Below are 70211 nucleotides of genomic sequence, written 5' to 3'. Positions count from 1 at the left end.
AGTGTTTTGGAAAGATGAGCCTCAGTGTCCTCCAACAGAGATTTAATCTCTCTCTATCTCTTAATACACACACATACTCTTTCAAACATACAAACATACTTTCTTTCTCTCTCTCTTTCAATCACCCCCCCCCACACACACACACACACACACACACTTCCCTACATCAAAAGCTGCTACCATTATGAATACATGCATGTCTGCTGGCCAGATTGCCTGGCTCAGTAGATGGAGTCTCACGGTAGGCTGCCCAGCCTGCGGTGATGCAGTTAGTGGAGGGGGGTGTGAGGGGGGCAGGACTCTGGGTAATGATACATTGCTCATCTGAGTGGCCACAGCCTTCCCCTTCTTAAAAAAAAAAAGAGTCCGATTACAACAAGTCACTCCTGAGTTAATTTAAATGGCCCAGTGCATTATGGCAGGTAGCAGGGATTGAGGCAAAGCAGCCAAGGGCTGTTTCTGTGAGCTTCAATTAGACTGTATGAGAGGCTTGATCGCTTGCACTTTTTGCCCTTATTTTTATCCCTCTTTTCCCTTACTCGCTTGCACATTGTTGTTGTTGTTGTTGTCATAGTTGTTGTTTTGTGAGCAGCTCCCCAGCTGTTTGGTATGCACCACGAATGTGATTGCTGTCACGGGCCACTTCTTTCCTTATTTCCCTACATGATATTGAACTGTGTTTTAGGGCACGTTCTGTCACAGGACTCATTCACCTGGATTATAAGAATAGGTACAGGCTACGGGTGTACTATACCGACCAAATTAGTATCAAAAATCATCTGCAGGATAACAGTGGTGGATGTATTGGTTTGGAAAACTTACACAATTTTTTCATTGGCTATTACAATGACAAAAGACTGGATTTCAACTGAATTGAATAAGAATGCCCTTGAATGCAAACCACAGCAAAAGCTACCCAAGTGAAATTTTTGTAGTGAAATAAAATTAAATAAAATTATATTTCAGGATTTTGTGAAAGTTAACTAGTATCGTGTAGAAATTTGAGAAGAGTAAAGTGTTTGTGTTTGTGTGCTTGTTTGTGTGTGTGTGTCTGTCTCCCCCTCTTCAAATTCTCTCTCTGTTGTACGAGGGCAACAGAAAGTGGTTCAGGTGCTGGCTAAACCATCATCTACAATCTAATTACATCTCAAAGAAGCAGTGTAATGGCTTCAGACTCATTTGGAGCCCTTTATGAAGGATAAGTTCAAATACCTTATTTTATCATAAGTATCATTTTTCCCTGACCCATTTAATGGACTTCTAAGGACAAGGACATCACTTAAGAATGGAATTTTCCTTTCTAATACTTCACAGTTTTTAATAGTATATATAAATGAAAAAAAGACACATTTGGAGCTTATTATGTACAAAAAAAATATTTCTTTTGTTTTGTTTATAAAACGCAGAGAAAAATCGGCCACATTAAAGTAACCCCTGCAATCAAACACCACGGGAGTTCCTTCTGGACTGGGGAGTTTACTTTCTCTTCTCTTATAGACTTAAGAATATTAATGAGGTTTGTATTGCATGATGATATTAATGTCCTTTTGCACTAATGTGTTGCTGAGGGAAAGCTAATATAAATTGAATCACTCTTACAGGAGCTCATACTTCAGGGGGATTGGACAAGAGGAATGCAATGTCATTAGTCTGAATCACATCCTTTTAATGGAGTTTTTGTGATCTCATCACCTGTGTGTGTGTGTGTGTGTGTGTGTGTGTGTGTGTGTGTGCGTGTGCTGCAGCTACTGTTTACAGACGTCTGGTCATATTTAAACAAACTGATAGCCTTAAGCATGTCTTTAGCCTGCTCTTCGGAGGACCAGCACCCTTCTCCTGCAAAGCTATTATTAGTCCAGCCCTCACATGCATAATTCATCACAATGCAAACAGGTTCCATCCTTAGCCCTAAAGTGTCATCCTCTCTCCTCTCTGTGACATTGCATCTTAAATTTATCTGGGCCCCACTCCAATGTATAGCTTATACACCTCTGTACTTGGGCTAAATATTCACTGTGGCAAAGTCTAATTGTGTTCAACCTCACATCCAGAGGAGTCTTACAATGAGGAGATCCCACACTGAGGAAAACTGCTGATCTTTTTTTTATGTTTAATAAAATGTTTTATGTTTAATAAAATGTTAAACTTTTACATTTTCATTTTTACTTATCTTATCCTAGAATATAAATGTAGCTCTGTAGGGATTTATTTGAACATTCAGGGTATTCTGTTTTAGGAGTTTTATCTCTGTATATACAGATGTATAAAAGATGTATTTCGTACTGAAGTGAGGAGTTAAAAAACTTTGGCTATGGCCTCTCAGACAGGAACAGGGCTGGAGTTGCTGACAGGGATGTAGCACACATTCTCACTTCTGTAGTGCCCTGATGGAAATGTCTAGTTTGTGTTCACACACACACAGACATGAGGCTGAGGCTATTTGCACCTGGTACGTCTGAAAGTGCTGCTGGGCTTTTTCAGCACCCTGGACAGCAGCCTTATAAACATCCCCAGACTATGAATGTCAAATATGTGGTGTTCATGCATGCATGCATGCATGTGTGTGTGTGTGTGTGTGTGTGTGTGTGTGTGTGTATTAGGAAATATTTTTTAAAATATCCCTCATACCCACATACAAATTGCACCCAATTATTCACCTCACCTCCAATATCATCTTCTACTTTTGAGTGCATCTTCAAACCCAGCTTGTCAAACAAAAATTGATATCTATCTATCTATCTATCTATCTATCTATCTATCTATCTATCTATCTATCTATCTATCTATCTATCTATCTATCTATCTATCTATCTATCTATCTATCTATCTATCTATCTATCTATCTATCTATCTATCTATCTCTTCTCAGTGCCTTTGCTGTTTCTTCCTACAGGGCAAACTATTGAGGAGGAAGAGGAGATGGCCAGGCCACAGCCCGGGCTCTTGGTCAGGAAGGCCCACGGCTTCGGCACACCCGGGTGCTCCTCTCTGCATACATATCACCCTTCTGGTGCACATCCATCTGTATGGAAATGCAGACTCCACAGCTGGAATCCCACGAAAGTGCTGTCCTTTACTAATAGTTATTATCTCAGCGGACTGCTCCTCCGATAGACCCTGCAAAACAAGCACCTCGCATCTTTATGGTAATGCTCTGCTATAGCATGAAGAGCCCCCCAGGCGAGGCAACAAGCCCCGACGCTGGATTTCATTACTATAATTCCCATTATCACTGGCTGATGCTCATCCTGTGATTGGCACTATTGGCCAACATGCTGGGCTGATGGAGCAACCTTCTCAATGTTCTCTGTCCCCCTCTCCTTCTCCCTCTATCCCTTGTGCTGTTTCTGTCTCTCCCTTTCTCTCACTCTCTCTCACTCTCTCTCTCTCTCTCTCTCTCTCTCTCTCTCTCTGTCGGATATGAATTCTGTTCTTCTCTTCTGAATGAGCATAAGCAATCACTATCTTAAGCTAAAATCTATGCTCCTTTGGAGCTGTGCTGTGTCCTACTTTTAAAAATAACATAACCAGATGATGTCCTCACTCGTCTAAATATTATTTAGCAGAACAAGGACAAAACTAAAATCTGCGTTTAACAAGAACGCTCACTACTCAAAGAGGTTCTACAAATATATCCACCATCTGAAAAACATCATTTTTAACATGATGTTAACAAGTGCTACTATATGGTATTTAAAATGTGATCAACGGAGGTGAAGGCACTGCAACGTGTGTGTGTGTGTGTGTGTGTGTGTGTGTGTGTGTGTGTGTGTGTGTGTGTGTGTGTGTGTGTGTGTAAGTGTGATTGAGGGTTGATTGACAGGTGTGGTTGTGTGTGGCAGGCCGCCTCCCTCCTCAGTCTGCCCTCACTGTCACACTGCCTTTTAGCACTTTTGTTCCATGTGTCCCTCCTGAGAGCGGCTGCCTGTGCTGGCAGATGAGCCCCTGCATGTGACAAAAGGCTGCACGTGCCCTCCACCGTCGAACGCCACAGCAGCTACCCCCGTCTCATTTCGTGCATCTCTCTCGTACCCTGATGACATTAAAACACACACTCCGCCAACCTTTTACAACAGTGACCTCCATTCCAGCTCCTCTGTCTCACTGAAACAGCCACTCGTGCACACGAGCACATGCACGAACACACGCGCGTGCGTGTACTGAGATGGAGTGTGCGCTTGGCAGCAGTATGAATGGGTGTGTGTGTGTGTGTGTGTGTGTGTGTGTGTGTGTGTGTGTGTGTTTGTGTGTGTATATGTGAAGACAGAAAGATAGAGAGAGAGAGAGTGAGTGAGAGACACTAGGAGAGAGGGGGACCCAAGGGTAGGCTTTTAGAAGGCAGATAAACGTCAGGCCAGTAGAGGAGTGATGTCTTGTTTACACATTAGCAGGTTGCAGAATCTTTTGCTTTAACTCTCCACACTCTCTCTCCACAGCCCTCCAGAGAGTACGCTAATATCCCCCTCTACTGATGTTTTCTTCCAGCTTAGCACACACATAGAGTGTGTGTGTAGAACTCTGCTTGAGACTTCCATCTGCTTAGATGGAGTTCCAGAGCTCCTAGTCCCCTAGTCTGACCTTGATTGAGTGGATGGCATCTGAAGGGCTGACTAAAAGCCACAGTTAAAGAAGATCTACTGTGTCGCTCCATGACACCATTAGTTAAAAAGAGACATCATTCCTGAAATGATAAAACCAGTGCCGTAGACGTGAAATTGGCCGTCACCAACAGACGGAAAGGTGGGTTTTACTTCCTTGGGAATAAAACTATTAGTATGTAAATCTGTAAAGTCCCCATTATTACGCTGACCTTCTTAGCTACCACTCTCATTCTGCCAATCTCTCCCGTCCCTTTTTTCCCCTCAGTTACAATCACTTGTGCCTCAGATACTTTACAGCATCGTGCAGTGCACTGAGGTTGTATGAAACTTTTAACAAACTTACATGAATATACATAAACACTATGCAGTACACCCTCCTAACCTTATTGTTAAGCATGAATATGCATGTGTGTGCAAATCTCTCTCTCTCTCTCTCTCTGTCATATAAAACACACGTACAGCATCTTCCCAACATCCGCTAATGAGGTAATGAGGTGATGACCAACCACTTGTTATAATTGCTTTAGACTACTTTTAATTTTCAAGCTTATTAATCATATGTAGAGTTATTTAAAAATGCATAAATTAATCTTGGATTAAAAAGCCGATCAAAGCCTCAAAACAATTAAAGAGTAAGGTGAGATTTCCCCAGGGCTAGCAGTTTTATTTTAATGGAGTGTTCAGGTGATTATCACACTTTGATGTGCAGCCTGTGATTAATGTAGGGACACTAAATGAGTTTTTCTTTCCCTCTTTCTCACAAAGGTAAGCATGAGCCACATAATGACCTCCCAACTTTATGTCTGAATAGCTTTTCTCCTCCTCATTCAAGCATCAGGTGCTGCCAACAATTGTCCTCAATGCTAAGGCCAAGTCATTTAAATAATGCTAATACCAGCATTACATTTGATATGTATTATTAGCACCGTTTGCATTGTTAGGTGAAGTTTGCCTTTAAGGTTGAGTACTGAATAGGGGAAACTTGTGCTGGATTGGACTGGTTTGGGGAAACCAGTACCCAACCTGCTGAAACCTTACATGGTCTCTTCCAGTGGGTGAAAGCTGATGATTTAGTGTGGCTAATGATAAATGTGCACCTCCCTGGAATCTAAGAAGTAGGTTACACTGTCCGTGTTTTTTTTATTATTATTATTATTTTTATTTTTCCAAATCGAATTGCCCTCTTAACACCTAAGCTCTTATTAAAAATGTTCTTAATAGAAGAAATGTTATTGCCTTCACTATTGCGTTCCCTATATTAGATCTTGATGAGCTCGGAGCTGGTCTGTTGGAATCAGAGCTGCGTGACCCCATGTCAGGCGAACCAAGAGTGACAAGTTCATTTTAACCTCTGGTTTGTCGTGTATCTAATTTTCTGAGTTGACATGTAGAATTACCGTAACTGCCAGTCACAATTGGACATTCGCTAAATCTGACGATATTTTCCAATGACTTTGCTGCGACCCCAGCAAGTGGACATCCGCCCCGATTTTGGCCTGTGATGATAAATTCGTGCACATTTTTATGCGCGTCTGAGACGACGCGGGGAGGCTTCGAGAAAAGGTTGATCACCCTTTCGTGTGGGTTTACTAATCAGGACATCACGCCATTGACCGATTCTAGAGGCTGCAATATAAATGACAGCGGGACCTATGAGCTCTCCGTGTAAACGCTTTCTAGATTATTGACCCGCTATGATTCGCTGATTGTATCTCAGTTCTCCGCCACCAAGCGTTTTCCCATTTGTAGTACAGCTGTTGCGCCCTCCTGTTCCGATCAAGGCGTTGTGTTGCGCACGTCAAGCTGCCAAGCTGCATCTACTGACCAGTGTTTGCGCAGAAGGGCAGGCACAGATAACGGGACTACACACAGCTATCACCAGGACACCTTTATCAATGTCCAGTAATTAAATTGTCACCGTTTAATTTTCAGGCCGCGGTGATTCTTCTCAAGCAATCTCTGCTTAATAAAGGACCTAATCGAAATGCTATTTTCAGCTGAAACAAAAAGCCTTCGAGAGACGGGCGAAGTGTCGCGAGTTGGTAGAAATCAATGTAAGAGCAACCGACTGATGCAGCACTAGAGTTAAATTTATTGGGGTCATGGTTTATGGTCCTGATTCGACATCGGAAAGAACAGAACATTTGTTCTCAACAATGCGTTATTTAAAGCTTTCTAATTTTGGGGTTTTTGGCGTATATCACACCTTTAAAGCCCCGAAGGCCCATTTAGCCTAGATGTTTTTTTAAATAAATAGGCTGTTCAGTTGATGGTGTTTATCTGTTAAGAAAATTAATTCTTATTCGTGTATGACTCAATGTCATATGTAAGCGTCGAATTTGGAAGTTGTATTAACTAACTGTTTATGTGTATCTATGCATGCCGTTCTGCTCCCAGCTTGAGCATTGTTTCTACTGGTCTGATTTCCACTGTGCAATGAATTAATAAAGCATAACTTTGTGTTTAATAAACATAAATAAAATAAAGAACATATGGGGTCGCTGGAACCTCCCAGGTGGTTTGCAACTACACGTTTCTTTGACTGCGTCCATTTTCTACCTCCTACCATCTGTCGCCATGAACTGGATTTCAAGAAGAAAGTCGTTCATTAAAAAAAAAAAAAAAAAAAAGTTTCGTTACCTTTTTAACTGATGTTTAATGGGCTAACTGTTTAGCTGACGTCGATCCTATTTTATGCTGTTGAAGTTTTTCCAGTTTTTCTTTTTCTCCCCTTCTTTCCTCTTGCTGCCCATGTAGCTTATTCACATTGTGGAATGTCCTTTTCAAATGACATGCAAACATGTCCATCATCAGCAAGACTCATTAGTGTCTACACCAGAGAGCTCACACTCAAAGCTCACCAGGCTATGTAATGGGTATGTCCGCTACTCAACTACTGTTGCCCACAAGCAAGACGCAGCGGCGTATCTTACGCCAATTATCACTGCCGGATGAAAAGGATGTCGGTGCCCTTTTCCAAACGCTGAGGTACAAACGGTAATTTTTTTTTAAAAGGATTTAAAAAATCCGAACCGTTCGATGACAGACATGAGAGGCTGATGTATGGGCAAAGAAAAATTGTTGCAGTAAGTATTTGACTTAATCTTAACTGATAACTTCTCCATCTAAATATTTATCATGCAGATGAGTGTTTCCAAACTGTTTGTGTACTACGATGTATTGGTTATTTTATATTAAAAAAAAAAAAAAAAAAAACCGTCGATATTTAAATGTTTATTACCCCAATCTTCTAAGTTTTCACTTATTGAAACACTATCACCAAAAAGTGTCAACAAAACAGATCAAAGCTTTTTTCGAGCTATGTGTTATACGCGTATCTATACTGAAACTTTTGTCCTTCTCTATTAATTTTTAATTGGATTATAGAAGTTTAATGTCAAAGTAATTTTATCAGAACACACAAAAATGGTCCGCTGGCCATTTTTCTTCTGGTCCTCGACGATAGTCTTCCTTCTTTCAGGGTATGAGATAAACTGTAGTCTGAATCTTCATTTTACAGTTAAGTCATAATTTGTGTAAGAAGTAACCGGCTCGATTACAGCAATGGCAGTGTCAGTTTCCCCCTTTCATGGAAAGGAATCTTGCCTTGACGGACGCGCGAAAAAAAAGGATAACAATGTGACATTCACCTCACTCCTGAATAATTTAAAAGAAGTGAATAATTACAGTCCAAAATGGTAATTATTGTTGGTGAAGAAGAAAGTCTCTTGTCTGTGAAAGTCAATAGCACTGCGCTAGGTCGGATTACTCCTCCAAACTTTGGTTCCTCCCTCTTCCATGAATATTACAGCAACCCGGAAAGAAGGGTGCGCGCGCCAAACTGCCTCGCAAACGAGTGCTTTTTGAAGTTTCTAAGATACATGCGTGAAATGTCGGATAAACGTCGCAGATGTATATGTCGCGTTTTTAAAATAACCTATTACTTAGTTTATCATTAGACTATAGCGTATTATTTCTTGTGTATGATTATATCATCAGTTACCCATCGGCCAAACTAAACGCATTTTACAAGATATGCCAATTCATTCTCTAAATAATTTCTAACTGATGTGCTAAACGTCTTTGACTTTGAAATGGATTATCACTGCATAAACCAATAACGTCTACGTTAGATTTTAAAATGTTTTGAAAAGGTTGGTTATGAGAAACGGAGCATATGTAAGCAACGCGTATATCCCCTAACCACACCGTCCCAAATTGCCTCTGGAGACAATCGCCGGTTACCAAGTCCCGCGGCGTATATAATTTCAATAACAATGTTTTATTCTTAAATGAATAGCGAATGCAGATGGAACGGCTCAGGGCAATTGTATGTTTTTAAAAAATAGCTTTATGTTTTAAAATAATAGACTATTTATTAACGACGCATAGAAAGCACACAAATCAGTAATGCAATTGTATTTAAAAAATTTTATTTTGTTTTATCTTCTGTTGTCGAGTGATTTTAAAGAGGCTTTGTGCTTTCCCTATCTGTAAGCTCTTTCTGAAATGTAGATTACAAAGGGCGACGGTACAACACTTGACATTGATACCCCTGCACGAGGCTTTGTAGTGAGACACTGGTCATTGATCGGACTATAAATACTTCTAAATAATTAATACAACTGTAATACTTAAACCACTCATACTTTACTATGTAGGCGTTTGTCAAAGATAACATTATGCCTAATTTCACAATTTTTGGGTTCTGTGTGCATCATTGTATGTTTGTGAACAATGTGAAATCCAAAATGTAACTTTTTTTAAAAACTTTTCAGAAAGCTAAAAAAAACCTAATATGCAATTAGAAAAGATACCCTAGCTGTTAAAATTATATATCCCCCGAAAAAAAAATCAGAGACTGAAAAACAAAAAAAAAACCCAAAAAACTACCCATTATTCAAGCAATTTTTCCAAAATCAGGGGGGGAAAGTTTTTTTTTTTTAAATTAAGGGATTTTTCTCTTTTTTAGTATTGAAATTGAACACTATACGGCATGTCTGCTGCATCTATCAAATAGGTAAACAAAGCAAACATATAGGCTTCTATCACCCCCCCACACACACACACACACACACACACACACAAGAACACACAAACACCATAACATCCCGTTCGTGTGTTAAAAGATCACGTGATGAACTTTAAACGTCCCCAGGCCTCTATGACAGCAGAGTCTGTCGTTTCCATTGGTCCCGAAGGCAAATAGTTAATGTAAATATGCTGGCGCTAAGTGGGAGTGCCTTGCCATTAGTTTAGCTGTCACTCGATCTTTGCCGAACGTCTTCGGTGGTTATTTCGTAAAGGTCCGCACTAGCGTGTGGTCACTCCGCGCGGACTCCGCGACAGTCTCCGCACGAGAGCCGAACGGAATGCGAAGCCGCTCGCTCTAGAAGCCTCCAGCTGCTCGAGCATCGCGTAGCCTTTCACACGCGCCGGGGACGCGACAGCCTACTTTACTGAAGGCAAGAAAGGAACAAGGGACGGCTGATATTAAAGCGTATTACATAAAGGAGGGTTTTGCCAGGTCTTCCAATACAGAACGCATTGCTTCTTCCCCCTTCATATCAGGTAAGACTTCTGGCTTCAATGTAGCCTCTTATGCGAACAATCTTAAATAACCACAAGTTTTCAATAATTTCTCGTAATCTTTAAGTAATATTACTAGATAATGTAGTTATTGAACAATCCTATATGGATGCTACAGAACGTAAAATTCACTTCAACATGATCACTTCAAAATATACGACATCGAAGTTAGTTGGTTTGACCAGGTAAGACTCTGACGAATGTTATAAATAATCGCCCGAATAATATACTTAATTAGGAGGTATTGTACTGGCACGAAACAATAGCGTTGACACAGTAATGTCCTAATTATGCTTAAACGGATTTTCGTGAAGTTTAAAGACGTACGCTAGGCATTAATAATGATGAAATCGGCTTAGGTACTCTTATTGCTTTCTGGCACAGCTCAGTATTTCCCTTCTGCTTCTTTGCGCGTTTTAGCCTCTGTGTTCGCGCAATTATTTGTCTTAGTTAAAAACATTTAGCGACTTTTTTTCAAAATATACATAAGCTTAAGTAGATAATACAACTTCAGCAGTCTACGAAAATGCAGAAGCAAACAGACTGCAAAGAATACAAAAGAACGAATACAGTTTTAATGAATGAAAATTAGTTAATTAAGATCAATTAGGAAGATGATCTGGGGATAAAGAACGTTTCTTTTCATACGAATTAACGAAGCCTCGAAGAATGTTCATGAGCTGTTGATTAGCCATTATGCCACACGTCAAGTTTCAGAAAAACAATTTCTTGTAATAGTGGGTTTTTTTGTTTGATTATTTTACTTTCTTACATAAACTTTACATTTTATTTTATTTCAATATTATAGCAGCACTTCAGTTTAAGTATTTTGGTTACAATGGTGTTTAATCCATTGTTTTTGTTATGTTTTTTTTTTATTGTTATAAACCCACATTGTTTTATAGAACATGGTCTGCACTTTCTAAATTAATCACAAGCGTAGTTATTTATGATCAACTGTGATTTCGTCGCTTTTTATATATCAGGGAAAGTGTTAGACCCCAAAAATAGAACGGCAAATATCGTAGTCATTCACAATGGTCTTCAAATCTCGATATTTCGTAACTTGCATTTGGTGTTCGTAGATTTCCAGGAATGGAATCTATTTCGGGCCAACTGTCAGCGGGAAGAGATTCCACCTGTTCGCCTAACTCCAAGCAAGAGCTGCAGTCATACCCCGGCACCACGCTCAAACCAAACCAAGTCAGTGAGACCTCTTTGTACGGAATACCCATCGTTTCTTTGGTAATAGATGGTCAAGAGCGACTTTGTCTGGCACAAATATCTAACACCCTTTTGAAGAACTATAGCTATAACGAAATTCACAACCGACGGGTGGCCTTGGGCATCACGTGCGTACAGTGCACCCCGGTCCAGTTGGAAATTTTAAGACGCGCGGGGGCTATGCCCATCTCCTCGAGGCGCTGCGGAATGATTACGAAACGTGAAGCAGAGAGGCTCTGCAAATCTTTCCTTGGAGAGCACAACCCTCCCAAATTGCCCGAAAATTTTGCTTTTGACGTGTCACATGAATGTGCGTGGGGTAGCCGAGGCAGTTTCATACCAGCCAGATACAACAGCTCAAGAGCTAAATGTATAAAGTGCTCGTTCTGCAACATGTATTTCTCACCAAATAAGTTTATTTTCCATTCTCATCGCACGCCGGAGTCCAAATACACACAGCCCGACGCCGCAAACTTCAACTCGTGGAGACGGCACCTCAAACTGACGGATAAAAACTCACCGGACGAGGTGACGCATGCCTGGGAGGACGTGAAGGCCATGTTTAACGGGGGTAGTCGTAAGAGGACACTGCCAATCAGTGGGTCTGAGAGTACATCCGCATCAAAAGCACAAGGAGCTGTAAGCCGGCCCCACAGAGATTCGTCCGATGTCCCCCACAAAACTCTCCGCTGCGAAGATGACATGGCCAACGTCACCATGCCGAGTAGCATGCGTAGCTATCCTGTGATTCCAGTGCCTAGCAAGACCTTCGGGGTACTGCAGAAAATCCCGCCACCCCTCTTCCCTCACCCATATGGCTTCCCGGCGTTTGGATTGTGTCAAAAGAAGGATGACGGTGTAGTCATGGGAGATCAGAACAAAACTAATTTGTCAAGTATGTTCTGGCCAGGCACTAAAGACAGTGCTTACCCTTCCTTTCCAATGTTTTGGCCTACAACCGGTAGCTTACCCATGCCGCCGTACCACCACACGCAACCCAAACCACCCTCTGACATCCTATGCGCCAGGCAAAACGAGTTAGACGTGTCTGAACAAAGTGACCGAAGTACGCACACCCCTAAGGACACTCTGCTGGATAATGAGCGCTGCTCCAGTACGCAGTCTACCCGGAACGACGAAGATAAATCTGGGGACGAAACCAGGTCATTGGAAGGGATGCCAGCCGCCCAGAGAAAAATCAGCTACATTTCAGCGTTCAGGCCAGTGGTTAAAGACGCAGAGAGTATAGCGAAGCTATATGGTAACAGAGGTCCGTATTCCGGAGCCCGATCCGGCTACCTGTCGCCTGATTTCTTGAGTGAAAGTTCAAGTTATAGGTCGGTTTCTCCGGATGTCGACAGCGTAGAGGATCCGGATGTGGATGTGGAATCACATAAAGTACAAGAAGATGAAGAATGCCTTCAACTGTCAGTGGATGACCACCAGAGCTCCCCGAGCTTAACTGTAGTACATATCGATGGAACAAAGGATCAAGAAGAGGGGAATTGCCAAATGGCCACTATGGGTGATCCACGTGCAGCTAACTCGAGCGAGGCACGCTCCTCTGACGCAGAGAAACAGAGCAAGCCATTGTTCGAAAGCAGCAAAAGCACCACGCGCTTTGAAGTGAGTAGGAGCGCACACAATGACCCCCCACCCCTCCGTTACTGAAACCCACGACACCAACCAGTAACAACGTGACACCTTTATATCTCACATTCTTACTTTTATACCTATTTACTTTCAAGTCTCAAAGCTCCTTTATGTCATTCCAAGCCTATTTTCAGTTAAAATATCTGAAATGCATGTTTCATGATTTGTAACTCTGACAAAACAAATATTTCATACAGCTTATGCCAAGCCAAGCTTGACACTTTATCGATTTAATGTCCATTGTGGTGTTTATCAAACAGCTCTAAACGACAGCCCAGAATACGAGAAGAATTGTAATATCTTATAAATTGCAAACTAATTCTAATCAAGTTACTTTTGTTGTGAGCGGTCATAATTATAGTTCGTTAATTCGCTCTAAATAGTTATTACGATTTAGTTTACTATTGCGACGTTATTAAAATAGTCTACTTTTGCGGTCTCAAGAGGGCATGTAAGAAACAGCGAAATTGAGGATAATTGCAATTAATTGTCTGGTTAATTTTACAGGCGTATGCACATGAAAGGGATGAGCGTATGCATCAAATAAGTGCCCCGTGTTTTGGATCAACAGCCCCTTATCAGCGCGACCCACGGGAGTCGAATGGTAGGTTTGTTACGCTCCCGGCTGGATTTTTTTTATTTTTTATTTGGGCTCAAAGACGTCCCAGCCCAAAACTAATTTTGTAACCGATTTTAAGTAATCCGTGTTTTGTTTGGGTTTATTGTACAGTTAAAGATGCACACGAGGAGGAACCGTCGTCAACCGTTGAGGAAATGGAACCGAAAGCACATGACCACGCCGGCGCCCCTGAAGAAGGCCCAAGGGGACGCAGTGATGGTCCGTGAGGGTTTCGTGTATTCTCTTATGAATGAATCACCTCCATGTAATCTAATTACAGACATACAGCACGAGTGAAACAACATCCCATACATTCATTCATGAATTGTAATGTTTGCTGCTATTTTTGTTTTGAATGTCCAGATATGGAAGCAATGCGCAAAGAAACAGGCAGAGTAAAACTGATAGAAAAAGATATAGAAAACATGGCAAAGGGTAAGTTACCATAATGTTAAAAGACATTCGGTGATGATGATTAAGAAGATTTATTATTATTATTATTATTATTATTATTATTATTATTATTATTATTATTATTATTATTATTATTATTATCGTTGTTGTTGTTATATGTTTGACAATTAACATATTTAATAAATATGTGGTGATATTCCGATATGCCTGAAGTGGCAAATTGTATAAAGATCTTATTTCGTCACATTTATTAGTAGGGAAATCCCAGAAACTAAAGTTATCAATCCGAAATTGTGTACTAGTTGTTAAGACAGCCGGTAATCTTAAACGTATTCACGGAGAGTCCTAACTTCCCTAGCAACATAGCGCTGACATGCTGAGACAATTAATGCCTGCTTAATTAAGGTTTGAAAAAACTGTGCAGAAGTTTAGAGCATATTGTATTTTTTGTTAATTCTTGGTCTATAGACTGAGAATTCAAGAAAAAAAAATCAGGACATAAAATCCTGATACACTACGTATGCTACTGAGCATAACATTTTTTTAGTTTACAGTCTAAATATTTTAAGTCAACTATAACAATTATGTATTGTATTTTTTATTTATTCGCTGCCCCGAGGACCTGAAATATTTGCACATCAAATATATACAATTCATAAAATCCCATAACTATATGAATTAATTTCATGCAATGAAACATGATGCCATATTGTCTTATAAAATAAATGCTTGTTTACAACAGAGGAACTACAGAAACAACTGGTGGAGCAAGTGGAAATTAGAAAGAAGTTAGAACGTGAGTTCCAGAGTTTGAAAGGTATTTTGTCATATTATTGTTATTCTAACATCACATATGTCATGCTGTTGTCATTTTGGGAATGGTATCGGTATTTCCGCTGTGTATTAATCAAAGGCATTTCTGTTATCTTGGTTAGTTGGCTTGTTTACTTTAAGGGTAATTTCCTTATCTTTCTTTTTATTAATCTTTAATTGTTGTGTGTTCTGATTTCTTTCTTTCTTTCTTTTTTTTATCAACAAACCCCATTTGGCAAACACTGTATGGTTAACATATGCTGGGATCTGATGAATGCTTCCTAGACAATTTTCAAGACCAGATGAAAAGGGAACTGTCATACAGAGAGGAAATGGTCCAACAACTGCAGATTGTTCGAGGTGAGTTCCTAATTTCCCAAATATTTCACCTTACATATATTTCACACAAATGATCCCAGACAATCTTACTGTCCTTTTACAAATTTACTTGCAAGGTTTGAATTATTAATTTACTGAAGTAATGGATCATGATAAATTTAGTGTTTTAGGTTAAATAATTTTCTGCTATAAAATCCAAATATAGGTATAATCAAATTTTTTAACTGTCAAAAAATTCCTTAATCACAAGTGCACATTTTTGGCAAAAATATCTGAGAATATTAGAAACAGGAACCCCAAAATTTCACCCTCTGAAACCACACTGGACACCAAAAATCTAAAATCTAAAAAACTTTAAAAATATTTTTTTTAAGTCTAAAATTTAAACCACTTTTAAACCACCTTGTTGTGTATTTATTAAGAACAATTTAACGTTCTCTCAGGGTTTCGTTTATTTAGAAATATATCAAAAGGTTCAGTATGATTTCACTGAAGGAAATTCTTGACAATCATTTTGTGAATGACCCAAGATTTACAACTCAAGAAATTCATCACATGCTTTAATGTTCAGCAGTACATAAATAACTCCTGAATAACTTCTGGGTTATGAGCTATATTGCTGACTTTTTAATATATACCAGAATGTCAAAAATCATTTGTATGAATCTGAATAACTGGGTATGACTACAAGAGGTAGGATAATTGGCCTTTCATACCTGAGTCGTTCTTTGTCTCTCCTGCTCAGACACATTGTGCAGCGAGTTGGACCATGAAAGAAAGGCTCGTTATGCTATTCAGCAGAAGTTAAAAGGTAATCAATGATTCTAGAAAAGGCAAAGAATAACCATCTAGGCAGACAGAGAAATTCCTGTTTAAGGAAACATTTAAATTATGTTTTAACACAAAATATGAAGCCCTCAAATAATAGAGCTCTCAAATTTTAGATTAAACTCTAAGAATATAGGTGGCAGATTTTTAGAAAACTTTGTTCCTCAGCACCTTAGATCTTTATGAGGCCTTGAGAGAGGTTTTGAGTCTGTGACATATTTGTTATAGAGTTATTATATCAGCTTTTGTCAGTGTTTACTGAAAGCATATTTCTTCATGTCCTCTATCTCCTTTGACTGTATCTCTTTGCTCTCCATCTGACACGTACACACACACACACACACACACACACACACACACACAGACTATTTATCTTCATAAGCTTTTGGTTTTAAGCGACCCATCCACTTTTTTCCCAGAAGCTCACGACGCACTCCACCATTTCTCGTGTAAAATGCTGACCCCACGTCATTGTTCTGGCACCTGCACCTTCAAGCCTCCTCTTCTGCCACCATGATGCCTTCAGGTCCCCATTCACAGCAAGACTGTTCCCAGCAAGACTTGTCACAGCAAGACTTCTCACAACAAGACTGTTCCCAGCAAGACTTGTCACAGCAAGACTTCTCACAACAAGACTGTTCCCAGCAAGACTTCTCACAGCAAGACTGTTCCCAGCAAGACTTCTCACAGCAAGACTGTTCCCAGCAAGACGTGTCACAGCAAGACTTCTCACAACAAGACTGTTCCCAGCAAGACTTCTCACAGTAAGACTTCTCACAAGACTGCTCACAACATGACTGCTCAAAAACAAAACTACTCACAACAAGACTATTCACAACAAAACTGCTCACAACAAGACTGCTCACCAGACCGCTTACAACAAGACTGCTCACAATAAGACTGCTGTATAGAATAAAAACAATATGCTCATACCAGCCCAGTCTTTTATTTTAGGACCTGGGATAAGCAAGTGTGTATGGTAGTATGCTCACTTTCAAACTGTAATTACTATTACATTTAAAAGGATTATTGTATGTATTGTATAATTTATATACAAATCTAGCTCATCATTAAGGAAATGTTCCATTAAAATTATAACCATCAGTTTTAAATATTACTGATGTACTTGTATTAGGTGGCTTTGTGCAATGCATATATTATGTATTATAAATGATTTCCTTTTTGTTGATGTAATGTTAGGGCACTTTGTTAAGTTATTTACAAAAATTTAATGTTTTATTTAATTCAGGTAGTTCATTAATGTTGTTTGTTCTCATCTGTAAACTGTGTAAATTATTGATGTAAAGCACTTTAAATAGGTTACCCTAATAACTGAAATGCGTATTAAATTATCTTGTATGAGAGGGCTATATTATTGTGATCTTTGATAACAATAATTCTGGATTAGCCATTGTGTTATTATTCACTGTGAGAATTTTTCACTGGAGAGGATGTAGCAAGAATTGTGTGTTACAGGGTGTTCTTTATGCTTTTCCATGGTATGAATAGACAAATTAAAAATTTTTTAAGTACTTTGCATTATTAAAGAGCAATGCTACATAGATATTAGAATATCAATTCCAGTGCCTATTTCAGTCTATTGCATGTGAATTGTCCTTAATTGAAATGCAGTGATCAACCCTTGTTTCAATGAATGATAATCACCTAATAGTCACACTGTGCAGGTCAAATCATAGGAAACTGAGCATCTAATAACAGGACAAAGTAGACAGTACTTTTCAGTGCTTTTCTGGGAAGTGCTGCCTGTGTGCATAGTCCTTATTTTGTGTTCTGTGGTCATGTGAATGTATGAATGCACTTAAGTTAAACATTCAAGTTTCAGAAGCTTTCACTACACAATGTCACATCACTGATGTGTGCATCATTTCTATTCAAAGGTAAGGTGATTCCAGTGATTTCCTATGATACATATGCATATGCACATAGACATACACACTATGATTTATACAGAGTGTTTATACTGAATGAACAGGTGTGATACGTTTAGCATTTACCTTTCCACACCCCAACACTCAATTTCACAATTTCCTTCCATCTCTCTCTTGCTCTCTCTCTCTCTGTGTGTCTGTGCATGTGTGTGTATGTATGTATCTAGGTGTGTGTATTGCAGAAGTAATGAAAGTAACAGTAATCATACAATACACTAACATGGACAAACTAACCTATAGTTTAATTTTAGTTTGTGGGTTTAATAAAAACAATTTTTTTTATTCATGCCCTTTAAAATGCTAACATGTTCAAGTGGTTAGCTGTGTGGTTGCAGCATTTGTTAAACAATATATAATAAATGAATAACAATTAATTTGGGACGATTAAATAAACCTAAAACATAATCTTTAACATTCCACGACTTGCGCAGCGGTAGGGCATTGTAAAAATGTTTAAAATAGCTGGTCTTATTGCACCATCTAATGGACATGGCTTTCCTATGCGGATACTGAAAGTGATAGGCCAACCTTTGAGATTTTCTCTTCACCACATGGTTTACAGCAGGTGTGCCTACCGATGGCTTTTAATCCTGTTGGATGCAATTTTCATGATTTCAGCATGCTTACATGATCTAAAATTTTGTAGTGGAACTGAATGGATCAAGTCTGCTTTTGAGAGCTCCATGCACTAACTGTTCAAAGCAAATCTACTTATTTTCTTTGGCCAAGCAATCTCAGGATAAACAATAATTGGAAAAAAAAAAGATATGGTACAGATTTGTATGTATTAAAAAAATCTAATAATTCTGGCCAGGTGTTTTACCAAATAGATAAAATAAGAATATATATTCAGTTTTATTCACGACAGCTATAGCATCATAGTGGTGCATGTAACAAACTGATTTGCTTTAAAGATAAATAAATTGGTTGAATGAGAAGTTGACCCTTCCCAGTAATTATGATTAACTGCATATTGAGGCACTAATTCTTTTGTTTATACTATTGTTAAAAGATTGCAATAAAGCACTACTATATGAATTTAACATTATGGCTGATTAAGGTAAAAATGTTCCTCTAAGCCCTGGTGGTATTAACAGATTGTTCATTGTTCAACAGCAGAAGCTTTCTCATTAGTAAGTGAAACTTCTGTTCTGGACTTGGACTTTTCCTGCTTAGACCAGCAGGGACGCTGAGCTACCATTAGAAGGTTTGACTTGGAGTACTGTTCTTCTGAAAGAGTGAAGTTCTACAGCTGTGGACAACATTATTGACACCATTGAATTTTAAGTATAATCTGCTAAATATCACCTGAAATAAAATCTTTACTGAAATAACTTCAGGCTATACAAACTCATATGTTTGATGCAGAAAAGCACAAGACGAAAATAACAAATACAAAAATATTAGAAAAAAAGGATACAAAATAAATCATAGGATATGATTATTGGCACCAAAGGTGTGGCTTGGAGGGGGGGGGGGGGATTCCTGCTCACACTACATATAATGTGTTAGGATTGGTGGTGTGAGTGATTATCCCCCCCCCAAAAAAAAAAAAAAAAGTTGAAATGAAACCTATGCTACTGATGGGCATTCTTTGAAAAAAAACAGCAAAATCAGTCTGAATGGTGAATAATTAGAAAATTAGACTCCCTTGTCCGCAACTTGTCTGTGCTTACAAGCCTAGGAATTGAGGTAATAAAATGAAATTATTAATGATTGCAGGAAGTGTAAAAGACCAAATTAGGCTTCGGAAGTAACCCGGAAGTGTGAATGACAAAATTAGGCCTTTGTGGCCAGTCTGGGATTGAGGCCAGGATACAACTTAAAGATACAATGTTATTGTGATGGGTACCCGGTGGGATGAATGAGGCCATTGTTTTAAAAATACCACAGACTGTTATTTGGAGATGATGGTATCAGCTTGGGCTGTTGCTTTGTGATCTGTTTTGAACATAATGGTGGAAACTTTGGAATATGGTTATGTGACTGACCTTCACAAAAATGTATAAAGACGGAACCCACCTGAGACTGTTAGACCCTGACATCCCTACTTGAACAGAATCAAATGTGATGAAGTATGCTTCTCATGATAGGAAGATCCTTCTATGATATGGTGGATTGAGTACCATTGATAACAGAACCATGGAATAACATTGATCTGACACTTTTATCCAAGGCAACTTACAATTATGATCTGAGCAACTAAAGGTTAAGAGCCTTGCTAAAGGGCCCAACAGTGTCAACTTTGCAGTGGTGGGGCAAGAACCAGCAACCTTCCAATCACAAGTCAAGTACCTTAACCACTCAAAGGTTGTGTAACCAAGTATTAGGGAAGGGTGCCTTTTGTGTTCATGTTATAGGCTATTATGTTTATTCTGCATTTCTTCTTTGGAGTGACTGCATGTATGTTGAATCTTTTGTTGTTGTTGTTGAACTTGACACTATTAAATACTTACGATACATATTTATTTAAAATATTGGCCTTTATATAAAAACAAACAAGGGTGCCAATAATGTTGACAACTGTGTGTTCCCACAGCATAAAAGCATGTAGCCTACCTGTTTTCCCATTTATTCTGACAAGCAAGGACATTGCTGTGTAAAAAATGAATAAATTATAATGCCTAGACCCTTAACTATCAGCTTTCAAAGCTAACATGTGGTGCACATATTACTATGGAATCTCATAGAAAATCAAACATTAACATTAGCTACATGTCCATTCATTAATTTACCTGAATGTTGTACAAATAGTATCCTAACCTACAGTCATTAATAGTTTTGTGAGGAAGATAATACTGCAGCTGTACTATTCAGTCATGTTTGTTATAGCCTACGTCTCGTGATGCTATTATTTTAAAAAATGTAGGCTAGAATTGATTATAAACTCTCCAATAAAATAATTAACAAATAAATAACAAAGAAGAAGAACGACAGATGCTTTTCTCTTATTTTGTCTGAACCTCTGCTATGCCTACTATAACGACGTCTTGTGTGTGCACGGTCCTATCCAAAACCCGGCGGACATTAAAATACCACGCGCTAATTTTGAATCCGCCTGAGAAACGTTATTAGAGTTACGTCCCTTTCACGTGCCGCGGGCCGATCGCGCCTGCGCCACAGAAACAAGATGGCGGAGAGTGCGGAATTGAAGGTAAAGCGTAGCCAGAAAATGACTATTGATACCGTTTCTAATTTGAATATTTTCGATTGGTTTATGTGGCGTGTGGTGTGTTTTCTTTACATGTGGCGACGTGCCGAATGTGCCTTAAATGGGATGGCTATGGTGCTAGGTTTGTTTCAGCGTCGATGAACATTGTTATTGTTGTGATGTTAAGACTTGGTTGTGTGAACTCGGTAGCTATCTAGCTAGGTGGCTAGTGGGCTAACGTAGTCGATATCTATCTATCTATCTATATCTATATCTATCTATCTATCTGGCTAGTACGCTAACCAGCTAGCGTACGTAGTTAGTATTGTAGATATCTATCTAAGATAGATGGCTAGTAGGCTAACCAGCTAGCTAACGTACTTAGTCTTTTAGATATCGATCTAAGATAGCTAGCGAAATAGCTTTCTCTCCGGTTTACATTAGCTAGCTTGGCTGGTATACTAGTTGTTTGAATCATTTGAAACCCATCATTTCTTTTGGTACGTTGGTAGATATGTGTTTGTCGTGAGTTGTGTTGGTTACAGCTACATTCAATGACATTTACATTTACACACTCACAAATGATATTGTTGAATCATACGTGGTGTCGAGCGCCAGACTGTAGCTGGCTAGCTTGATGCGCTCGCTCGTAAGCTTCGCGTAGGCTGTTCTCTTCATCTTGCCAGCCGGCTCTGTGGCTTTGCGTCGCATATTAACACGCGTCTAGAGGATTGACAGGCTGTGATAAAACTAGCTTTGCGGCTAAAATTCAATTGATGCAAGGAATCGATGTCTTTGGTTTGGCCGTGACTGAATGAAACGGACCGATGCTACATTATTATTGCCGGAAATTATGGGTTGCCATGACCGAGCTGCTACTGAAGTAGTTATCGCTAGCTCACGTAGCTACGTTAGCCAGCTAGCTTGTCGACAAAGTAGTATCTAGATATGCGAGTGCTGGCAAAGCAAAGGACAGTATGTGGCTACAGTGTTTAAAAGTTTTCTATCAACAAGTCTTTGCTGAGATTAATGAAGTGGAAAGCATTTTGCGTTCACGCGAGATGTGCCCTAAGCGGTTTAATGACCTCTTAAGATTATTCCGTTTTGGATGATAAATATATCACATCGCCGACTCATGTTTTGCTAGATATTGTGTCTACTCGAATAGATCCACTGGGACAAAAATGTTCATTATCGGGATAAATAAATGTTTTGCTCACATACTCAGGTGGAGTTAGTGTAGATTGTAAAGACTAGGCCAATGCGTATTTTTTTTCAGTCACTGTCTCGTTGTTTTCTTCGTTTACTTCTATAATGAATTAGCAGGCTCATCACCATCATGAACGCTAAATGGGAACATGCACCAAAGATGATGAACTTACTTTAATTGAAAAACCCACGTTGCACACTAGTAACAGTTAAGTTTGTGCTCCAGGCTTTAGGAGCTTTACTTGCACTTTGTTCTAAATGCAGTGATATTCTGAAAATTTTCATTTTTAAATTCATTTGAAAGAGCTTTGGGGCGAGGTCTCTGTATGCAAAGATGTTTGCTTAGTTGAAACATTTGGTTATCCAAAATATGCATGTTGATATGGTTGTATATAGACTTTGATTTAATGTTACGTTTATTGTTTTATGTGCGCTGGTGATAAATCCTGATTATCTTATGGCCTTATGTGCTATCATATAATGTAGTGCAATGCCAACGAACAGTGGTTTGGAATACATTAAAATGTGCCAAGAATGTTAGATATATTCTATCACACTCATTCATGTAAAATATGTTCAGTAATATTTATAACTGTTTACAATATTTTTTCATTGGCTGTTATTGATAGTTACACTGATGTGAGTAAAACTAAGGACACATACTAGTGAGTAGTAACCTTTTGGAGACACTGAACCAATAACAACAAAAAAGAATCAGAATTCAATTTTTTCAAACCATATTTGCTCGTTAAATCCCTATACAGTGGTTTCCTTTCACAAATATTTAAGATTTGTGTGGTTGACTATGTTCTGGGAGTAGCCAGTTTTGTTTATCATTCTTTATTTTTTTAGTTATTGTCATTTATGGTTGTCACAGTACTGCCCATTGTAGTACCAATATTACAAAAGGTTGCAATATACAACTGTTAAACCTTAGCATTTGCTGATTTCTTTGAGTATCCTGACCACTCTGTGTTCTGTGGGTGTGTTTGATAAATCATAGCACTCATGCAGTCCTGCAGATGTAAATAATATTCAGCAAAAATAATGCAGGCGAATCTAAGAATTCTTTTTTTTTTCTTCCCATAGTTCCCCCAGTATAACTTCAGTCTTTGTAAGCAAAAAGGTTAACTGGTACAGAGTGACTGTCATTTGCAAATTGCAGCCATTATGAGTTTTAAATGCTGTTTAAACAGTATTCTGCTTTTTGTACTTTAAATTCTTGTATTGTATGTTGAGCACAAATTGAGTAACACGGCTATATATTGAGAAGCAATGTGATGGGTAGACATGATGGGGGGGGGGGTATAGTAAAAATATGAGGTTAGGTGTTAAGAACCCACATGATCCAACTAAATTAGTGTTTCAGCATGTCTCATCTCACCATGGCTGTACTGCTCTAGATAAGGATCTTAAAGAACTGGAAACATTTGGCTTTCTGCAAAAACCCAAAGTACAAGTAGTGTTGGCAGATGTATCAATACGTATTGATGCTGAACATTTTGAAATGATACAATAATCGTATCCCGCAGTATCAGTACTAATATCAAATGCACTTTCTTATTTGTGGTCTTTTGACCAACACATAACGCACGGAGACAGTCATGGTCTCCCCAGTGGTGTAGTTTATGATAAAATGGCGGCTGCAGCGAGTTTGCAGCCTTTGCCACCAGTCTTGGTCGACAAAGAAAACATTAATGATTGCTCCCATTTTAAGTATCACTGAAACATTTAACAAGTTTCCTGATTTTAAACTATTGTCCTGATTAATGTTTATTATCCTATTATTGAATGTCTATCCTATTATCCCATTAAGAGCCATAAGTGTTAACAACAGCTAAGCTAACATGGGTACCTTAAAGCATCCAATAAAGGCTTCAGCACTATAGTGGCGCTTGAAGCTATGCACTCATGGCCAAACATGTAGAGAGGATTCCAGAAAGCAGCATTTGCAAAATCCCACTTTATTGTTTTAGATTTAATAAAGTTATACACCATTTCTGGTCATTTTCATTTCCACTTTCACTTCCATAGAATCAAGTAGGTTATTTTCAGGAGTCAATCAGAATATATCTGATGCATGAAACACATCCATCTACTGCTTGTTTTCACATTAAAAACATTTTTGGACAATCAACAAAAATGAAACAAATACGTTAATGTACATACACTCTCGCTGTTGCTTATTACAAAGTAATGACAACATTTCAACTTTACTGTGTGAATGTGCAAATATTTACTGTTTTTTATATTGGGATTACATTTAATTGTGTTTGCTTATTGTAGGCATTTTTGCTTTTTTTTTGGTAACCTGAATGATGTATTGATGTTGAAAGTGTCTCGAATTATCATGACAACACTAGTGCAAGACCATGGAAGACTGCTAACGTGTCCTTTCAAATCACAGGGTTTTTTTTATCGCATCAACCAAGGCATTCCAGATAAGTGTTTTAACTGTGCCTGTTTTTATTGACTCATGGCATTCATCGATACTATCTTTGTTACTTCAAGGGTTTCAGTGTTTTCACTCGTTTTTTATAATTATATATTGTAAGGCATAGGTATGCATTCACAGTCACAGTGGTATTGCCTAGTGTTTTGTTGTGAGGCCCCAGAGTGCATCATACTAGTTTCAGTTCTTGTAGAGAAGTTCACTTGAGGCAAATGACATGGTTTTTGAGAGGGTGCTTCCTCCTACGTGTTTCTTAGTTTGCTGTGTCACGGTGCTGATTCATAATACCCACACAAAATGAAACCAAATGAGGTTTTTAATTCAGCTGCTAAAATGAGATCTGAATGTGTAAGGCTTGGAACAGCCTGTAAATAGTTTGATAGGTAGACCTTTGTTGTGCTCTGTATAATGTCATTTGAACTTTGTTCCAGATGCTACCTTTAGCCGGCTGTGCTACATTCGAAGCAGTTGGCCTAACTTCTCAGCTCTTTTCCTCTGAACCTCTCCTTGAGCTTTTCTAAACATGCTGGCCAATAGAACACAATCTTGTATTATCTACCTTTGATCTTTTTGAAGTGCAGCTGTGGAATTTCTGAGCACTCCTCCTTAAAGTCCTGGGCTTCTGCCTGTCCTCTAAGAACAGCTGCCAAATATCTCTTCTGTGACTCGATCCAAAGTTGTTTGGTTTTTTTTTTGAGATAATTTGGACAATGCAAGAATATTATTGTCAATATTCCTACGCCAGAATGTTTTAGTTTACTGGCTACTGCCTTTAGTTTGCTGGCTGCGTTACTGGCTATGTTTCCAGAGACGCTTTCTTGAAGTTATTCTGATTGAACTGTTTATATACCCTGTGTACCCTAAACAGAGCAATCTGTTTATAATGTATTCATATACAAAATATGCAATTGAAACAACGTCTGTACATGTAAGATGCTGCATTTATTGTCAGAATTACAGTAGCTTCTATTGGTAGCCGACTGATGATCTTTCTAAGAAATGCCATATGTAAGTTGCTCTGGATAAGTGCATCATAAAATGCCAAAAATGTAAATGTCTGCTTTGGCACTGAGGAATCCATGGTAGCGATTCTGCATTTTTGATTAGGACTATAATAAACTCCTTTTGTTAATGTTTTTTGTTTAGAAAGAGACAAGATGGAGACTGCTTCTTGTCCTCCATGTCTCATGGCAGCTGGAGACCAGTGGACTGCTACAGTCCCTCCTGTTTCCTACAAATTTTCTTGGGGAGTTGGTTTGTGTCACTGCCAATAGAGGAAGATGGTCCATGTTCTTTCTCTCCTGTCTCAGATGCACTAGGGCTGTAAGTTTGGGGGAATTGATCAAGATTCATAAAATGAGTACTTTAGTCTGTTTATATGAATTTTCCAGTTGGCACTTGGCAATGAACTGGTGAGAAGTCTGTTTGTAGAGATGGACAAATAGAAGCTACTGTGACCTGCTGTTCTTTTTGTTTTCTCTGGATCTGAGCTTCACTGCTTTTGTTATGAAGGCTCGCTGGTTCGAGCTTGGGCTCAACCCCCCCCCTCCTGCGCCTATCTACCCCTCTCTAGCCACAGTTTTAATAGAAACCAAATGTTGTGTATCCTACTGTTTAGTTTTACAACATTCAAGAATTGTGAGAGAATTGGTCATTTTGGTTACATCTCAAACGGATTAAGGCTGAGCGTGGGTCCGTTCCTAACTATCGCCCATTACATCTGTATCTTCATTGACACTGGAACTAATCGGTGGTATTGGGTCTTCCTTCTTTCACAGGGAGTTAGTTGATTCTACTCATAAGGAAACATGTCTCACCCTTAGGAAAGAAGCCTTTTCTCTAATTTTCTTTAGTTTGGTGCTTGTGATAAAAGGGAAATGATCCTATTGTTGCCGACTCCTACATCCAGTATTTATTAGTGTGACACAAGATAATTGTGGTCCCAGTCATCTCAGTTTCAGGCATGTAATGTGACTGAAGCTTGGAGGGTTTGAGTTGGTTTACATTGTCTAGTACACACAGCTTACAGAGCATAGTTGTGTTTACATAGTCTTTCTGCTAAATGTTGTGAATATGACCAGGATGGATGTGTACTGCATTAAATGCTAGTTATTAGGATTAAGCTGTTTTTGTTTGAGGTTACTATGGGTTTGATGCATATTTTAACAACTAGAAATGTATGAACCTTATTGTAATATAATATGAATCTTGCAGTGCTTGTTCAAATTTTGGCATATGGCTTTTGGAACATCACAAGTGTCTCCTTCGCTTCACTCTGATCTTGGTCATCTGTGTTTTATCTCGTCTCTAGCATCAGCGTGCAGCAACAATAAGGTTTGTTCCCTTTCTCTGTCTCTTTGGGCAAAACAGCAAATGGTGATGAGCCTGCGTGTTTCGGAGCTGCAGGTACTTCTGGGATACGCAGGCCGTAACAAGCACGGGAGAAAGCACGAACTCTTGACCAAAGCTCTCCACCTGTTGAAGGCCGGCTGCAGCCCTGCTGTGCAGATGAAGATCAAGGAGCTGTACCGGCGCCGCTTCCCCACAAAGATGGTGTCTCCTGCAGACCTGTCGCTGCCCGGGGTCCACTCCACCACAGGCGCCGGGCCCGGGGGCTTGCCGACCAGCCTAACCCAGCTAGGTTTCGACAGCCACGGGGCCCCCTCACCCATGCTGCCCGTGTCTCTCCTGGGGCCGAAGCACGAGCTGGGCCTTCCGCACCTTCCTTCTGCCCTCCACCCCGTCCACCCAGACGTCAAGCTCCAGAGGCTCCCGTTCTATGACGTGCTGGACGAGTTGATCAAGCCCACCAGCCTGGGTGAGTGACACTCTTACTGCGGCTCCCTCGTCCCACTTGGTGTCACAGGCTTCAAGGTGCCTCCAAGTGATTTACAGCTTATCAGACTGGACTGGGGCCAATGCTCCTGGGGCTATATATAGCTGGGGTATTAAATATAAAGGGCTAAGGTCAGTGGAAAGGATGAGTTAGACATAGTTTCTACTTGGTTCATGTGTTTTGGTAACCGATGGGCAAAAACACAACAAAATGGAAAATGGACTTAATGAAATGCAAGATAAATGGCAACTTGATCTCTGTGCAGCTTTGCCCAACTATAGCTGCTAATATGAGAGATATTAAGGAGCGGAATTGTAGAACTCAGTGTTTCAGTCCCTCTGGGTCTTTGTGTGGGTTAAATTCAACCCCACGGTCACCATCTCTGTGAGCAAGCTGGTTCCCACTACTGACAGCACACTAGCTAAACACAACAAACAGAAGCTATTTTCAGATAAAAAAAAATACTCATTACAAATTAATCATGGAACAAATTGTTTGATATTCCTTTAAAAAATTATATAAGCATATACACACACTATATTACAGATTACACATCACTGGCAAAACTGCTGAAATATTACCGTAATTGTATAATTTATTATAGCATTATTACACATATTACAGTATTAGTATAAGCATTACAAGCTCTCTATAACTATAATTGAACGATTCTTAAATAAATAAAAATAAGAAATAAAATAAAATAAAGCATGCAGGAATCTTCCTCTACTACTACTTTGATGTGAGGTGGTATGATTTTGTGTCTCCAGGCAAGTTTTATAAATTAAGTTTTTCTCATTGTGACCTTAACATAATACTGTGATCCATACTACAGCATAATACTTGGAGATGGGAATAGAATGACACACATAACTACTGGACCTTTGTGTGTTGTGTGTGTGTGTGTGTGTGTGTGTGTGTGTGTGTGTGTGTGTGTGTGTGTGTGTGTGTGTGTGTGTGTGTGTGTGTGTGTGTGTGTGTGTGTGTGTGTGTGTGTGTGTGTGTGTGTTGTGTGTGTGTGTGTGTGTGTGTGTGTGTTGTGTGTGTGTGTGTGTGTGTGTGTGTGTGTGTGTGTGTTGTGTGTTGTGTGTGTGTGTGTGTGTTGTGTGTGGTGTGTGTGTGTATAAGCAGTTATATATAAATATAATGTTTTTAACCTCATAAGCTAGTCTACATATACCTAAACATTTAACCATGTCAGTGATGAAGATAATCATATGTTGTATCTTAAATTATTTACCAGTATGAGGAACCAGTATGTTATGTTTACTTGTAAAACCACACATTCGCCATCTGGTAATGGACTCAAAAAGTGTTGTGGGTTATCAGGCCATAAATTACCTTCCACACAGTGAGTACCTTCTCCCTCTGCACAGGGCTAGACAAAGCTCTCCTGATACTCTAACGCTAAAGAGCAATATCACGCTGTTATTTATTTGAATTATTACCATGTCATTTAGAAATTATAATAGACACACTTGTTCATCTCTCTCTGGCTTAGTAGAAGAGGGGAAAAGCCCTTATGCCTCCTGGTTGTGTTTGTGTCTTGTGGCTGAAGAGCACATCCTGTGTGATAAGTTGTATAACGTAATGAGCCTTTGCTTTGTGATAACAGCAAGAGCTGTTCTTTATCTCCCGCACTCTTCAAGTCCTTCCTTGCTGTAAAGAGATTGAATTGCGTAACTTGGGGGGGGGGGGGGTGGTATTTTTGGATCTGTTGCAGTTTGGCTGTGAACATGAGCACAGAAGCCTTTATTGAAGAGTGGTATACCACAGGAGGGGGAACAGTGCTTATCCTTTTCATAAGAAGCGTATCGGTTCTGGATACCTTGTTTTCTGTTGTATGGAGTGTTTAGTATTCACTCTATACATTTTTAAAAAAAATAAGTCCATGTATCACAGTGACAACCTGTGTTTGGATTTGCCTTTTGTTGTTTCTGGTGCTTCAAATTTCTTAATAGTAGGAAGTTTTGTAAGTGCTTAGGATTTAATTTCATTAGCCGTGAAAAACAACAACCTTTCTTACACAACCGTGACTTCCTGACAACAGTTATAAAGCATAGTCAACCCCCTTCCCCCTGCTTACCACTATTAAGGTTTATCTTTGCCTGCTTTCATCTGTAGATGTCAACCAACTGTTTGATTATCGTGCTTTATCTTCCTGTCTCCCCTCCTCTGTTTTTCAGCCTCAGACAACAATCAGAGGTTTCAGGAAACATGTTTTGCATTTGCATTGACGCCTCAACAAGTCCAGCAGATCAGCAGCTCAATGTAAGTGTCAGGGAGGGTTGGTGACTTGCATGGCAAACCTGAATGCTGTGATCCAAATTACTTTTAAAATATGCTGGGACCGCTTTCAAATAGTTGGGTCTTGCTTTAACTGACTTGTAGTTACTTGGTACTGTTGCTTGGCAGTGCAAGAACTAGCAATAACTGTTGATCTCTCCTACAAAGCCTTGGTGTCTTGCACACTTCCAAGCTGTTCTACAGAATGCTTGGTATGCTACTTCTCACTCGCCTTTTCACCCCCCTCTGTTTTTATAGGGACATTTCTGGGACCAAATGTGACTTCTCAGTACAAGTTCAGCTAAGGTATGTGCACAGAGCACAGTACAAGTCCCCAAAAGAAAAACAAATTAATTAAACAAGAAATGATTATGAAGATTATCTCATGATTTACATCATAGCATGATGAAATTGATAAAGGAATAGGGCGCAGAATACTTGTTTTAAACGTGTCTTCATTTTGCATGTGTGTGGTACGTATGAACAATACGGCTGGATCATTTACAGCATTTGGTAAACGCTCATATCCAGAGCGACTTAAAAAGTGCTTTGGTATTTACTCATAGAGTGCATCCTAACCATTACAGTAGGTTAGTGTTCAAGATACCATTGAACTGGAACACTTGAAATACAGCGATCAGTGCTGATGCCTAGAAGGGCAAAACACGTATAAGCGCTGTCTCAGCCAACGATAAGTGCAATAACAAACAAAATCAAACCGTATGTGCTGGAGTTTCACATATGCAACCAGTGTAGGACTGTGCTCTTCATGAACTGTTCCTGAAGGTTTAGAGGCTTGTGAGCATGTTTGAGGACGTGCATGAGTGTGCGTGCGTGCACGTGTGCGCATGTGTGTGTTTGGGTTTTTGCTGGACAGTGAAGTCTTTTCCCACACATTCCTTAAGTGCTCCCACATCATCACCCAGGTGCTGTCTGCTTCACTCTCGCAGGTTTTGCCTATCAGAGACGAGTTGTCCTCAGGAAGACCATTTCCCACCCAACCTCTGTGTGAAAGTGAATGGGAAGCCCTGTAACCTTCCTGTGAGTCTGGGCTCAGAACACCTCTATAATAGAATGAGACCAGCTCTGTAAATAGGGACACCACTCCAGTATAGAACATTGACTTGACTTGCGGCTTATTAGTGATATACATACACTTGACGTTGTGTTGTTGTTGTATAGCTGACGTATTCATGTAGTGTTACAAACCAAAACTTATTTCTCTCAGTTCATATAATCCAGGGCATATTTCTTCTCTACAGCAGATTATTAAAAAAAGGATCATTGAAAAATGTTCGTTTGGCTTTGGTCTGTGTTTATAAGATTTAACCTCTGCTTCCTTTGCCAAACAGTTGCACTCACTGGTTTTCTCTGCCTGTCCCCAGGGCTATCTCCCTCCAACTAAAAATGGAGTTGAGCCAAAGCGACCAAGCAGACCCATCAACATTACCTCCCTGGTCCGATTATCCACAACAGTCCCCAATACTATTGTGGTATCATGGACCTCAGAAATTGGGAGGGTGAGTAATGACCCCAACAGCTTGGGTCCAGCCTGCCCACTCCACTGCTCCCCTGAGAGAAAACCCACTGATTTCCCACACCGCGCCGCGTCTCAACAGTCTTCCTCCGTTTGTTCAGAGCTACTCCATGGCGGTGTATCTCGTCCGACAGCAGTCATCTTCAGTGCTGCTGCAGAGACTTCGGTCGAAAGGCATCAGGAACCCAGACCACTCCAGAGCACTCAGTGGGTTTTATAGAGGACGCAACGGACCGAATGACGCGTGGCGAAAGCATTCACATTAGTATCTGGCTTTTGTACACGTACTTGAATTTTTATTTTTTTGATTCTTGACATTTTTAAAATCTCAACAGTCAAAGAGAAGCTGACGGCTGACCCCGACAGTGAGATTGCCACTACTAGTCTGAGAGTGTCTCTGCTCTGCCCGGTACGCAAGCCCTTTCCTAGGAAGTGTCTTTCAGCATGATTCTCTGCAGATGGTAGCCTTTTAAATCTGGTAAAATAGCAACCGAATAACATGTCCCTTTGTAGAATAGCACATCCCTAGCACAGCAGTCACATGTTTGTTCACTGTTGTCTGAGATAACTGTTGCTAGCCTAACCTCGATTCCTCTTACATTGGCCCCCCGCGGCTGGACCAGACACACTTTGACAGCACACTGTTCCATGCTCATGTGGTTGTGCTGTAGTTCTCTGTAACGCAATGTAGAACATTTCCTAAACATTAGGAAGCAAGTAGGAAATGATTAATGAGTATTCTGAGTATTGAGTTGATTGTGTGTAAATGGCAGCTGGGGAAGATGCGGCTGATGATTCCCTGTCGAGCACTGACCTGCTCGCATCTGCAGTGCTTTGATGCTACGCTCTATATCCAAATGAATGAGAAAAAGCCCACATGGGTGTGTCCGGTCTGCGACAAGAAGGCCCCGTACGAGCACCTCATCATTGACGGGTCAGTGCCCCATCACCTCACACCATCTCCAAAGAAGGCACTTCAGACAAACTTTTAAAGGTCTTACTATGGGGGTTGTCACTCTTTATTGGGCACCAGAGACAAAGAGAACTTAACCAATCGGTCACTAAAAGACACACATGATGCTGCATTTACGTTTCTGCCTAGTTACAAATGGGTGTTATGCTGCTTCCTTTATGCTTGCTTGTTATCTCTGTTCCAACGCAGCGCAGTACAGGTCAGGAAGACCATACCAGGGTGTACTCCCTTGCAAAGGCTGGAACAGAGGCCCTCTTACACACACACAGCCAGAGCATGAACTTTTCATAAAGCTCAATTATGAACTCAGTGTAGTACACAAGTAAAATTAATATAGAAAAGAAAGTATCAGTATCACTCTTCTCACTTCTAAGTAGTGGACATTCATAACCAGTGCCTTTTTAAGAAAGCATGTGTACTATGTGTTTACTTAATTTATTTGCCCTTTGTTAACGTGTATGCATAGTTTTTCTGTAACTCTAGAAACTAATTCTAGAAAACCTACTGAGTGAACATGTTTCTGTAACTCTAGAAATGTACTGAGTGAAGAAGAGTTGTGGAGATCTTGAGAGGGCTGGTTGTACTGCTGTGTACAGGTTGTTCATGGAGATTCTGAACAGTTGTGTAGACTGTGATGAGATCCAGTTTAAGGAGGATGGCAGCTGGGCTCCTATGAGATCCAAAAAGGTGGTGCAGGAGGTGTCTGCTTCATCTAACGGCCTAGATGGTACACACTGCAAACGCTCACTTTCCTGCCCTCTAGAGGACTGAACAAGAATTGCCTGAGATTGGGAAGCACTATACAATTTCGTTGAACAAATATATTTGTTCAATGTAAATATTTGCGTTGTTTATCATTTGAGTTTAAAGCAAATCCTGGTTATATTCCAAGACTGAAGAGCTTAAAGTAGTTTAAAAAAATAGAATAGAATTTTTTTTTAAATCATCATCTCTGGCAAAACCAAAAGTAAAGCTCCCTGGGCAAGTACACCAAGACAAAATAAAATGTAAACAAATCAGTCGTCAAGATGTAATCCAAAGCGAGATTCAACTATTAAAAAAGCACGCACGCATGGCTTTCTTTTCTGGAGACAGATTTCAACTTTGTGTAGTGATTGAGCTACAGTGACATTTAAAGTATTCCAACTCTTAGGAGTTCCTTTTTGTTGGTCTGTTTTTAGGTTCATGTCGGCCAATGGTGTCTGAACACAGAAACGTTTCATCGCATAACAACAGTAAAAAGGTGGAAGTTATTGACCTGACACTGGACAGCTCCTCGGATGATGATAACGATGAGGAACCTCCCCCAAAACGAGCTTGCCCATCTCTATCACCCACTTCACCTCCCATCAACAAAGGGTCGGTCTTGGTCACTGTGCACGCACCGCTAATCACCGGTTTTGAGCAGCTGCTAGGCTTGCGTTATGATCTTGTCTCTAATCCCGTCCCTCCTCCGTATTGTACCCATGTGTGTACACAAGCAGGGTTTTGAACCTTCATCATCAGGCGTCCCCGGTGACACGAGCTCCTAGCATGCCACCAGTGGAGACAAACTACATCCCCCCTCCCCCTCCTCTCATCCAGGACTACCGCCACTATTACCACACACCCAGTGACCTGTCAGGTACGAGGCCAAACTGTCTGCTGGTCGGGGGGGGTGCTTAAGAGGGACTGTGGGACCTGTTCACAGAACCGCAACAATAACTGCTGGGTGAACTACTGTATTAACTACTGCACTGCGTAGCCTCTTTATTCACTCCAAAGCACTTGCTGTGGTGAAGATGAGAAACTTGGGCATCTTTTCTGGTATTTTTAATATCTACTTCTATTCTTATTTTGTTTCATTTTTGTCCCACAGATCTAAATTTCTTTTCATTTTTACAAGGGGAAAATCATCCGGTAAGCTTTTAACCTAGGTCTTGCTTTTTTTTATGGGTAAACTGGCAATTGAAAGAAGTGCTCTGCATGGGTGTTTAGTGTCATTCTCAGCTCCTGCTCTTCTAAAATGTCAAATGTAGTGAGTGTGCACCGCTGCACACGGCTCAGCTGTCCTCTCTCTGACGCTCCGCCCGCAGCATTACAACATGGTCATGGCGGCCGCGGCCGCGGCGTCCGCTTCCGCGTCGGCCTCCGAGGACCACGAGCTGCTGCTCAACCGCTTCATGCCCTACAACTCGTCCCAGCTGTACCTGGATCAGGCAGCCACCCCCGTGAGTGGCTCGCTTGCGCCGGCCAACGGCAACGGGGGCGGCAGCAATAGCCTGGTATCCTCCGGCAGCCTGCGGGACGGCCACGCCCACAGCGCTGTGTCGCGCTCCCGCTCGGACGCCGCCGCCTCCGTCATATACGGCTCCATCCCGGACGTCATCTCGCTGGACTGACTACGAGAGGGCCCCGCACCCAGAGACTGGCCCTCATCACCACCTGTGGCAGCAGCGAGGAGGGTGGAGCACTGCCAGAAGATTTGCCAATGAGTGGGGCAAAGAGGTTTGAGGAAGCAAGAAGAGAGAACAAAGACTTTTGTACAAAAAAAGATTAGAAGAAGAAAAAATGCTGTACAGAGAAGAAATATCTATTTTCAGTTTTACTTTTGTACATAAACAATAGGACGCTGCCTGCCCAGTGAGTGACTTCAGTTGATATTTTTTGTGTGGATACTGAAGATGTTTTTTCACAGCTCCGTGTGTCGTCCCTTGACTATCTTATTCTGTACCTTTTTATACTCTTTTTGCTATTTTATTTCACCTCAGAACATTTATTTCACTCCCAGTCATGGAATCAAATTCATTTTGGTCAGTTTTTTCATCTTCTCATAAGACTCTGGCCTCAGACATCCTTTGAGGGGTCAGTATGTTGTTATTTATAGACACTTTCTTGTGCAGTTAATTTATGAGGCTTTTAAGTTATGTAGTTTGTATATTGTATAAAAACATTTTCTTATGCCATTACAGGATCTAGCCATGAGGCACGCTCAGAACGGAAACAGTAGTCACCTCTTATTCCAGCTTTACACTCACTTTCATCTCCGTAATACATGCAGAAGGAACTGCAAATTATGCACAAATCTCACATCCTTTCAAATGATAAAAGTTTGAATACTAACCATGAGTAATTTGTCAATCGTTTTAAAAAAAAAATACAAAAAAATGGAAAGTGTCAGGTACTATATTGTGATGCATTTCTGAAATCAGTTGTTGACCTAAGCAGTACATTAAAAAGAACATCATGGAGCATCAACAGAATTGCGGTTGTTGCCTGGGTTTTCGAGATCAGTGACTTGTTCCATCAGATGGCTAATGTGGTCTGTCTACCTGCAGATCTGAAGAGAAGTTACGTTATTATAAGGTGAATTATTCTAATCCTCCTCGAGTGCAAGTTGGCTTTTCTCCAGGAGCCAAACAGTGGGAGGGTAAAGTTGTCTTGCTGAAGGTGGACCTTCTTGTGGCTTCCTTGTAATAAATGCTCATGACTCAGGTGAGTCCTGATCACCAACCTTGATTCCTTCTGATAGGCAGCACTTCCATTCAATTGCATCAATGGTGCCACAGGAACAGTTACAGTGATTTGTACATCTCTCTGTTTGCCTATACATTGTGTCACTGTGTCTAGTAAGTATTCAGCTAGAAAAGCCCCTGTGGTCAGAAATGTAAATGCATGCAGTAACAAAAAACCCACTTTTCGAATTCTGCAGTGTTATTTTCTTTTCATGGTTGTTATGACTGTGTTGATTCATCGTCTCTGAGTTTCTTTAAATGGATAGTTTAACATTTTTGGCAGGTGTTTTTTTTTTTTTAACTTAGGTTCTAATGAGATCATAGATACCTATAATAGATAGACATTTTGCAGAAAGATACAAATGGATAAGTAAAAGAAAAATATTTACTTGCCAATATATTTAAAATATATTTAACTATCATTTTTAGTAACCTTTGAATTTCTGTTGAACTTGCAGTCCTCTATCCCTGCCCTCCTCACACCTTTGTATAAATTTGAATTTATTTATTATCTATATATTATATTTTTACTATTTCATAATTATGCTTTACTGTCACATCTTTTTCCTTATTAATTATTTAAAGTGCTCATTACTTGCTTTGCATTGTAAGAAGCATCTTATTTCACATCATGTTTCTTGTTCTCTCATGTTGATCTTTGTCTGTGCTGTACCAGATGCTTGAGGCATTAATTCCATCTCCAGAATCTGTCATGCTGTGTCAGATTTGACTGATTTGTTGCAATTAAACACTTAAAGGATGACAAAGGCCAGCTGAGTGTGGATGTACTCTGGCTCTATTGTAATGTGACCTTCTGATAACAGATTTAAGACTTTGTGAAATTAGACCAGCTTCACCAGTTTCACTGTGGTCCAGACACTGTCTACCTTTTGACAAAAGCACGTATTTATATGCATCGTATGTGTATACATGCTGAGTCTGATTAAAATCATTATGAACCCACAGGACCATGACCTGATCTAAACCACTTCCAACATTGTTTTGGGGAAACTTTCTCAAAAATCATTCTGGTGAAATAAAAATTAAACTGAATGTATACTTGATGATATAATTGGCTTCAGCTCAGCACCCTGTAATTCATTGTAATTTAAATTGTTTTTTCAACACATTGCCAGGCACACATCGACATCCTTCAGCAAACTCTTTTAGAATGTATTTTGGGCCCCCAGTTATCACGTTTGTCTTTCTCCTTTTCCAGATAGAAAAAGAACCATGGGAACCAGCCCATTTTAGCTGTACCAGTGACACTGGTGAGCATGAGTTCTCTCTGCCTTAAAATTGAATTATTTTATGGTATATTATGAGAGGGGTCATTATATATATCAAGCCACTATTGGTTTGTACAAAATATCAAATAAATTATTTATTTGATTTGGGATACATTGTTTACCTAATGAATGTTACTTGTTTATGTAGAGAGCGGTTTAGCTGTAATAAAAAAAATTAATCTAGCTGCGTGTTTGTCTTTATCTATATTTTGTTTTCACATTTTCTTTCATTTGTTTATGGATCTAGATTAAATACCAGAAAAATATTTTATTTCCCAACATCTGTATAATTTTGTAATGGATTCCAACAAAATATCAGTTTCTATAAAGCTTCAAACAGGACCTTTTTAAATTTTTAAAGTCTATCCAGGAATAGCTCTTTGAATTACTAGACTGTTAGAAACAATTTGTAAATTCATTAATCTATTTGAGGATCAAACCAAACACACAAAATTGATCTGTGTAATGAACACATTAAACATTCAATAAAAGTAAAACATGTTATTCTGGAAGTCTTCATCGTTCTCATCTCAGCTTTCCTTCTGAACGCCACTGGGCCACTCCTCAAGGGTCAGCAATTCCGCTGACCCAGCCACCCCTCGTAAAGTCTCAGGTGTGCAGGTGTGTGCCTCTCATGTGGTGGCCTCTCTGTGGTCAAATCCTTAGCCTGCCCACCATCTTGACCAGTACAAGTGTCGTGAGGTGCCCACTCTGAGCAAGTGCGCCTCATCGGGCCATTTGTCCTCTAAAATGGGGCTGGTAGGGGGTGAGCTGGTCTCTGTTAACCACAACAGCGTGACACCCCCACACCCATTACACAACCTCATCCAGGTGCTCCTTTACCACACAGGGGCCCTTCCGCAGTGGTCCAGGACCAGGTAAGCCTCAGGCCACTTTGTAGAATAGTCCGTGGTCACAAAGAGCAGTTCCCAATGGAGATGGTGGGAAGGGGGCCCAGGTTGCTGATGGCAGCCCTCTCTATTGGTGCGCCGGAGCGGAGAGACTGAAGTGGGGCGTGACTGCTGCTGTCCCTTCTTTTACTGTGCCCTGGTCCCAGCAGTGCATATACAGTTTGGCATCTGCAGCTGCCTGCCCTGTAGAATCTCTGGCACATATGCTTCAGCGTCTTGCCTGTGTCTAAGTGGCTCAGGCCAGCCAACCCTGGCATCCTTCGGTAGTGCTGAGACAGGACATTTGAATGGAGGTTTTGAGATGGTGGATGACATAATATACCCCTCCCCTCCCCCTCCCGTGACCATAGATTAGATGTTTTTGTTAAAACAACACAAATTTATCTAAACATGGTTAATTACTTTTTTCCTTTTTTTTTTTAAAGCCGGAGTTGTAGATTAGACCTACTGAGTTCTACAGGCCTTTCAGATAACGCCTGTAGAGAATCGCAAACCTTAAAATTAATGCTTCTATTGGATTTATCTATGTAGTCTGTTTATTCAGGTGACAACACAAACTTTTGAATGAAAATTATAATACACTCTGTCCTGGATTTCGTATCAAGATTCTAAAGCAGAGCAAATGCAGATTATATATAATTACAATTACCATTTGCTAAAAATCTCTTTATCTTGAAAAGATAAATGAATCCAATTCCTTGTGTTATCTAAATACTTTTGCATGGAGGACGTCACGTGATACCGGCGCTAAAATAATGCGTCAGGAGCCAAACGTAGTGCGGCGCCTTCCCCGTATCTGAACGCAATCGGAGCTGGCGATGCCTGGATGTGATTTTCCAGCTATTTTTATTGTTTAATCTGTGAATGGCGCCTAAACAGGACCCTAAACCTAAGTTTCAAGAAGGTAAGACGTCGTTCGCGATGTGGTATCTTGGCTAGAAAAGAAAGCCTCGCGACTCCGCTCGTGCGGCGCACTGTTGTTTGCGGGTGCTGCCGCTGCTCGCGCAGGCACAATGGCGCGCGCTCAGCGGCTAGCTAGCTAGCCTCCTCACCAAGTGATGACTCGGTAGGTCTCTGGCATGCACGCTTTTACTTAAACGGTTAGAGATACAATTCTGTAAGGCTTCGTTCTTGCACATTTAATTACAACGCGTTGAAGCCATTCTAGCCTGACTGCCGCTATCTACGCATGCTGACGTTAGCATGCAAGGCTAACCGGCTAGTTTGCGAGTCAGTTTACCTGCTTTCTCGTCAGCTGTAAAATTAGACAGCATAGGTAGGAGCTGGGAGAGTTAGATCATTTGGTAATTAGATAACCTGGCTATAAGCGCAACTTTTGTTAAGGTAATTGAAACTTGCAGCTGGCCGGCTAGGTAACTTGCAATGTAATTTTATAAACCTTTAACCTAGCTCGCTTGCTAGCTCTTTATCGAAAGACAGGTGTGCAGGTTATTTCTGTTCTAATAGTCGCATGTCTTGCTAATATTAAAGCCAATTAGTTAAGTAATTCATTCAGTTAATGCTGGTATTTATTGAGTCCACTTCTATCGTCTAACAAATAAATGTGTTCTTTTTCTGAATGAGTGTTTGGTAACGTGGTTAATGGCAAGCTGCAAAAAACCTTACAAAAAGCTTTTTTCTAGGGTGCAGGACAATAAAAGGTGTTTTGGCTTGGTTGGTGGATGGCTGAATGGCAGAAACTCACTCCACAGGAGCCAATAGCCATGCATTTATCTCTTTAATAGCACTCACTGCTACAACCATCATATTAAATACAGGGAACACAAAAGAAACTAGATCACACTAGTCAAACCCCAAAGACCACTTTATTCATCCACAGGACAGCCACTCTTTTTAATCACTGTGACATCTGGATACAAACTTCAGATGTTTGTGCTAACCTGCATCTTCAGTTGTAACTCTTCAGTGGGAAAAGTGATGTCTGATGTCATCTTTGCCTGGCTGGTACTTTTGACCCAAACTTCTGGGTAAATAAAGGACCGTCGATTAGGTGTATGAGTAGGTGTATAGTCAGTATTCCTTTGAAAAAGATCCAACTGGGAGAAAGCTAAACCAAAGGCAAGAGAATCTTATGTTGCATGACTTTTTATTGTTCTTGGTTTCAGGTGAAAGAGTGCTGTGTTTTCATGGGCCATTGCTATACGAAGCTAAGGTATATGTGTGGTTTGTCAGCATTTTTGTGACAACAAGTAAAACTAAATGAAAACCCTGTGGCCTTTATGTTCCCTTGTCAGCTCTTAGAGTGCACATTTACATGAGCTATTGCATGCAATATATTTACTGTAGAAGTTCTACATTGACTTTGGTAAGAGAATTTTTAATAGGAAGTCTGTTTCGAGAGCCAAGTTGTTTAGTTGTCTGATTTAGTCTTAATTATTTTTAAAAATACGGTAATGATTATGACGAAATGAAAGAGTACATGGATGTCAGAGTTTGTGTGGAGATATTTACGTTTGTAATATGTCTTTGCAGTGTGTAAAAATCAATATCAAGGACAAGCAAGTGAAATACTTCATTCATTACAGTGGATGGAATAAAAAGTAAGTTTTCTTATTTTCCATAAGAAATACACATCACATTTTGTTTTTGATTTATTTTTTTGGTTAGAAAATGCTTTATGAATGTGTCCTGTTTCTAGCTGGGACGAATGGGTTCCTGAAAGCCGTGTGCTCAAATATGTGGACAGTAACCTACAGAAACAGAAAGAGCTTCAGAAGGCAAATCAGTGAGTTTGCTTCACTCCTGCTGAGCCAATGAGGGAACCTCGGTGTGACTTTGTTGTTGTTTATTATTATTATTATTATTATTATTTTCTTCCTAATAGCATTCATTCATCTTTGGTTTAAACTGGTATCAGACTTTATATGATGGTGTCTCACTAAAGGGTGTGTGTGTGTGTTTGTGTGTGTGTGTGTGTGTGTGTGTGTGTGTGTGTGTGTGTGTGTGTGTGTGTGTGTGTGTGTCCGCGCGCGCGTGTGTGTGCCCGCGCGCGCATGTTCTAGAGACCATTATGTTGAGGGAAGGATGAGGGGAGTCGCACCAAGCAAGAAGATAGCTGCTGTGCAGCAAAAAAACGTTGACGTGTAAGTTCTCCTTGGTTTCAAACTCCATCAAACCCACCGGGCTCGCGAGGGGTGTGTCCACAAAGTATCTCAGAATGGAAAGAGAGACAAATAACCTTTCTAATCCTTTCTTTCCTTTTACTTTTCAGGAAAGCGAAAAAGAACAAACAAAAGAGTAGGCTAACATTTTTCCTATGCATCACTGGAATATGGTGATATGTAGTTTGTTATATTTAGAGGGAATTTTATGATGATATAGGAATGTTTACTATAGAATATTCAGCATAATTTGCAGTACTGACTGACAGGAAATTAAGTGATGAATGAAGATATTGATTGCACCTTTTCTAGCACCAGGAGCTGGAGAGGGGACCAGCACAGCAGAAATGCCCCACCCCCCACGTAAGAAGAGGGCCCGAGTTGACCCAACTGTGGAGAGTGTATGTTCAGCAAAACTGTCTAGTGAAATATTCATTCATATTAAACTGCTGTTCTCACAAGCCATTTTGATATCACAGTGAAAATTTCTAGTTACTGTCATTCATCAGACTGTTTTTTTTTTGTTTGTTTTTTGTTTTTGTTTGGGTTTTTTGTTTTTGTTTTTGCCTTTTTGCTACAGGAAGAAACTTTTATCAATCGGGTAGAAGTAAAGGTGAAGATTCCGGAGGAGTTAAAACCATGGCTAGTCGATGACTGGGACCTTATCACCAGACAGAAGCAGGTGTCACTTTAAATTCAACCCAACCTGAATTCTAATCTAACTCAAATTGGAAATGCATTGCCTTTTGTGCAACCTATTTGTTCTGACAGTTTTTTTTTCCCCAAAATCATGTAGATTTTGAGTAATTTTGCTCAGGTAATTTGGGTTAAACGCTCTTGTCTGTTATCAGAAAATATTTGCTAAACATAATTACTGTTTCTCTATTAATAGCTTTTCCACCTGCCAGCAAAAAAGAATGTTGATGCTGTATTGGAGGACTATGCAAATTACAAGAAGTCAAGAGGAAACTCTGATAACAAGTATGTACATTTTAATATGGAAGTATGCACAGGGCAGACGGGAGAAAGAAGACGCCAGTGTGGTTATCAGCAGCCAGCTGGACTGGTCTTTGCCTTAGGCAGCATTAATCCTCCTTATAGTGCTGTTTAAACATGTTTTGAATGATTTGTACTGGGAAATTGGACTGTTCCCCTTAAAGAACAGACCATTTGAACAGGTTGTAGCAGGCATTGTAGCTTGAATGCTTTCTTTGTTCTTCCTGAAGAAAAAGCCATTCAAGTAACATCATGCAGTAGAACACTAGATTGTGTGTAGTTTTGGTTGAGATGTTTCCTCCTTTATGCTGAAGTACTCTCTCTGTGATGTCTTTATCTAGGGAATATGCTGTGAATGAAGTGGTTGCTGGTATTCGTGAGTACTTTAATGTAATGTTAGGCACCCAGCTCCTCTACAAGTTTGAAAGACCACAATATGCTGAGATCCTGGCAAATCATCCGGACACCTCAATGTCTCACGTCTATGGGGCACCGCACCTGCTGAGACTCTTTGGTACGAGCCATTTGTCAAGCTGTGTGTGTGTGTGATCTGTAGTCTAAAGCTTGATTTGTGGTCCCCGTGATACAACGCCACCCTGAGGCCCAGTTTATCTTAACAATGCATGTTCCTTAATGAATCTGTGCAAGTCATTTGCTTTTTTGGAGCATATTCTTTCAGAACATTAAAAATGAAACTTTCACTCTGAATCCATTTTAATTGTCTGGACACAAGTGTCTTATGGATGTAGCAGACAGGCATTTCTTTATTTTTAGATCTAAAGTGCCTTTTGTAATTATGACGTAGCTGACTGCTAAATGGAGTCCTTTAAAGACTCCTAACTATCCTGTCTGAAAATTTTCACAATGCAACAAGCAAGTGAATGTCAAGTAGAATTTTCTCCTTACAAGGGTTGGGGTCTCATGTGTCCCATATTTATGTGAATGTGTGCCAGTGAGAATTGGAGCCATGCTGGCATACACTCCTCTGGATGAGAAGAGCCTAAGCCTGCTTCTCAGCTACCTGCAAGATTTCTTGAAGTAAGTACAGGTCAATTTTTGGCATTTTGAGGATGTTAGGAAATCATGCTTAAAAGAGCTGTGCAAGGGAGTATGGACCTGTCTTTAAAATCTAATTATTGAGAGATACAGAGATGAACAAGGTTCAGACATGCAGTAAATTAATATTGCCAAGTCCTATTCGGGTTACATGGGATCCTGGGGTAATTTGTTATGCAGGTCCTCCTCTTACAATGAGAAATAAAGTATTGGCCATGTCTAAAACTTGCAGTGCAAGTTGCCTGTTTTTTTTTTTTTGTTTTTTTTTTCCTTCCCCCATCTAACTCGGTATGACGCATCTGATGCTTTTATAAATGGTAAACAGCACAGTTTATACAAGGGTTTGTGCTCACCAGCACAGTGTTCCCCTGCTCTGAACCCTGTTCTGGTTTTCTGGAAGTCATTTAAAAATGCATCTAATAGTAAAAAGAGCAAGTTTAGAGAAGGAATCAGGCTTTCAGAAATCGGGAAGGAAAAACCTCATTTTTAACTATATCTGTATGCTACTGAATGTTTTGAATAAAGCAGTCAACTTTGCTTACATTCCATTGTGTAGCGCTTTGACAAAAGGAATGAATGGTAATATAAATGCCCTAATTTTTATATGTTTCTAATATAGGTATCTTGTGAAGAATTCATGTCTATTCAACGCCTGCGACTATGAGGTTGCACCACCGGAATACCATCGCAAAGCGGTGTGAACTCAAATTCCAAGAAGATCTGTATTTTAAAATTTTGTTTATTTTAAAAGTCCTCTTTAAGGGAGACCCCAAACTCCAAAGAAGACTCTATAAACATTTGATCGACTGAAAGGTAAATTAAGACGATATGTAACAGCCCATTATACTGGTCTGGTACTAAGTCTCCGTGGAAAGCTGCTGCTCCAAACTCTATAGTGGAACATATTTTGGTTCAAATAAAATTGACAGTAACTTTGATAAAAGTGAATTATCAAGGGAATTGCTGCCAAATTTGTAGGGCTTTTTTATGTTTGTTAATAAATTGTCCTTCTCAGACATGGCTCGGTGTTTGTGGTTGCTGGCTTTTTGTTGTTTGTTTTGGTTTTGTTTGTTTTTCTTTGTTGGGACCGCTACTTTTATGTGTAATGTGTACAGTAGACTGTTTTAAAGGTTTGTTGACCAATGTACCATAGTCTTAAAGCATTTGTGCAGTGGTATGATTTTAAGGCATAAGTATAAAAAGGTGTATATGGCCTTAATAAATAAAAATTTACTTCCTTAAACTTAACTGCACTCTTTAAATAAATAGATTTGTAGCCATTTTTATTCATAAACGCATCTGCTCGTTGATATGTAGCCATTCAAATGATCGACTATATAAAGCTTTGTGGTTACTGTATTTATATAAATTTCAGCTGTTTGAGTTAATGTAAGAAAGTTTGACTCGTATGTAACCAGCTGATAGTCATGAGAGAATACTGAACTTCTAGCTGATTAAATAAAGGCCGAAATGTTCTTTTAGGGTTTTTCATGCTCAGTTGCTACGTTGTTTTACTTAAGCACGAGTGTAAATAATATTATGCATGACATATTTGATCGTGTTCTGTACATCGTTAACCCGTGCTTATGTTTTTTACACTGGGCTAGTCCAGTCGTACTGGGGTCTGAAAATGGTTGCAGTTTTGAGAACTGAGCCTCCGTCCACAATTCTGCCCTATGGCTGTGTTTTGGCTGAATGGGTGTCGCTTCCTGGGACACCGCCGCAGTACAGCTGAGAGGATCGAAACAAACCCCGAGGCCACTTTATGCTCAGGAGCAGCCCACACAATCCGCCGGACATACGCGAGGCGACTTTTCCTCGTTATGACCTTCGCTCCGATACTTCAGCCATTCCCACTGCTCCCAGTCTTTACGCAGACGCCTCAGGTCTGGAAGTTGGAACCGACTGCTGGAGTTCACGGGAAAAGTTGGGACAGAGACAAGTTCTTCGGGTCCTGCCAGCTTAGCGCACTGAAGTCACTGGCTGAGCGTTCTGGCAGTAGGCTACACTGCAACGATGAAGAGTCTAAAACGTCGACTGAAGAAACAAGAAACATCAACAAGGGTGAGTGATCCCACGCTTCGTTACAAGATAAAATCTTATCTGTTAGTTAGCTAGCTACGTTTTGGCCCTTGTCCATGGCGTTCAGAAAATAGCTTAGGCTACTTGCTATCTTATTAAGGTAGAGCTTTGTAGAAGAACCAGGGTGTGTGTAACTCGAAGACCACCGATTCGCCTAATTTAATTTAACTATACATATATATATATATGTGTGTGTGTGTAATTGTATGATTTCTATAAGTAACTTAACATGACCATGTAGTGAATAAGTTAAGAGAGAGCCCATAACTACATGAAGCGGGCGAAAGAATGCGTGGATTTCATGATCAGACCGGCTGTCAAAAGACCGTCGCAGGGTTGATGCACCTTTATCAGCCACTTAAAGCGCCCCCAATTTCACAACAGAAACGCTAAATGTCTCGGTTTGTTGTTGTTGAATAGTTTGCATTTACTTTGTACCCTAATTAAAAGGATCTATTCGTGATACAAAATATAAATAATGATATACTTTGTGTTTATATGGAACATTTTCCGTAAAGCTACTTTTAAGGGAGTCTATTATTAAACGAACTCTAAAGTTAATTCGGATTGAAAATGTCTGTTACACCCTCGTTACGTTCACCAGAACCAGTTTTATTCAAAAGAGCAATAATGTTTGCTATGTAGTAGTCCAGGTTCTGCTTGAATGAAGTCATTCTGGATATGTGGAGGCTATTTCATAGCATCCTTAGTACACTATACAAACCTTCCTAGTTGAGGATTTTCACAGTGCCCATCATTCTCATGTAGGAATCCCATGTCTATGTAGGATTTACCTAATCCATTCTATGTGGTGATGGGCTTCTGTTTGACTGTCTACAGAAAGTTGTTCTTTAGGTTAAAGAATAATTAGGCAAACAGAAACAGTCCATCTTGCCATACAGAATAGACCATCTCTTGTCTATAGACTTGTATAGAGGACAAAAAACATTCAGTTTAGTTACAGAAGAACAAAATGTAGCTCCAGATGTAGCCTAGATGTTGTCTTGGGGTCTTTTTCTTTGACATTGTATCTGCTGTGTATTCTGATGTCATCTTGTGGTTTGCTCAATGTTACAGAGTACAGAGTGGAGCAAGTATGACGAGCGTCTTATAAAAGCAGTGGAGAGTGGTGATGTAGCTAAAGTCACCGCCACACTCAAGAAGGGAGCCATCCCCACCAAACTAAACCCTGAAGGCCTCTCTGCGTGAGTGTCCCCCAATAATGGGCTCGTCTAATCATATATGTCTGTCAGTTCCTTTACAGTAATCCCCACGTTTCGGTCTAAATTATTCCATCCAGTCTAAAGAAGTAAAAAAAATGACTTGAGCATGTTATGGAATTGTTCAGGGATTTTTTGTTACTGGAATCTTTCATTTGGATCTTAAGAACACATCTCTCTCCTTTTTGAAACCGATTTCTGATGTACCTCATTTTTTTTAAATTAAAGTTTGAGTGGCCAGTCAAAGAGCAGAAGCCCTGTAATTACGTCCATCGTAGAGAGCACTCTGTAGGAAAAAAGCTACCTTAACAACCACTTTTCTGTGACTTTTGAGACTTTTCAGTTAGGTGCTTCAGTCCTAAAATATTCACCTGCTCTAAAGAGTCCTTGAAAAAAAAAAGTGTTTTCAAAGACTTTGGTGTGTCTACATTTGTCAGACATAATAATGAGATTTTTTGTTTTTCGAATAAGGTCATGCTATTGTCTACGCTTGATGCAACCTCACAACATGCTGTTGAATGCCATTGTGCTTTTCGAAGTGTGAACAAGGGCAAAATGGCAACGAGAAAAAATCTGTTTGTGCCTCCTCACTCCCATATTGGATAACAAGACTGTGAAGTAACACAAACGTTTCTGAACTTTCAGAGTGACTTGTAAAACTGGTTTAGTCCTTCTGAGTACAGAGGCAATACAAAGCCGATGGGAAAATAATCCCCTGCAGAGGGGTCAGATTGTTGTGAGGCTAGAGATTTACACTTAATAACAACTTTAGATGGCCAGGTTTTGGGCCACTGAAAGCCAATAAAAGTTTACATTTGTGACAAGTCTCATTTATATTAGTGAGCAATTTCAACTTCAACTCTACTAAGCTTACACCAGTGGGTTAAACTGAATTGTCAAAGCTCTCTGGATATTTTTTAGAGCGCTAAACATTTAAATTAATTGTGACATGCGTCAGATGGCACCACTTAACTGGGTTGGCATAGATGATCCAGCTGCAGTAAGTACTAGATAATTGAAAAGGGGCATTCTTAGATATCATAATCAGAAGAGACTTTAGATTTGTCTTTTTGTATCTCTTTTGGTCATTTTCTGGTCTGTTTGAGAGAACCTTAACAAGCAGTGGCCATATACTGGAATTATCCTATTGGTTAGTGGACTCACCATATAGCTGAATCACCAGGCGTTTCCCCTTTCCGGACCCAAACAGTTGAGAGGAGAGGTGAGCGGTCTACCAGGCAGCAATGCTATGTTGGTGTTTTAACTTCCGGGGGAAACGGAGCTGTTGGAGCTTCTTTTTCAGCCGTAAAGTTGTGAGTTTGATAGATATATGTATGCACTCTTCAAACTGTACTTCCCTCCCCCGTTACATTATTTTTGCACAAAGGAGGAGACCATTTGTGCTTCTACTTGCTGGTTATTCATCACACAGACAGAACCTTTCCTCATTGGTCCCTTCTCCCTTACTTTCATGATGTACTTCCTTTACAGCCATGACCTCCTTTGTCCCACAGAGGTTGGTCAGATGTACTGAATGCTGTCTGCCGTAGTATTTCCACTACCAGAGCTCTATGTACCCCTTGTTCTCCTCCTCATTCCACTCTTTCTGTCCACCAGTAGAGAAGCCATAGAATACTGAGGTCTGCTGTTGAGGTTTGCTGTTGCTGCTGGTTCATCTGTTGGGATTTGTACACAACTATAAATGTTTGGTAGTTCCAAGGACAGGGCAGGTCAAGGGCTGTTGTCTAAACCTTCAGGGATCTTCTTAACTCGCTGAATGTTGTAGGCTCCTACCCAGTTGGTGTTACTTTGGTGTGTTTGTCTGTGGTGGGTGCGCTATGTTAGCTATCCAACATGCTGAGGACTGCAAGAACAGATTAGGTTTTTGGAGATATTTTCTGCGAAATATAATTATAATTCAGTAATGAATTCATTCTGAGGATTTGCACTCTGGGCAAATTTTAGTAAGCATGTAATGTTCATCAATCTTGCATTAGTGTTTGTTGGTATTGTAATTATTATACATGTAAAACCCAACAGAACTTGAAGGATGGATAAAAAAGAAAAAAGTAGCTTATCCTAATATTACTGAAGTATTTTATTTTAAAACTCCTCATAAAATGAAATATGTATCAACACCTATTCAGTCAACCTCAAATGGTCTGCAAGTGATAAAATGTGTGATGCAGATTCAGTCTCCATTATATTCGTAGCTGGAACATTGCATTGTTAATATGTCTCATTTAAAATAATACTAACGTCAATTCAGTTACGTTCTAACCTTACCGTTATCTCTTCTTTTTTCCACAGATAGTGACAGATTAAGAATCCAGCAGTGGCTGCTTGCCTTTTGCATAGTGTACATTGCAAAATCCCTTGGGTTGAATTAACGCAAATTTGACAAAAATGAACAGTGAAAGAAAACACATTCTGTGGGTTTTGCTATATTTGCCTAATGTGGACAAGCCCAGTGAGGTCGAGCTCAAAGAAAGAATTCTGATTCAGGCTGAGTATCTGCCCCCTGACTGCAATGACAAGACTAAATAACACCTGATTAAACACAGCGGTTCATTTTGAAGCTTTTCACAAGCCACATTTAGAGAATCGAAAACTGTCCAAAAGTGTTGAATTGTTTGCTTTTTCACCAAAATTTGTACTTGTTCATGTGCACTGTTACTTGTCTGTCCTTGTTTTTCATTATCTGTTGAAGGAAAAACCCAAAATTTCTAATCTGTTCTTTGCAGTTTGCACCTAGCAGCCAGCAACGGGCTGATAAACGGCCTCAACCTTTTACTCAGCCATGGCGTCAACCTGCACGCTTCGGACACTGCCGGTAAGCCCCACTTTTCGATTCGGAGGCAATTCAGATACCGTTGCGTTCACTAGGTGGAAGCGGAGCAGAGCAACAGGGTGCAGAGAGACTCCCGAGTGAGCCGTGTGTTGTTGCGGAGGCCGTGCGCGTGGCCAGCATGTTTGGCATGTGCATGTTGTTCTCTTTGTGCAGGTAAAACAGCGCTGCATCTCTCTGCGGGAGGGGGCCATTCTGCCTGCGTGCAGAGACTGCTGCAGGTACTGCCAGCTTGGCTTTCACTCACTAACAATCGCAGGAAGTCAGACTCATGAGAGCAGCCGCCCTGGAATGACAACCTCTTGATGTGTCTTGTGAAAAACAGCCCCACCAAAAAACATTCCTTCCAAAGCCTGATGAACAAGTCCAAGTAGTGCTGGCTGTTCGGTGTTCTCTTCTGCTCCATGCCGTGTTCACAGTCTGTGCGTCTCTCCGACTGCCTCTCCTTTTGTTCCCTTACATCAAATGTCTGCGCTGAAGTGAGGTTGCTGCAACCTTTTTTTTTTTTTTTTTTTTAATATATATACACCTCAGCAGCAAAGTCTCAGTGTATAGAAAACACTGAGAAATAAATGGGGACCCATCGCACTGGGTGAAAGACATGAGCATTCGTTCATGAGCTACTCTTGCACAACACGATTTGTGTAGTGTAGAATAATGTCGGCAGAAGCTTTTTCGTGGGGAAACAAAAGGGGGTGTGTTTTTAAGGGGTGAGGTACTACTCAATATTTGCATGTTATGAATGTCGCTCCGCAGTGTAGAAGTCCTGTTGACATCACAGACCTGCAGGGGAGGACAGCTTTGCACGACGCAGGTAAGGAAAGGAGAGCAGCATTTCTGTGTGACCACCACAGCTGAGCCTACCACTTTATCCCCTCATGAGTCTCTGCAGTCATGCCTCTGTTCCCAGAGTGAATTAGAGAGAACGTTAAAAACCACAGACTGTGTTCGCACTTTTGTGTACATGTAGGTGCTTTATAGCATTTTACCAAATGGGAGGGTGACTCTTATAAATCAAAATAGCATATTCTTGTCAACGTCACAATGATTAGGGAATCGGCGAGTAGTTGTGACAGGTGTGTGTGTGTTTGTCTTAAGCAGTTGTATAAAGTAATATATAAATATGTTTTTCATCTCGTAAGCAAGTTTACATTTGCCTAAACAATTAACTGTCTCTCTGTCTGTCTGTCTACATGGCCATGTCCCTCCCTTGTTAGTTACACTTGTCCCTCATTAGAGTATATATACATGTGTATATATAAGTCCTTCTGTGGTAGTCGTCACTTGTCGGTGTTCAACCCAGTGTGTGCTGCTTTATTCAGCTCCCCTGATGTCTTTAGAGTGCGTTATTTGCTTTTGGCTCGTTTTCGATGTGTTGTGCTTCACGTTTTACTATCGCGTTTTGTTACGTGTCAAAATAAAAGTCTGGTTTCGTTTGAACGCCACTGACTCTGCATCCTGCCTCGCCTCCCAGCGTCACACTATAGTTTAAACGTAGTGAACGTATAGAACATTTTGGTACAAATGTCTTTCATAAGCAGACGATCATGCCCAGTCTGCATTTTTAAAATGTTTATGAAAATGGAAATCAATAGACAGCATCAGTTTATCAAATGTCTGAGGAGTCATAGTGGGTGAGTTCCTGATGAATCTTATTAACTCTGTGTCTCTTCTATGTTCTAACCTGGTTTTATTTTTGAAATGTCAACTGTTATGAAAATAGCTAGTTTATTATAATAATAGGATTATTATTCCCAGTGCAAGCATAGTGGAGTTTGACTAGGTTGATGTTTGATCTAGCTGTTCTACTCTGTTTTCGCTCAGCATATGCGGGTCACAGCGTTATAATCAAAATGCTTTGTGACGGTGGTGCATCTGTCAGCGCCATTGATATGGTAAGTACACACACCCCTTTTTTATTATGACTGTTTAATAAATATGTTTAAGCATGTGTTAGTACTTCTGTGGTCAAGTACAGCAGTGAAATGAAATCAGGGGAAATCGGGTCAATTCCAGTCAACCTTGATGGCTTTGAGGATGGAACTCCCCAGTATTGTATTTATGGCTCTCTGAAATGATGACTGCACACACAGGGACCGGTACATTCAAAGCCCTATCGTTGAAGGCCTTTATCTTGTAATGCGGGACGTAAAGCAAACACCTCTCCTCTCAAACCACCGGGCCACGTTCTGTCCTCCAGAAACCGTGGACACTCGATCCTGCCCGTAGTCCTAAGAAACACTATGAAGTATTACCCAGTCACAGTTTCTGGGAGGAGAAGTCCCCTGTTGCTTCCAGAATTTTATTTTATTGAGTATACAGCTGGAAGAGGCGTTTCTCCTCTTTTATTATTAGTTTTTAAATAACTCCAGCTGCTTTGAGCAATATTTAGGTAATATTTATACTAGCTCTTTGGCTCCCAAGTGATACAACTAAGATTTCATCTTGTTGCCTGGTTATTGCTAGTTTGAATCACAGCATTGCTACAGCTATCTGTGATCAGGAGACCAAGTTTACATCCACGTACTACATATCACCTGCAACAAATTTCCTATGCTGCCATAGTATGAGTATGTACAAATGCATGAGCACATAGCTTGAGCACATTTTGGATTCCCTACCTAATCATCATGTCACAAATGTAAAATTTAAAGGTTAAATGGTGTGAGTAAGGCAGGACGTCTGATTATAACTTCCGCCTCTGCTCTCTGGGTGGAAACAATAGCCTTGTTCTTCTCTCCCACAGCCAGGGAATTTGATGTGATGCTAGTTAATCATTAGGTCACATCTACAGACCCAAACTGGGCTTCCCAAATGCATCGTAACACAAGTAGCACAGTGAACACTCACTCTCTCATTTAAGGTGATCTTAACACTTATGTTGCTTTTGGGAAATTCCCCTATGAGCGCAGTCAGCTGTCCCTTGACACCGTGTGAACAGCACCTCAGAATGATGTGGCACCTAGCAACATGCGTCTCGGCACGCTCTGGTTGGCCCCTAACCTCCCAGGCTGGAAGCTAATGTATGATCGAAGGAAACCTAGCTGGAGAAGCAGAGTGTTTTATAAATGGACACCAACTTTGAAATGGAAGCATTGTTGAGGTTTGTGTTGATTTTGTGTGTCCTCCTCAGGATGGCCAGTCTCCCTTGTTACTGGCAGCACGGAGAAGTCATTCACGAGCATGCCAGCAGCTGCTGCACTGTGGGGCTTCCAGCACTTCCCAAGACAAACAAAATAAGTCTGTATTTTCCCCTCTGTCCTTATTTATATTCTAAACCAGTTCAGGCTGTGGATTGTAGAAGGATGATTTGGGAAGCCAAATTGGGTCCCCAAGCTCTGAACTATATAACGAATACATGTCCTTCGAGAAATACTCACCTATTAGGGTACACGCAGCACACAGGCAGAGAAACAGGTTTTTCACGAGTTGTTTTTCAAAGTGTAAATCATGCAGTTTAATGGATAACAGGTTTGTGTGATGGAGATGGTCACTCGAGGGTTAAATTTGTGTTCTGGCTGCTTGGTCTGATGGTCAGGGCCCATACCTGCCAGCAGCCAGACCTGAACCTCAGGATCTCTGCCTTTGCCGCAGTGTGGAATAACTTGTTATGGTCCTTCTGGTTTGGTGGTTAGCATAAAAACAAGAACGGGCATTTAAGAACCTAATCAGCAATTGCTTCATGGTCACTTTAAGATGAGCTCTGCGGTTTTAATTGTGCGCATGGCAAATGTGGTTTTAGGGCATACCATGTTGAATTACTGTGTAAAATTCACTGTTCTGGTGTATGAAAACCGCTCCATGCCTGTGAAAAGAGACACTGCTAGACACAAAAGCAGAATGTTTAAATGAACAGAATAACTAACTAAGACAACGAGGCAGAAAAACAAGCAAGAATCAGGCGTACCCAGGGCACAGAAAACGGACAGATGCAAGTACACAGGAAGGTGTGAGACCTCATGACAAACACCTGAAGTCCAGCACATAAGTGAAGTACGGTACACATGAGGTACAGATGCTGCGAACAAGGAGATGCTGAGGACCGGGATGCGGGGGCCGTAGCTGTAACCGTGCCGTGGCATTCACTGCAGTTCCTGAAGTAGTGAAGAATAATCCTTGACCTTCATTTACTAGCCGCTTTATTAAAAACACCCTGTAGATGTATTGTTAATGTCTGTATGTTTCTGGGCCATAACAGCCATGTTGGTCAACCTTTAGACCTTTATTGGATAGGTGGTCACAGGACTCAAGTCAGTTCAGCTCAGTGTGAGCTGATCCATAGGTCTCATCCTTTTTCTGTCCACAACCAAAGAACCAGTCTGTATCTGATGACAAGTCTAGGCTGTCAGTTAAGTCTAACGCGGCCAGTAATGAACAAGTACAGATCAAGACAAAGCAATTACCTCAGATTTCTAATTCTCTTCATAGCCATTAACTGCCAACTAGTAATGTATTTTTATGGCCCTGCATGTCTGCACTCTGGATGAGAGACTCACTTAGTGCAGCAGAGGAAACAGACCAGCCAAGCAAATGGCAGCAAAGGAGGACGTATTCACATTGCCACTTTTTGTGTTTATATCAAATATGGTTAAGGTATTACTATCTGTTGTGACCCTGAAAAACCATGTAGACTGACTTTATCATATGGCCAGGGAGAACACCCAAGGTCACGAATGAACACTGAGGCCGTTCTTGGAGGTTTTCAGCGACAGCTTTCCTCTCTATAACATGCCATGCTCTGTCTGTCTGTGTGGACGCACGTAGGACTGCGCTCATCTTGGCCTGTGAGCACCCTTGTCGCGACGTAGTGGAGGTCTTGCTGAAGAATAAGGCCGACGTTACTGCTGTGGACGTCCATGGTCACGACCCTTACCACTATGCTCGATTAAGCGAGGACCAAGCCCTGATCGCCATGGTCGGACAAGCCTGGGAGACGGCATGCCAGGGTAAACCAGCTCCTGGAAGTTTTACCCTGTTTGGGAGGCATTTTACGACGCAGCTTCTAAATCATTCATCTATATTTTTCATTTAAGCTTTGCGAGGTTCCTTGATTGTTTTGAGGCTGTTGGGGGCTGGAGGGTGGAAAATTCCCCACAGCTTTAATGCTGATGAGAAGGAAGTTCTGACCGTTGGCCCGGAAAAAGCGGTTCCTGTGATTGAGCAACATAGCAGGCCCCTTCTCTTAGCACCCTCCCCTCTGTGTAATTTAGGGCTTATATTTGATCAGTCCCTGTCCTTTGGGCTGGTTATACATGCTCTCATTTCATCTCATGTCGACTTCTGCAGTTCACTCTTTTCAACACTTAGTAAGTCGTCCCTTGGATGACTGCAGGCAGTTCTGAATGCTGCTGCTACACTTCATAATAAGTCGAACAGGCTCCCATTACACCTGCACTTGGCTCTCTTCTCTGTCTCCCTGTAGAGTGCAGAATTCAGTTTAAGATTCACACTCTTACCCTACTGTTATTGCATTATAAGTATTACACAATGAGAGCGCTGAATATGTGACTAATTCACCCTACTTTAGCAGCTCATTCTCTTGGGTCCAATGAGCTTAATCAGTCGTTCTGTGTACCCGGTTACCCATGGCAACCAAGCTTTTGAGGTCATAGCACCCAAATTGTGGCCACCCATTAAGGTCAACTGGTTCTGTGGATTCTTTTAAATAGCAGCTAAAGATTTTAATTCATGTATTTATTCATGCAGACGTACGCGTAATCTATGCGGTATTAACTTGTAAATGAAGGCATCTCAGAAAGCTGAGAAGGCCAGACGGGTCCTCTTCAGTTTTGTTCCATCACCGTCAGGCAGTATGTCAACGCAACATGCTGAGAAGAATTTGGCTAGATGCAAGAATGTTCACATTTCAGTGCAGATCACTGATCCTGGATTTTGTACTTTATAAGAGGTCCGTTTTCCCCAGATTTGTGTGGGTAGGTACAGGACTACACTCAGTCAGATTCTGTTACACATCTCTGTAGCAAATCGGTGTGTTCAGCTGTTACTCGAGAGGTTCTTATGGCCATGCCGGTCTGAGAATGCCTGATCTCATCTGGTCTCAGAAGTGAAGCAGGCTTTGGCCTGGCTGGTGCTTGGATGGGAGACCTCCTGAAAGTACCATGTGATTTAAACCCTTCTGAAATTCCCCTTATGATCAATAAAGTTGATCAATAAAATATCTCTCCAACAACCACCTCATTAAAGCAGAAACCCTTGAGGTGTAATCATGTATGTCTTTGGATATGTAGATTTACTAAATCCATTGCAGTAAATTATTTCCTAAGGCAGTTTCAGTGTTGTATATTTTACTCTCCAATAAAGAAGAGGCCTCGGCAGAGGACATCTCGAGTCTGCCACAGATTACAGGAACTGTGGATGAGGCCATATTTTCGCTCTAACCTTTAGTGCACAGCGTGCATGTACGAGGATTTTAGTGATCTTCAGGGCTGGGCTCGGGTGTTGTGGGAGGTGGGTCAGAGCAGAATGTAAACCGTCTGGGTTGACAAACACGGACCAAAATGCACATGGCATATAAAAGAAACATCACATACCTTTCAAAAAACGTTATAATTGTTAATGGAAGGATCAGACAAATAATGTATTAATAATAAATGCACGATTCTTCCTTTGTACAGCTAAAGAGGCTGACAATACTGCACAGAAGATACAGCTACAGGTAATTATGAAGTAACTCATCCTGGTTACTCAGTGAAGTGTTGTTTATAAACTAGTTTAATTTAATGATTTAATTATGTTTCTATGTGCCTTCTCTGACACCTGCCATTTTACTGCGGATTTGCTTTGGCTCTCTAAAGACATTTCCTGAATCTAAACAGAAAATCTAAGGCTGCTTCTCATTCCAGCTATTTGTGTGCATTACTGCCACCTAGAGGTTGAACTGCTTATAGCTGTGCAATTTAGTAAACGCGCTTGAGAACGATTTTTTCCCCCCTTTGCTGTGGCCTAATTAATAATGAAGGAGAATGTGTATTGGTTTTCTCTGCAGAGGTCACTGTACACTGAAGCGCAGCCTCATATGAGGAAGTTGACTGCACATGTGAGCAGAATGTTACCCTTTAACTTTGGGAAATTAACTTATAATCTGTCAACCGTTCTCATCATTAATTTGATTCAGACATATCCGATCTGGGCAGGACACAGTAGATCTCAGATAACAACAATTTTGTTTATATTCTGTAAGAGTGAACACAGATTGATTTTCAGATCCTGTTCTTTGTTGTTGTTGTTTTTTTAAATCACAGGACTGAACCGAGCGGTCAGAATGATTAAAAGGAACAGCTGTTTTGCTACTATTGTTCATGCTAGACAGTGTTTTTGTACATTCCCGAGTAACGCCACAAGATGCACTAACACAGGCCACTTCAAGCAGTGTGATTCTCCAGGTGGTTTAAGGTTTATAACCACTGTTATTGCGATATTCTTCTTTCGCAAGGCTGCCAAAGCCTCATCCTCTGGCATCAACGGGGCCAGCACAGAAGTGTCGAAACAGGAAAACGGATCAGCACACGAGTCGGCGGTGAGTCACTCTCTTGGTGCTGACTAAAACCCAGCCACTGGCAGCTAATTTCCTCCACGAAGAGGCTGTGTTTTATAACGACTGCTGTCTGAATTACAGATAGAGCGTGGTAGCCTCTCCACAGATGGTAAGCGCTCGGCCTTCTCGTTTCGCCCAGTATCATTGATGCAGCAGGTAGCTTGAATGGTTGAGTTGCTGTTTTGACTGTGCCATGTTGTCCTGCAGGAGCAGAGGAGAGGAGGAGTCCTCATTTAGAGTCTGCGCAGGTACCTGGCCTTTCCTCTGGAACCTCTTTCACTACTTATTCTGCGGTGTTTCATTTCGGTCCTGATTCTGACTTATGAGCTGCTCTTAATGAGCTTTTATTTGATCTGAAGGTCACTTTAATAAACTGTGGTCATCGCTACCTTTTTATTTGTAGATTTCATGTGGATTGGATATCCAATTCCTGGCATGTAGGAATTGAATTGTTGACTTTGTCTTTTTTGTAAGTCTGTAGATAGTAAGAGCTGCAGAGATCTAAATCATTTGCGCTCAATCACTCGATAGCAGGATTTTTGAAATCAAACTCGAGTCCCTCATCCCATCAGAATTCCCAAGAGAATGAGGCGAGGTGTCACTTTGTTTCTGCTTTTATTTGAATGTATTACAGGCTCAACACCCAGCAGCTCCTGTTTCACTCAGATCAGCACTCAGACTGGCAAAGATGCAAACTGGGGAGGTGGAGCCCTTGAGGCGGGAGCTGCAGGAGGCATGGCGTCGGCAGGAGGCGGCCCAGGGGGAGGTGCTGAAGCTGGAGTCAGTTCTGGCCAGGCAGGTCCATGACTATGAGGCGCTAAAGCGGGACAGAGAGCTGGCCCTGCAGGAGGCTCACGGTCGGGCCTGGGAGTTGGAGGAGGCCCTGAGGGAGGTGCAGCGCAGGATGGCGGGCTCGGAGGCCAGGGTACGGCAGATGCAGGCCCACCTGGTGTCTGTGCGGGAGAACCTGGTGGAGGATCTCAGAACGCAGCGGCACGAGGCCAGAGCCCACAGGGAGGCGACTGTGGCCAAGATGGAGGAGGCCCGGGAGGAGCTCGGGCAGAGCCGCAGGGAGCTGGAGGAGCAGCGTGCACGGCGGGACGAGCTGCTGCAGGAAGTGCACAAACTCACCAAAGACCTGCAGAGGAGAGACGAGCACAGCGAGGCGCTGAAGGTGAGCCTGGCCACCGTGCAGGCCAAGAGAGCTGAAGTGGCGTGCAAGGAGGTACAAACCTCCTCAGAATGGCAGCCTGCGTCTCCGAAGACCGCAGACCTCGCTAACGGGATTCTCCGGCAGGAGGCAGTCAGGAAGGACTGCATCAGCCTGGAGGAGCGCGAGGCGGCGAGGAGCTCTCTCGGCACAGCCCTCCGGCAGGCAGAGGCGCGCGCCACGGAGGCGCTGCGGCAGCAGCAGCGAGCTGAGGAGGAGAACCGAGACCTCCTCGCTGAGCTGCAGGAGCAGAAGGCCGAACTGGACGTCTTGCAGGAGGCGCTGCAGGCAAGATTTGTGCCGGCGGCCCTGCTGGAGGAGAAGGAGAGGGAGCTGGCCCAGCTCAGGCTGATCATTAAAGAGATGGAGAGCGAGCAGAGGGACCAACACGCTGGGGAGACCCCGAGGCAGTGGGAGGCAGGCAGGCGACCAGACACAGCTCAGTCTCACCCAGAACGAGTGGACAATAAGGATTCACAGGCTGCTGGAACCCCGCAGGACAGTACGAAGCCAACTAGCCAAACCAGTGAGTTCCCCATTAGTGCCGAGTGCACTGAGTCCTCCGCCAGTGCTGGCCAGGAGAGAATATTGGCAGACCCTCCTGAAGGACAAGACAAGGTTTGAGGAACAAGGATGTCCATTACCCTTCATAAATCATATTGTTCATATTTGGGTTATATTCAACGACTATTCAGCTTTGGTGCCAGATTAAATCCATGTTATATTTTTGTATTGTTTCTCCAAGGAATCCCATCTGTGTAACTAGACTCCTACACTGTAATTTGGAGGGCTGTTGTCGTGGTCGTTGTTTCGGACTTTTGCGGCCTTACCCTGCGTGCTTTCCATCCCAGGGTCTGGAGGATGTGGTGGAGGCACAGGGCCAAAGGGAGACTCAAAGCAGCTCATCAGAGCCTCGCTGCCCCTGCCATGCCACACATTCTGACTGCGCCGCCCTACTGACACACATTAACCGCCTGCAGCAACAACTAGAGGTCAGTCCCCCCCGCCCCCAAGCCTCCAACGAAATGTGGTAGTTAGGCCTCGGAGTCTGAGCCTTGTCTGTTGTCTCGTCACAAATTACGCACACCACCGAAGCCTAAAGCCAGAACATTATTTCTGTTCATGAGCAACATATTTATTCATGAGTTTCCTTTTGACCTCTTTGCATACTCTCTCATGACCAATGTGAGGTGAGACTTTTTTTTTTTTTAAACTCTCCAACCATTGGCTGGAAGGGGGTGTGCTGAAGCACGCAGGGGAAATCTATTATTCCAGTGGCCCGTGTCTCCATGGCGTGGAGGCAGTTTTCAGAGGGAGGGCCCCCCCTCGCTGGCCTGCACCTGCCGAGACACGTGAGCCCACCGTGCAGGGAGACCCTCACCTTGCCTGAATTTACACCACAGACAAGCAGCAGGCGCTCTGCTCTTGCACTGACTCACTGGAGGCTGCCATATCACACTGTTGTGCCGAGAGAAGCCAAATGACACTAAATTACATTTCCAAGTGCCATTTTCAAGTGAAATTACTCTTACAAAAATGTTTTTTTGTTTTTTTTTTAAATGTCAGCTAGAAATTGAGAGGAAATATATCCTTATTTTGCTTTATATTTGCCATTTCAAAGAAAACTAAAAAGAAAACTTTTCATGCCTTGTGTGTCTGACTTTGGTGTGCTTGTTATTTACAGAGTTCATTAAGATACACCTAGGGGTGGGCAATGTACCAATATGTCTGTGTGCTTTTCTTTACATAATGGATATTGTCAGTATTTCTAACACAGACCTGTTGCATAGTCTTTACATATTTGTTTGTTTGTTTGTCTCCTACAGTCTCCTGCATTGCTGTTTTGGTGCTGAATTGCATCCAGTTTACTAACAAACCTCAGAAAAACTAAATATTGTGGCATTAATTATTTAATGTAACACTAACGTTTTTTTTGTTGTTGTCATAATGCCCACCCCTGCCCCTACGTCCGCCCCCACCCTGCCTCAGATTTCACCCACAGTAACCTCATAGCCTGGACGTCTCATTTCCTGTTCCTCACATTCTATTGCACAATTCAGTTCAGGTGGAAGATATTAAAAAAATACGAACCTATCTAAATAAAGCATGCAAATCTTTAAAAAAAAAATCTGTATAATGCGTTGTGCAGTTTCTGTGCTGGGTCGCTGTTTGGTTAGGAGACTGAGACTATCATTACACTGCACAGGTGCAGGGTGTTTAGCCGTGGACTGTGGAATGACCTCTGCTGGTTCACACTGCTTGATTGCTGTCATTAAGGCATCAGAGCTGTTTCAGTGGACCTGTCTCAGACTTGGTTTTTGTGCTCGTGGATATAAATGAATGTATAGATGTCCATGTAATGCAAACACAAGGCACATTATCCAAAGTAGTCCAACCAGTAGGGCTCGGTGTTCCTCGTTAGCAGGCACCAAGATTTCTATAAGCGTTTACTGTGCAGGTTAAAATGTGCAATGAAGCATGAAACGTTTTATTATATATTATATTATATTATATTATATATATTATATTATATTACATATTATATATGTTTTGCACTAATTTTGGAATATACATTTTTTTCCCATATGTTCTTCTGCTTCACAGAACTCCGGAAGCCGTTATAGGCAGGTTCTTTCTATGTATCGTACACGTCTTCTGAGTGCAGCTCAGGTACGATTTCGAGTTTAGGATCCGATGTTTTCTATGTTCTCAGATGTTTCATGTCCTGACTGAGCAGAGCAGAACTGACTGAACGTGTGTTTTGCCTGCAGGGCTACATGGATGAGGAGGCCAGAGAGGCGCTGCTTCAGATTGCCCAGATCAGACAGGAGTGTGTGTATTGATCTATGAGTGTGAGTGTGAGAGAGATTTACAGACCAATGCTGATAAGGTCCTCTGGATAAATTTTTAAGCCATATGTGGAACATCGCGCTGAACTTTTCTGTTTGAACATCACACCTTCTAGATTGTGGTCATGGCCTAATGTGGCCAGTAGTCGTTCAGAAACTTTAATGTACTTTAATTATGAAAGTGTTTTATATACATCCTGTCATAATACATAAATGTATAGAACAATTGTAATTTTAATAATATATTTAGCCATGGGTATAAATCAATTTCTACTCTTGATAATAGTTTGGCATAACTAATGGAGGTTCTTTTAAATGCCTTTGATAACCTGCCTGTTTTTTTTTTTTTATTTGTTTGCGTGTTTTTAAAAAGCACGTGATCCTTCAGCTCTGGCTCTGAAGTGTGGTTCAGGCTTCTGCATCAAGAGACTGATGGGATTTGTCATGTTTATTTTTTTTTGTCTGACATAGAAACTCTACTGCCCTCTTGTGGCTAGTGGTGAAAACCAGTTTGCTTTCTGTTAAGATAATTTACATTACATAGAGAAATGCTTGTGGATTTTATATAAATGTCCTGCTGTAAAACTCACTTTCATGAGCAAATAAAGTCTCAAACCTGAGCTTCAAAATCGCTATATTAAGACCTAACATTTGTGTATTCAATGAAATCTATGCCTGTCCTCAGTCCTCACCCAAAAGAAGAAAAAGAAAATAAAAAATATAAAAAGAGGGGAAAAATTCCATCTCTCAGTCATGCTGGTGTTTCTTTCCAACAAAATCCCTTGAGGTTAACCCTCTTAGATATTCTCCAGAACCTTTCCCCATCTGGTCTTTATTTAAACAGTAACCAGAGAAATGGCGCTCATAGCCTTACACTCACCTCAACACGGTCATTTATCTGCACTTTCATTTGAGTTAATAAGATTTATTTCCTCCACCAGTCTAGAGTAGCAGGAAGTCCTTTGCTTAGACTCGCACCTGTATGTTTTCCATTCTACGACTGAATGGAGATATTGTGGCTAATGTGGTTTTATTCATTCTCTTGGCCTTAGTGGCTACGCTGGAGCTCCAGTCTGAGAGACCATGTGATGTTATTTAGGAGAGCCTTTTGGCAGCGGAGCTGTACGCTTTATTTCACTGAGGGCTTTCTGCAGGAGAAAGAAACTCGATACGCCATTTAACTTTGAAGCCCAGCCAACCACAAACCCTCCTCTCCCCCTTCACCTCAATTTGTACAGTCGAGACCCACTTCCATGCTCTGCTCATTATTGAGAGCCTGCTTCGTATTTAAAGGGAGAGTGAATCACAACATTGGTTTCGAGTTTAGTTCTTTGTGGTCTGATCTGTCTAAGCTGTTCTCAGTAATTAATGGTGAACGCCTTTCTGTGTGGCTGGAGATTTGCCTTTAATCAGATTTCCAGTGCGGTAACCAGAACCAGATGGCTGCTTTGGGTATGTTTTTTTTTTTGTGTGTGTGTGTGTGTGTGTGTGTGTGTGTGTGTGTGTCTCTCGTTTTATTCAGTGTTCTTAAAGATCACAACGTGGCATTTAACAGCCCCCTAACAAGTGCTGGCGGCAAGTGGCTTCCAGCACCTCCCCAGTGCTGCTCCAACGTCCCTCCATGCTGGAACGCCTCCTCTCTCTGCGCTCACAACACAATAAAAACAGTAAACCTCCCCCCTCGGGTTCAAAACACATGAAACTGCAACAGTTAGAACATTTAAGACGTTTCCTGCTGTATATTGTGATGTTTCGGGGCAGTGCTGTTATGGCAACGAACAGTTTGTATTATGAGAGCCTGTCATTCCCTAAGTGTCGATAATGCCCGTTGCGGTAAGAAACGTGATTCTGGCCGTGAAGTTGGCTGGCATCTGTGAGCATTCTGGATGTTTGAGTCTTTAACTTGTCCTGACCTGAGATAGAACACATTCCCCATCAAGCACTTGCAAAAGCCATTTAATCAGTCCTGTCATCCATTTACCCATCAGAACGGCTCACTGTTAGGTCTCATCTCCCCTTAACGGAAGGGCTTGGTGTACTTTAACCCAGTCCTTATTAAAACGGTTTGTTCCCATTATATAATCCTGCTCAGCACAACTTTGCCGATATCGCTGAAGAAGCGCCATATAAATAAACTTGATTTTCACTTTAATAAATCTTCTTTTTAATAAAAATAAGACCCTCTAATTCACATTTTTTTAATTTGGTCCCGGGAAGCACATTACAACCCATGTTTCCTATCAAGCCTTTAAGCCAGTTCCACAGACGTGCCAACCGTGACATGAGCCGCTGCCTGGGCTCTCACCAGCGGGACTCACCTCTGTCCCGCTCGGACCACTCCAGCACCTCGTCGTGTCTGTGTGACATCCAAGTAGATGTTGACATCACTGGGTTTTTTTGTTGTTGTTTTTTTGGGGGGGGGCGGTCACCGCTCATTAGGACATGGTTAACCACTACCACTAGATCATCTTGTTCCTGGTCACGGGATGCGTGTCGTTCCCTGGCCCCGATCAGCCTTGCCTGAAACTCTGATCCTCGTGTCTCACAAAGTGCTGACAGAGCCGCACTGCGTAACAGGAGATGCCACCGAGGAATCTCGCATCAGTGAGCCGTGCCCCTGCCGATGGCTTACTGCTGTATCATGCACCAGAGCCCCCGTCATAATTTCATCATGCAGTTCTGCAGGAGGCAAAAGGTCCTCACAATAGGGTTTAAAAACAATAACGCTCCACTCCAACTGAGAGCTAAAGGGAGTGCTGTGGCCTCATCAGGCTCATCACCAGGTGGGAGTCAAGTCCAAGCTGCACTGCATTAACAGCAGGATGTCTTTATCTTTAGTGCTTTTGCGTCTTTCCCCTGGTGTACGCCATACGGTGCGCACGCCCCCAGGCAGCTGTCTTATTGCTGATGGTTGATGCCAAGATATCTTCATTTGATTGGGATTGTGACATATTGGGCCTTTTGAGTTGCCAAAAGGTTTTTTGCCAAGATCTGGGATCATTTGATGTTTTTTTTTAATAATGTGCTTGATGTATTTGGAGTCGAACATGTTTTGTGAGATTTTTATGGCCAGTTTAGAGTGCGGAAAAAGAAAAGACATTCACAATATAATTTAGCGAGGATTGCTTTTGCTTTAAGCATCATGATAATTGCTAGCATTGGCAAAATATGGTAGACTTTGCTCAGTAACTGTCATTTTGTGAACTTTGAGTTTTTTATGAAGCCTTTTGGGTTTCAGGTGTCAAGTATTAAGTTTCTGTACAAGAACGACATGCTCTGTTAATAAGGGTTCAGTGCTGGGTTGCGCCGTGTCGGCAGCAAAAGGAGCAGAGGAGTTGGGATGTAAAGACATGCATTGTGACAGCTTGGATCACCAAGTTAAATCAGAAAACCGCAAGCCAAACCTCAGTCAGCATCCTGTCAGAAATGACCCCGCATCTCTCTCTCACACACACACCCACCCATGGGAAAGATTAAATGTGAGGCCCCGACTGTTTGAGCCTGCCTCGTTGTCTGATTCCTACACTTCCTTTAAACGCTTTCTGGAGAGCTTCGCCAGCTGCTCGGCCACACGGGGATCCGAGGAGTGTTGGGGTTTTTTTTTAAATGTGGCTGAGAATGTTTCCCCAGAGCGGGAGTTAGCGGTAGCGTAATTACCCCGTCGGCGCAGAGCCCACACTCTGCAGCTGGGAAGTAACCAGCTCCGCTTGTGCGTGTGACTGTTGATTGTTAGGACTGGAAAATGCCCGGGCCGCAAAAGGGGCTGCGGTCTCTCTCAGCCATTAAAAAACATGAAAGAACAAACCCCTCCTCTCCACAGAGAGGAATCCACCAGACATAAACAGCCTGTAAAATGGAAAACTACATCTGTGTTCATTTGGCGCCACGCGAGATGGCCACATTTGGTAATCCTTAGTGAAAATTCCTTCCAATAGCTGAAACCAGACCACGGAGGCTGGAGGCGGGCTGGATTGCTCGTCTGTTTTCAGCGGGGCTTTAATGGTGGATAGGGCCGAGGTGTGGAATCTCCAAGACCCCCTTCTCTTCCCTTCATCCGTGTTTAGCTCTCGTGAAACAAACACTTCCCTCTCCGCCGAGTGTTTCTCGAGCCCTTTTGAAAGATGTGATGGTTTAATGAAAGCCGTGCAGCCTGCATCCGTAGCACGAGAATGCCTTCTGTACTGGCGGGGCCCGTCGCGGCCTCCGCATCCGTTTAGCGTCGCACCAACACCGGGGATATCTGTGTCTGGGGAGGGTTTGGCTATTGGTCAGACTGAGGAATGAATTGGAGCGCGTTTCATCAGACCGCACCCCGCACGGTATAACGCTGCGCCAGCCTTGGCTAATGGTGGTGTACGTACACATGCGTGGCACAGAGATGACAGGCAGTCAGACTACAGACACGCGCACATCGCTGTCTGCCGCTGAGCCACGGGGGACGGAGGGAGGGTGGGTTAAGTGGGTGTGGTGGGATGGGGGGAGGCGAGTGCACTGTTTCTAAGTGGAAGGGCAAGGCTGGGTAAAGTATCGGGATGTTTTAATTCAATCCACCGAGACTGGGGCTAAAAATAAGCAGGCCCACCTCTTTATCAGAATGAGGGATTGTGCCTTTTCATGTGCAAGGGAGGTGTAAAAGGCTCTGTGAAAAGTGGCTGTGAATATGTGACGAGAAGAACCTGCTCAATAGTTCTCTCACTTTTCTCCCTCTGTTTGCTTCTCTCTCTCTCTCTCTCTCTCTCTCTCTCTCTCTCTCTCTCTCTCTCTCTCTCTCTCTCTCTCTCTCTCTCTCTCTCTTCATTAAGCTGAATACAGAGGTAAAACACCTTCTAATGTCACCTTTAGAACTGCCTGTCCTCTACTCTCTTTTATCTTGGCTCCTCCTGAGGTTTTCAGGGCTTTGATCACCATTGTGGGCTTGTGCCTTTGATTGCACCTTTGTGCTTCAGATTTGTCGGTGCATTGAAATGTAAATTCCACGGTTAGTAACTTCCTAAAACCCACCTTTTAGAAATCAGTTCAGAATGTGATTACCTACCTGTGAATAGTCAAGAGTTATTTTACATTTGCATTGCTTGTAGTGCACACGTGTGTGTGTGTGTGTGTGTGTGTGTGTGTGTGTGTGTGTGTGTGTGTGTGTGTATAGGGGCCAGGGTTTGTGTGTATCCAGTTGTGCTCATGTCCATTAGCCAGCACAGGTGTGTATAAAGCACGTGTACTGTGAACTGTATGATATAGCTGCCTTGTAGTGTCTTAATACACAAAGTCAGAAAGCCCTGTGTTACGATGGGTCTTATGATTACATAGATTTATTATTCTTTTGTGTTAAGACTCCCCATTTAAATCATGAACAGTCTCAGTACTTGAACAGTGGAACAGAATCAGGAGAGAAGAATACTGAACTCCCTCCAGAGCGCCAGGTGTTTCCTTTCACTAATCAAGCTTGAGGTCATGTTTAGCACAGTAGAGAAAAGTGGACAGGTTTGGCCAACCCAGTATTAAACAATTTGAAAAGAGATGCACAGCATTTTTGCCAGTGAGAAACCTTGAATTCTGTAGATAATATAATCCATCCAGTGCTTCTTTTGTCTATGCTGAAAAGAACATTAATATTACTTTGACATGGGCTTTTATGAAGCAAGATTTTGAAAGAAAGATCATTGGCTTGCTATTCCTCACATGTCCAGCAGAGGGCAAGCTTGTACTTTACTCATTTATTTAAAAGCCTCATCAATATGTCAATAGATGGCGCGTTTGAGAACATTAGAGCTTTAGTTTTTTGCTTTGAAGAAGGACTGTTTTGAATTGTGTGGTTGCTCTGAGTGATGTTTGAATTCAAACAGCATGTTTTCCTGCCTTTCCATGTTTGCATCAAAACTTTCAATCTGTCAGAAGAGAATACAAATGGAACTAACCACTGGAGTTAATTTAATAGTAGTCATTTTAAGTGCTTCATGTACTTAAACTTCCCCACCGAGTTGCAAAAAAACTCCAGTTATCATCTCAGATGTGGGCCTATAGCACAGTACCAAAAATACAATACCAGACCCACATGCCTGAGAGGGCTCTGATCTCATTGCCCTCCATGTGTGGTTGGGTCAGCGTTGCTCTGGAAGAACGGCATGCTGGGCCAGAAGGAACCGAGGGAGGCATGGCCAACACCCTGCACACCACACACCACCATGCTGTCGCCGCTATTCCCCGACTCTGGCCCGGGGGTGTCCGGAGTGGGCGGGCCCGCTGGGCCGGGGTTCGACACGCCGTCTTGAAGCGGAGTGCCCGGCGGTTTTGCCAGTTAGCCTTTCGCACGAAGGTCTCCCTCCCATGGAGCTCCAGCAAGCCCTTTAAAGGTTACAGCTGGGATCTAATGAATATGAGAACAGAAGAACAAATGAATGAGTGTGTGGGCTGGAGAGGGAGGCCGATCGTCTGCGGGACACCTGAGTGCGATTCTAATAAAAGAGAATTCAGTTAAAAGCGTTTCTACTCTCCTGCTTTTTGCATTTCAGCAGTTGATCTGGGTTCTGTATATCTGTGTATGCGTTTACATGTTGTTTCTGTGGAAATGTGGAGGTGGCTGAGAGATTTATTGGACAGTTGAGTTCTGGACAGCAGGTTTGTTAGCTGGAGAGTTTTAATCCGGTATGGACCCGCTCCAGCCGATCACCAGAGGAGCTCCTTGGAAAATCACCTATGTCTTTACAAATATTTACTTTTGCCCTGCGACATCTGCTGTATTTATTGTTTTAAATCTCCCCCACCACTGCTAAACATTGCAGCGTCCAGATGTTCCCAATAACAGCCTGATAACTTAGCTTTACCAGAGCAACAGAGATGCCCTTGGGCCTGTAGGGCACTGTCCAACCCTCTTTAGCCCATAGTCCTGCCCTGCTGGGCTGGATTAAGGCCAACATGGGCCCTGGAGAGCCCCTTATAATAAAAACGTGCTCTGATGTGGTGAGGCTTGAGGTGGGCCTGTTCCAGAATGTTCCTGCGTGTCCCATGAGCTCCCCACCTATGGCTGGTGTGCTGCGACTCTCTGCGATATGAATGCAACAGCAGGCATTTAGGCAGAGGGCATTAATGATTGATACGCTGCCTATTAGCTGTGAGAGACGTTTGGAATAATAATACACCCCCATGAGATGTTTAATCATCGGATACCTTTGGAATCGGAACACGGGGCCTGCCTGGAAAAACCTCCAGGTTGCTGGCAGGAGGGAGGATGGATCGCCCTCCTTGGCTTCCCTGCTAGTGACGCGTATTGGGCGGCCACGGTTGGCCCCCACTGCGTTTCTGCAGGCTGCCTGGCCCGCAGTGCACATTCCCTGGTTGCAGATCCATTAGTTCTGCTCTAAGTACATGACCCAGTGCAGATATGCTAACCTTTGCACATCCAGAGAGCAGCAAACAGCAGGCATGTGGAGGTTGGTGGTGGTGGTGGGAGGGGGGTTCTAAGGGTTTCCCAGGCAATCACCCATCAACAGAAAAGCAGCCTCTCTGTAAGAGCATGTGTCAACACCTGTCTGCAGTGTGTGTGTGTGTGTGTGTGAGATTTCTTTTTTGTCCTCAAGCTATGTTTAAAATTACCCTTAGAATGTCTAGATGTTGTGTTTATTGCTGGATTTTGTTCTCATGTGTTTTTGTGCGTTTGCGTGTGCATGTGTAGGTGTGCATGTAACCATGTCAGCATTGTGTTGCTGAATTGCAGGTAAGCCTTGGAACAGGCTTGTTTGGGGATCTAGTAGCCCATTAACAAGAAAAAAGAGCGGAGGGGGGAGGAGCTGGGCTGCAGTGGGGGCGTGGTTAGGGGAAGTGGGAGGGGGCAGGGAGGGGGCTGGGTGGTGGAGTGCATGGTGTAAATTATTTGTGCTGGCAGATGTTCACAGACCCAAATATGCATGAGTTCGTGGACCTGGCAGTCATTCCCGATGTTTTCTCCCTCTCTCTCTCTCTTTCATGGTGCATGCAGGAGCAGTTGTTATTCTGGCTGTTTTACAGCACACATTCATCTGAGCTGTCACCACCTCCAACCGCTTTGGTGGAAATTATTTCACTCCGTTATTAAGGGAACTCCAGTGAAACATTACCGACGGCAGTGAGGGCAACGTTCCTGGCGGTTCTGTCATCACGCTGTAGTGTTCCACGGTTGGACTTCCAGGGCCCTGGATGGGCCACGCTTTAAACGTCAGCTAACACACACACACACACACACACACACACACACACACAGACACAGACACACATATACACACACACACACACACACACACACACAGACACACACACACACACACACACAGACACAGACACACACACAGACACAGACACACACACACACACATATACACACACACACACACACACTCACACACAGACACACACACACACACACACACACACACATATACACACACACACACACACAGACACACACACACACACACACACACACACACACACACACACACACACACACACACACACACACACACATATACATGTGCCTGCAAGCTGTGAGGTCTTTCCTTGTCCAGCCCTCCCTGGTTTTTTTTATCACGCATGCAGCTGTCTTTGCGTGAAATCCTTCGCGAGCGTGGATGAAGTCCGTCTTGCCCCGTAATTTGGCTCCAGCTCGAGGGGCTTTGCTTGCCAAAATGCATGTGGTGCAGAAGTGTCCTCGCGTCGTCTGTGATTCACCCTGGATAAAGATGCTATTTAGGCGAGCTACTAGGGAAGCCTTTTACGGAAGGTTTTTATGTCCACTTAGCTCGAGCCGTCTGACCTCCTACTGTAAAAGAAAATCGGCATCTATGTGCAGGCCATTAACTTTTACCGTAGTAGTACGAGGAGTCGAAACCGGTCAGTCGCGCCGTTACGTTTCACGGAGTCAATTTGTGGACCACATGCTTCCAATCATGGGCAGAATGTGGAAAATATGTGTGAAGAAAACACCCTTGAGTTTATTCTGCCGCTCTCTTGATGAAGCGGTGAGAAGAACTCAATCCATATTAAACTCAGATGTTCGTACTATTTATACTGGCTGGCTGTCAAAAGTCGACTTATTTTGACATACCCTGCTGGTCTATTGTTATGCAATGTAAACTGC

General features: G+C 41.7%; 4 protein-coding genes across 15 annotated transcripts; all 4 read left to right on the top strand.

Moving 5' to 3' along the window:
- The first annotated feature begins 9945 nt into the window (after window positions 1–9945).
- Window positions 9946–17631, top strand: skor1b (SKI family transcriptional corepressor 1b). Of its 4 annotated transcripts, none has more exons than XM_027022375.3 (9): window positions 9946–10172; window positions 11276–13040; window positions 13575–13671; window positions 13798–13905; window positions 14050–14121; window positions 14843–14917; window positions 15199–15273; window positions 15998–16063; window positions 16503–17631. In XM_027022375.3, exons 2-9 carry the CDS (start codon window positions 11286–11288, stop codon window positions 16595–16597), a joined length of 2343 nt encoding a protein of 780 aa, XP_026878176.2. In that variant the 5' UTR covers window positions 9946–10172; window positions 11276–11285; the 3' UTR covers window positions 16598–17631. The 4 variants fall into 4 exon arrangements, with proteins under 4 accessions (XP_026878176.2, XP_026878174.2, XP_026878179.2 ...); XM_027022373.3 differs by having other exon boundaries at window positions 16500–17631; XM_027022378.3 differs by lacking the exon at window positions 15998–16063.
- Window positions 17632–21133: 3502 nt separating this feature from the next.
- pias1b (protein inhibitor of activated STAT, 1b) lies at window positions 21134–37707 on the top strand. Of its 4 annotated transcripts, none has more exons than XR_014124090.1 (15): window positions 21134–21183; window positions 27212–27659; window positions 29864–29948; window positions 30222–30269; window positions 30914–31004; window positions 31349–31483; window positions 31602–31707; window positions 31836–31909; window positions 32274–32434; window positions 33070–33200; window positions 33655–33832; window positions 33958–34097; window positions 34332–34372; window positions 34549–35317; window positions 37187–37707. XR_014124090.1 is itself a non-coding variant. In XM_027022366.3 (14 exons), exons 1-14 carry the CDS (start codon window positions 21160–21162, stop codon window positions 34852–34854), a joined length of 1968 nt encoding a protein of 655 aa, XP_026878167.2. In that variant the 5' UTR covers window positions 21134–21159; the 3' UTR covers window positions 34855–36739. The 4 variants fall into 4 exon arrangements, 2 of the variants coding, with proteins under 2 accessions (XP_026878167.2, XP_081571766.1); XR_004775893.2 differs by lacking the exon at window positions 37187–37707 and adding an exon at window positions 35425–36739; XM_027022366.3 differs by lacking the exon at window positions 37187–37707 and having other exon boundaries at window positions 34549–36739.
- A 1230-nt stretch (window positions 37708–38937) lies between these two features.
- Window positions 38938–44357, top strand: morf4l1 (mortality factor 4 like 1). Its single transcript, XM_027022350.3, has 12 exons — window positions 38938–39071; window positions 40294–40340; window positions 40661–40728; window positions 40827–40913; window positions 41191–41271; window positions 41400–41425; window positions 41602–41690; window positions 41870–41971; window positions 42182–42270; window positions 42627–42799; window positions 43239–43323; window positions 43961–44357. The coding sequence occupies exons 1-12, from the start codon at window positions 39032–39034 to the stop codon at window positions 44040–44042; spliced, it is 969 nt and encodes a 322-aa protein (XP_026878151.1). The 5' UTR covers window positions 38938–39031; the 3' UTR covers window positions 44043–44357.
- A 605-nt stretch (window positions 44358–44962) lies between these two features.
- Window positions 44963–61725, top strand: uacaa (uveal autoantigen with coiled-coil domains and ankyrin repeats a). Of its 6 annotated transcripts, none has more exons than XR_014124059.1 (17): window positions 44963–45405; window positions 46501–46628; window positions 49388–49476; window positions 49648–49712; window positions 50248–50305; window positions 51316–51386; window positions 52625–52731; window positions 54256–54437; window positions 56127–56167; window positions 56498–56548; window positions 56945–57028; window positions 57128–57155; window positions 57254–57294; window positions 57681–58782; window positions 59108–59248; window positions 60861–60926; window positions 61028–61100. XR_014124059.1 is itself a non-coding variant. In XM_035525583.2 (17 exons), the coding sequence occupies exons 1-17, from the start codon at window positions 45358–45360 to the stop codon at window positions 61097–61099; spliced, it is 2466 nt and encodes an 821-aa protein (XP_035381476.2). In that variant the 5' UTR covers window positions 44968–45357; the 3' UTR covers window positions 61100–61725. The 6 variants fall into 6 exon arrangements, 5 of the variants coding, with proteins under 5 accessions (XP_026878183.3, XP_035381476.2, XP_035381477.2 ...); XM_035525583.2 differs by having other exon boundaries at window positions 44968–45405; window positions 57681–58874; window positions 61028–61725; XM_035525584.2 differs by lacking the exon at window positions 56498–56548 and having other exon boundaries at window positions 44969–45405; window positions 57681–58874; window positions 61028–61725.
- Window positions 61726–70211: the final 8486 nt, after the last annotated feature.

Source organism: Electrophorus electricus, chromosome 6, assembly GCF_041902795.1.
Source record: "Electrophorus electricus isolate QZ-2024a chromosome 6, ASM4190279v1, whole genome shotgun sequence".
Lineage (NCBI taxonomy): Eukaryota > Metazoa > Chordata > Actinopteri > Gymnotiformes > Gymnotidae > Electrophorus > Electrophorus electricus.
This window is presented reverse-complemented; position numbering and strand designations above follow the sequence as displayed.

Coding starts and splice junctions, on each gene's coding strand:
- skor1b (XM_027022373.3), top strand. CDS start 11,286: ATGGAATCTATTTCGGGCCAACTGTCAGCGGGAAGAGATTCCACCTGT. Junction 13,906..14,049: donor CCCAAGGGGACGCAGTGATG/GTCCGTGAGGGT, acceptor TTGAATGTCCAG/ATATGGAAGCAATGCGCAAA. Junction 16,064..16,499: donor TATTCAGCAGAAGTTAAAAG/GTAATCAATGAT, acceptor CTTTTTTCCCAG/AAGCTCACGACGCACTCCAC.
- pias1b (XM_027022366.3), top strand. CDS start 21,160: ATGGCGGAGAGTGCGGAATTGAAG. Junction 34,098..34,331: donor CACACCCAGTGACCTGTCAG/GTACGAGGCCAA, acceptor TTTGTCCCACAG/ATCTAAATTTCTTTTCATTT. Junction 34,373..34,548: donor TACAAGGGGAAAATCATCCG/GTAAGCTTTTAA, acceptor CTCCGCCCGCAG/CATTACAACATGGTCATGGC.
- morf4l1 (XM_027022350.3), top strand. CDS start 39,032: ATGGCGCCTAAACAGGACCCTAAACCTAAGTTTCAAGAAG. Junction 40,341..40,660: donor CATTGCTATACGAAGCTAAG/GTATATGTGTGG, acceptor ATGTCTTTGCAG/TGTGTAAAAATCAATATCAA. Junction 42,271..42,626: donor AGAGGAAACTCTGATAACAA/GTATGTACATTT, acceptor GTCTTTATCTAG/GGAATATGCTGTGAATGAAG.
- uacaa (XM_035525583.2), top strand. CDS start 45,358: ATGAAGAGTCTAAAACGTCGACTGAAGAAACAAGAAACATCAACAAGG. Junction 51,387..52,624: donor CTGTCAGCGCCATTGATATG/GTAAGTACACAC, acceptor TGTCCTCCTCAG/GATGGCCAGTCTCCCTTGTT. Junction 56,168..56,497: donor CACAGAAGATACAGCTACAG/GTAATTATGAAG, acceptor TTTTCTCTGCAG/AGGTCACTGTACACTGAAGC.